The 72089-nt window shown below is 41.4% G+C and overlaps 1 protein-coding gene across 1 annotated transcript; it reads right to left on the reverse strand.

Annotated features, from left to right (window-relative positions):
- Nucleotides 1-1207: 1207 nt before the first annotated feature.
- Nucleotides 1208-41102, reverse strand: pals1a (protein associated with LIN7 1, MAGUK p55 family member a). Its single transcript, XM_075447539.1, has 17 exons — nucleotides 40916-41102; nucleotides 22873-23168; nucleotides 21091-21268; nucleotides 19349-19449; nucleotides 18190-18297; nucleotides 16667-16744; nucleotides 15065-15205; nucleotides 11837-11998; nucleotides 11647-11724; nucleotides 11386-11569; nucleotides 9494-9565; nucleotides 9254-9325; nucleotides 7634-7801; nucleotides 7475-7564; nucleotides 5422-5534; nucleotides 5166-5276; nucleotides 1208-5083 (listed from the first exon to the last, which is right to left on the reverse strand). Exons 2-17 carry the CDS (start codon nucleotides 23038-23040, stop codon nucleotides 4907-4909), a joined length of 2001 nt encoding a protein of 666 aa, XP_075303654.1. The 5' UTR covers nucleotides 23041-23168; nucleotides 40916-41102; the 3' UTR covers nucleotides 1208-4906.
- Between the last annotated feature and the right edge of the window lie 30987 nt (nucleotides 41103-72089).

Here is a 72089-nt window from a genome sequence, read left to right on the forward strand (position 1 = left end):
GTTCGTCTGATCCGGAGCACACGGCGTCCATTTCTTCCAACAAAGATCTGGAACACTGACGGCTCTGACCACAGCGCCCGTTTCCACCGTGTGACGCTCCATCCCAGACGCCTCCGAGCCCAGAGAAGTGGACGCCTCGCCAAATGACCACAACTGACTAGACGAGCCCGGGAGCAAATTCCATTTTTGGTCCCTAGGGGGCGTCTAGATTTCTAGGCTAGCTGGACAAAGGTTTCCCACAGTAATCCCTCGTCCGTGTGCTTCTATCAGCTGCTGATGAATGAGGGTTCCTGATGCAGCGCCGTCTGAGGGGTCAGAGGTCACGGGGGTCCAGCTCAGGCTCGCTCCCTGAAACTCCTCCAGATTCCCTGAAAGCTTTCATGATATTCTGCTCTGCAGAGAGAGAAATATGCAGATCCCTTCCAGTCTTTCTCTGAGGAATGTTGTTTTAAACACATTTATGGACAAACTGGAGCTCCTCTGAGCATCCCTGCCTGTCATGGAGGCTGCTGAAATAGTAATGCAGATTTTTTTATATATATATATATATATATATATAAAAATTAATTTCTCGTCCAAATTTAAACGAGAAACCATTAATTTCTCGTCTAAATCACGTTTTTGTCCCTGGAATCTGTTCATAGACTTCCTGAACCTCTTGGTTTCAGCTTATTTATGATCGCTGTTTGTGGTGTAAAAACAAGAACTAAAGCTTCATTTTTAGCAAATACTTTTTAAGGAGTGCTCGTTTCTGCTTTAAGGTAAAAACAGGTGTTTGAAACTAATGAACCTGAGACTAAACATCAATCATCTTTGGTTCATACAGTCTGAAGTTAAATAAGAGTCAGAGAAAATGTAAGAATCGCTCATCTTTTCTTCTTTTTCTGGTTTAAGGTTGTAAATCTCTGCAGAAAACCCCCCAAAATGTGGCAGAAAATTCAGGAACGTTTCATTTTTATGTAAATTAGACTGAAACATGTCCTGAAAGGCGTCCGAAGTAAAGTGTTCTAACAGCTTTTCAACAGTTTGATGTTTATGGATCAAAGTTCAGAGCATTTTTGTCCACAATTTAAGGAAATGCAAAGTTAAAAACACACTTTTCCAGGAATTTATCTAAGGACACGGCCTGAATAATCCTTTAGTTTTATTTCTGGGCTTTTTAGAGGAGCGAGGTCATGTGACCCAACAAAAAACAAGCAGGCGGTCGTTTTCTATCAATCATCTATTTATTTATTCATCGTGAATATCAAAACAAAAAGCATTTTGTCTCAGGAAGAAGTGGCGTCTGAAGCGATATCGATTAGCTTTACATTCAATACAGTTAATCCCACTTAGCCCCGCCTCCCCCGTCCTCCTGGACCAATAGCGGGGAGGCTGGGAGGCGGGAGCAGTGAAACCTGCAATCCTATTGGTGCTTTAAGAACTTCTATGTTCAATATTACAAATATAATAAGGCTCTACACAGTAGTGACAGTGATGGTGTCGGGTCTACTTCAGGTCAGAGTAATACTTCACCGTCTTTTCAAAGACAGGCGCGCACACGCACACACACACACACACACACACACACACACACACACACACACACACACACACTAAATAATCAATGAGTGCTGATCAGAAACACGACAACGACAAAACTCAAACTTTTCTCAGCCTGCGAGTGTGATCAGACTCAGAAAGGAGGACGTCGAGTGCTGCGTCCTTAGTTTTAGTGTTCTGGTTCTGTGCCGGGCCGGGCCGGGCCGAGCCGGGCCGGGTCCAGCAGCTAAAGCACTGTGGTGGCGCGGGTCTGTTCCAATTAAAAAAAAAACCACGAATGTTTACACGAATTCTTTGTGTCATGATTAAAAATAAAATCAAAATGTTCGATTTGATCGCAGAATAAAACCAAAAGTAAAAAAAAAGTAGAAACATGTCTGTAAATCCAGGTCCACGTTTCAGCGCCGTTACTCTTTTTTAGAGGCGGGTTCCAGTTCTGGTTCGACAGTTAAAAACTGGTTCCCGCTCTCTTGCCGGTCCAGATTTCAGCAGAGCGACCAATCGGATCAAATCAACGCGCCGGCGTTTACAACCAGTCGTCGGGACAGAAAAAAACGGGCCAGTTTCCATCAAAAGAGCCTAAAAGCAACACGGTCTGAAAACTTAGAGGAACAAGACACGAAGAAACCCGGAGAAAAAAAAGAACGTCTTCGGGACTTCTTTTCTGAGGTTATGAGGTAAAACTCTTCTTCTGTGAAGGCGAAGAAGGCGAAAAATAGCTCAAAACTCTTCTTCTGTGAAGGCGAAGGCGAAAAATAGCTCAAAAACTCTTCTTCTGTGAAGGCGAAAAACAGCTCAAACTAGTGTAAAAAAAAAAAAAAAAAAAAGGTCGAAAAGTTGAGGAGGTTTCCTCAGATTTAGCAGTTTTCTATGCGACGGTGAAGAAGACGAACGTTGGAGTATCTGTTTCTATGTGCGAGAAACTGAGCTTTAACGTGAAGTTTGTCTCATTTTCCTCGAAATTGTAAGGTTTTAATATCACTCGTTAGTGTTTACGAACCGTTCGCTAGCTGCGTTCGCTAGCTACGTTCGCTAGCTGCGTTCGCTAGCTGCGTTCGCTAGCTGCGTTCGCTAGCTGCGTTCGTTAGCTGCGTTCGTTAGCTGCGTTCGTTAGCTGCGTTCGTCAGCTTTAAGCCACGTTTATAAATCCTGCTCATTTTCTGATTTATAAACACCGACAGCTGTTTGAAAGTGTTTTCACACTCAGAAGGCACGAAGAAATTCGAAGAAAAAAAATCTTCAGGACTTCTTTTCTGAGGTTATGAGGTAAAACTTCTTCTGTGAAGGCGAAAAACGGCTCAAACGAGAGTAAAAAAAGGTCGCAGAGTTGAGGAAGTTTCCTCAGATTTAGCAGTTTTCTATAAATCGGTGACGAAGACGAACGTTGAAGCATCTGTTTCTATGTGAGAGAAACTGAGCTTTAACGTGAAGTTTGTCTCATTTTCCTCGAAATTTTATGGTTTCAATATCACTCGTTAGTGTTTAGGAACCGTTCGCTAGCTGCGTTCGCTAGCTGCGTTCGCTAGCTGCGTTCGTTAGCTGCGTTCGTTAGCTGCGTTCGTTAGCTGCGTTCGTTAGCTGCGTTCGTCAGGTTTAAGCCACATTTATAAATCCTGCCCATTTTCTGATTTATAAACACCGACAGCCGTTTGAAAGTGTTTTCAGACTCAGAAGGCACGAAGAAATTCGAAGGAAAAAAAACGTCTTCAGGACTTCTTTTCTGAGGTTATGAGGTAAAACTTCTTCTGTGAAGGCGAAAAAAGGCTCAAATGAGAGTAAAAAAAGGTCGCGGAGTTGAGGAAGTTTCCTCATTTTAAGCAGTTTTCTATAAATCGTTACAAAGACGAACGTTGGAGCATCTTTTTCCATCGTGAGAGAACATTTATAAACACCGACGGTTGTTTGAAAGCGTTCAAACTCGGACTAAAGCTGCTGGAAATGAGACAAACTTCGTAACGGACCGACGATAATCGCGACAGGAGTGAAACATGGACGTCGTGTCGATGATACAAACGTGATAATATCTGATCTGATCTCAGCTGATCAAGTGAAAACATAAACAAATGCAAATAGTGTTGTTTTGAAAAAAAAAAAACTTTTTAAAGTGAAATTAAACCCCCCAAAACAAACAAACAAAAACCTAAGAAGCAAAATATTTTATCGTTATCAGGAAAAATCGTGCGGTGAGAAACAGAGATATTAATTACAGTGAAGAGGTGAGAACAAACCGGTTCTGACGTGGAACCAGAACCGGTTAAAGTCGGTTGCAAAGAGGTCAGAGACGATGGCGGCTGAGCTTTTCCCTGTCGGAGGAATCAACCGGAACGCCCCCTGAAGTTGATTCTAACGTCATATCGTTTAAATTCGGAATACATCGTTATTCATCAATAAAGGAGCAGGGAGCCAATCCTGATTGGTTTCCACCGTCCAACGCTCATCCGGGAGGTCGTTCCCAGCTCAGCGTTCGGACTTCTGTGGAAACGAGACGGTAAAAACATTCGTTTATTGTGTCCACAGTTCAACTGACATCAGGGCTGACGTTACCAAACGTCCGAGATTCTGAGGAAACAGAGTCTAACATCATCGGGACAGTTTGTAGGTGGAAAAGTTAATTTAGTGACGAAATGTGACGCGTTTTAAAGATAAAAGCTCAGGTCGGCCCAAAGATGAGCCGTAAAAAGCCTGAAATAACACACCCGAGGACAGTTTTACAGGTAAAATGAGAAGATTTTTTATGATTTCATCCGTCGAAATTACAAATTTAGTCTCTTTTTTTTGCCTAATAGATGTAATTTCAGGTCGGCCCAAAGATGAGCTGTTCTGAGCCTGAAATAAAGTGGAAACAGTAAAGTTTCAGGAAATATTCCCACAGAAGAAGATCAGATGCACTTTTATTTCCTTCTGGAAATGATGCTTGTAACTTCAGAGCTTCTCCACACACCTGAGGACAGTTTTACAGGTAAAATGGGAAGATTTAAAGCTTTTTGGAAATATTATGGATGCAAAAAAAAGTCAATTTCTTATGATTTTAGCTGTCGAAATTACAAATTTAATCTTTTTTTTTTGGCCTAATGGATGTAATTTCCTAAAAGAAAAAGGTTTATGTTGTGATATTTTAATTGTTCTGTAAGATTTAAGCTTTTATCTCATCATATTTGAGTTGTGCTTTAACAAAACAAAAACATTTTACGTCATGTGACATTTTAACGTAAAGTTACACGTTTACTGTTTGCCTAAAACTCTCCGATGATGTGAGGACTCCTCAGAAAACTTCCCAACATCAGCCCTGATGTGTCGTGACGCCGCTCGCCGTGTAAAAGCGCGTGTTGGCGGTCCAGTTTGCCAGACGTGCAGCGGCGTGTGCTCAGCGCAGCCAGGAGGAGGGCACCCACTGCGGTTCAGTGTCCAGTTTGTTGATGAGTCGTAGCAGCTCGCCGTACGCTTTGTCCTGATCCGTGTTGATGACCACGGCGTCGAACAGGTGGCCGCAGCTCTGCTCCATCTCCCGGGCTTTCTCGATGATGTCCCGCAACTCCTCCGGCTGCAACACAAACACGAACACGTCAGAGGTGTGAACCAGCTGGAGTCCAGCTGTGAGAGTGCGAACGAGGCCCGGCGGGAACCTTGGGGTTCTTGTTGTCTTTAGCCAGCAAAGCTCGAAGTCTTTCCTGCGATGGCGGCGCGATGAAGATGATGTAGGGCTTCAGGTCGGAGCTCCTCAGCACCTTCAGCGCCTGAACGCACAAACAAACACACGAAAGGTTCGTGAAGCCGTCCTGCCGTTCGGGGTCGGCGTCGGCTTTACGGGCGCCGGCTTTACGGGCGCCGGCTTTTACGGGCGCCGGCTTTACGGGCGCCGGCTTTACGGGCGCCACCCACCTGCGTGTGCAGACAGAGCACGCAGATTTTTCCAGTGTTGATGACCTGCCTCACGGAGTCGGTGCTGGTCCCGTAGAGGTTCTTCTCAAACTCACCGGACTCGATCAGCTTCCCTGAGACGGACAAAGCAGAAGACAAGGCAGAGCCTTCAGTTATCAGGCCCCTCTCTGTGGAACCAGCTGCCAGTTTGGGAGGCAGAGCCTTCAGTTATCAGGCCCCTCTCTGTGGGACCAGCTGCCAGTTTGGCTTCAGTTATCAGGGCCCTCTCTTTGGAACCCGCTGCCAGTTTGGGAGGCAGAGCCTTCAGTTATCAGGCCCCTCTCTGTGGAACCAGCTGCCAGTTTGGCTTCAGTTATCAGGGCCCTCTCTTTGGAACCCGCTGCCAGTTTGGGAGGCAGAGCCTTCAGTTATCAGGCCCCTCTCTGTGGAACCAGCTGCCAGTTTGGGAGGCAGAGCCTTCAGTTATCAGGCCCCTCTCTGTGGAACCAGCTGCCAGTTTGGGAGGCAGAGCCTTCAGTTATCAGGCCCCTCTCTGTGGAACCAGCTGCCAGTTTGGGAGGCAGAGCCTTCAGTTATCAGGGCCCTCTCTTTGGAACCAGCTGTCAGTTTGGGAGGCAGAGCCTTCAGTTATCAGGCCCCTCTCTGTGGAACCATCTGCCAGTTTGGGAGGCAGAGCCTTCAGTTATCAGGCCCCTCTCTGTGGAACCAGCTGCCAGTTTGGGTGGCAGAGCCTTCAGTTATCAGGCCCCTCTCTGTGGAACCAGCTGCCAGTTTGGGAGGCAGAGCCTTCAGTTATCAGGCCCCTCTCTGTGGAACCAGCTGCCAGTTTGGGAGGCAGAGCCTTCAGTTATCAGGCCCCTCTCTGTGGAACCAGCTGCCAGTTTAGGAGGCAGAGCCTTCAGTTATCGGGCCCCTCTTTATCTTTAAGATCAGGCTTAAAACTTTCCTTTCTGATAAAGCTTATAGTTAGGGATGGCTCAGGTGACCCTGAAACATCCCACAGTTAAGCTGCTATAGACCCAGACTGCTGGGGGAGCTCCCATGATGCATCCCTGGCCTGGTGTTACGGTGTTTGTTGTCCCCTCTTTGGGGATTGGATCAGAGAGAAGTTTGGATCCAATCTGTTGGTTTCATTAGCTTTGCTACTTTTTTTTTTTTTAAATTGATCTGTATGAATTGGACTAATTTGTAATCTAATTAACTTTATTTGATTGGATTCTGATTTTATTACAAAGAACTGGATCATATCTTTGAAATAAAGATGTGACAGTGAGGTAATAACCATGTAATTACCAAAGTAATAATTAGGTAATAACCTGGTAAAAACAACAGTGGCATTAAGCTCATAATAATGAGGTGATAGGATGATGTTTCCATAGTATTATCGTTTAAAGAGGTAAAAACTGGACTTTAATTTGTTTTAAGGTGACGCTAAAGAAACTAAACGTTTATTAACTTGTAAAACTCTGAGTACGGCACCTTAAAGTGGATTAAATTCACATTCCTGCCATCAGTCTACAATCTGTTTTGGGGAATTTAGTTGATAAATTGAAACTTGACTTAAGTTTTTTAAAGGTTTTAAAGGCTGAGGCACAACAGGGCTTTAATTATTTAATTATTTAATTATTTAGATGAGCAAACGTCTGAGTTTACTCAACAAACAAAAAGATTGTCGGATGTTTTTGCTCCCACAGCAGATCAGGATAAATATAGTCGAGCCTCCATCAAACTGTTTGTGGAGCTCAGTGGAAACATTAAAGAGATATAAAACTATTTGTAAAGGCTTTAGTGTTCCCAGCAAACAGCGAAACAACACAGGAGGCTTCAGGCGTCTCAGGCCCAGACTGAAACTCCTCTGACATCTGAGAGGAGACGAGACGAAGCTTGGCTTCCGGACAGGAAGGCGGGGATCAGGTGTCCGAACCCGGGCTGAATACCTCTGGAAATGAGAGCTTTCAGACGCTCCGTCAGCATGTTTGAGCTCTCCTCTTCTTCAGATTTACCTCTTTGGGTCGCGACCCGAGGAGGACGCCGACGTTTTAAAGAGTCTTACCAGCTGCCAGCTCCGCCTCGAAGGTCTGACGGGAAACGAAGTGGTAGTCCCGCCCACTCAGCTCGCCTTCTCGCCGACTCCGGGTCGTGTCTACGGATCAAAAGAAAATCAGAAACCGAAGTCGATCTGTCAAACGCGCGAGATCAGGCGCATCCTTACGAGGAACGGCGCCGGCGAAGCGCTCCGGTTGGCTGTTGAGGAGTCGCTGTCGCAGCTCCGCCTGCCCGCAGCCGGTTGGACCAATCAGTGCGATCGGCCGCTTCCTATTGGCCGGTTGGTGATACAGAGCCATCTCCTCATAGGTGAGAATTTCATCGTTGTCGAGATCTGGAGCGACGGAGAGGAGACAAAACGCGTTAAAGCTCGCTGAAACAATAATAATGATCATAAAGAATTCATTCAAAGTTTAAAAATAAAGTTTGATTTTATTGATTTTAAACGGTTAATATTATTTATTTTAAACAGTTAGATATTATTTATTTTAAACAGTTAATATTATTCATTTTAAACAGTTAATATTATTTATTTTAAACAGTTAATATTATTCATTTTAAACAGTTAATATTATTCATTTTAAACAGTTAGATATTATTCATTTTAAACAGTTAATATTATTCATTTTAAACAGATAATATTATTTATTTTAAACAGTTAATATTATTCATTTTAAACAGTTAGATATTATTCATTTTAAACAGTTAATATTATTCATTTTAAACAGTTAATATTATTCATTTTAAACAGTTAGATATTATTCATTTTAAACAGTTAATATTATTCATTTTAAACAGTTAGATATTATTAATTTTAAACAGTTAATATTATTCATTTTAAACAGTTAGATATTATTCATTTTAAACAGTTAGATATTATTGATTTTAAAGTTCGATTTTAAACAGTTAGATATTATTGATGAATATATTAAATAAAGTTCCCAAAAGATCTTGAATCAGAACATTTTTTAACCTTTATTTATACAACATAACATTGTCATAAACATAAAGAAACAAAGTTATCAACCCTGTTAAAGTGTAGATGAAGTGAATAAAAGGTGTTGGTTTGATTTTAACACACACACGCAGCTCTGGGGAGGAAGAATTAAAACTCAGCCGACTCCAAAGGTCAAAGATCTTTGTCGGGTAAATTATTACAAGCTGCTTACCGGCTAAACTTTGGCTTTTTACTGTGTTTGCCTTCAAAAAGCCGGAGCTGGGGGGGGGGGGGGGGGGGGTGTAGGGTTAGCATGCTAACTTTAACCCTTCAACACAAACAGAACGATGGCGTTCAGTGAAAGGTCAAAGAAACGAGTTTAAAGACCAAAAATAACATTTATTAAATCAGGACTTTCTTCTGTTCTCTGGAGCATTTTTTAGTTCCCCTTTGTTTGAAAGTTCCTCATCTAACGAGCCGTTCTGATTTTCATTCCTAAAGTACGTCACTCCTTAAGTTGACCCCGCCTCCTCTGCTAAGCCCCGCCCATTCACATCCCAGTGGATAAACTCTATCTGAGGCTAACGTTGCAGCAGAGTTAGCTAACGACTGTCACTGAGCTATATCAGCAGAAAGGAACATTTATGTGAACTAAAACAGAAGCGGATTCAATTATAAACTGAATTCTTCAGCTTCTTCCTGCAGTCGGTCTGTTTGTTCATGTAAATGTTCCTATTCTCATTAGTTTAGGACTATATTTGATTGTATTCTTTTCTTTTCCACCTCCAATAACAAAGTTTCTAGAAAGTGAAACCTTGGAAACCTGTGATGGAAACCCAACAGTCATACCATCATTCTTGTGGGCGTTGTACAGGAGCTTCTTTCTCTTCCTCTTGTTCTTCTTTGCACACCACAGCTTCCCTGTAAAACAAACACAACTTATCACCTACATTTCCTTCTCTGAATCAGCAGAAATGTAAAGTTACAGGTGACACCGGGTTACTATGAACCCCTTTACTGTACAGACATGAACAGAACTAACACCATAACAGGGTTATTTAACAGCTGTAAAGTCTGTTTGTGACTGACCCGACTTCTCAGGCTCCTTGTCTTCTTCTATGGTTTGTTTCATGGCTTCTCTCTGCTGCTGGAAACTCTTCCCTGTGGAGTAGAAACAAACGAGAATATGGCTGTGTTCGAAACCGCATACTTCCATACTGCATACTGCATACTCATCGATCAGACAGTATGCAGAGCGTTTACCCACAATGCATTTCGTTCCTGCCCGAGCCGAAATCAGCCGGCCTGAAGCTGATTTCTCTTAAGCTCTAAACTCTGTAAACTTTAGCAACATTTGAAACATTTTCAGGTGAGAAAGTAGTCGTTTAGATCCCCAACGTGTTGAAAACCTGACAAAATACCGGCTGTTTACAATTTTGTTCCCACGAATTCGGCGCTACTAAAGCTAGCCGCAGTGAGCAACGCACTTCCGGTTATTTTCACAAAATAAAATACCCGTTGCCTTTTATCATAGGGAAAGCCATTACCATACAATTGGTGCTTTTGTTTTGAAAACAGGAAGTGAACCTACCCTCGTTGTAGCTAGCTTGAAACTGCCGTTTTGACAGGAAATGACGATCGGCGACGTCACGTTACGTTGCATCTTGGGTAGTTTGAGTATGAGTAGTAACCTCATGATGCATACCCAACATTTAGGAGAATCTAGTATGCATCCGGGAACTTCTTGCTTACTCAAACTCGCATACTAACTCAAAAAGTTAGTAGGAGTAGTAGGAGAAGTATGCGGTTTCGAACACAGTCTATGTGGTCAGAGCTGCCTCTTGGACTTCGCCTGACACGCCCTCACATTGAAACAAAATCTCTCTGAGTTTAAGTCACAGAGTAAAGGACCGCAGCTTGATTTTTCTCAGATTATTTCCCATCATGCACCTGGTGGCTATTCTTAACAACGATGAAGTCGACCGATAAGCAGCTTTTAGCCACAGCTGCGTTTTTAAGTGCAGGTGAAACATAGCAGAAAAGTTCATGCTGTTTCCATATTATAGTTAGTTTCTCGATCCAACTGAACCGTATGTTGTAATTTAGCCAATAATCCGATCCTTTCAGTGCCATGTGACCCCACTGAGTGTTGCTTCACTCTGAACTGCAGAGCTCAACACATGATTTAACAGTGGAAGAAGTTAACATTAAAAACGGTACCTGGTATAGTTATCCAGTTCAAAGTTGTACATCGCCAGCCACCCTCTCACACATGTTTTGGTCTTGTTCGAAATTAGACAACTTCTGGCAGTCGGTATTTAAAACGTTTTCAGATGTTTTGCGAATACCTGTAGAGCCTTCTGCCATTACAGCCATATTTGGAACAACTCCTTATGACGCTCAACTAAATCACAAGACGAAGAGCACGATAGCCTTTGCAACTCTCATAGCCAGGCGACTGATGCTGTTTAAGTGGAAGGAGACACTTCCCCCAACCTTTAAAATGTGGATCAACGACCTTCTGCACCATTTGGTATTAGAGAAGATTCGTTATTCCACAAAAGGGTGTATTCAAAAATTTTATTCTATATGTGAACCATTTTTGAGTCGTATAAAAAAATTAGATGTCTGATTTTGGTGGTGTTGTATGTGATGGATCCTGAACTGGAATGATCTGGAATTTATAAGGATTATTTTTTGTTTAATTATTTATTTATTTATTTTTCTTTAATTATTATTTAATTAATTTATATACTTTTTTTTTTTTTTTTTTTTTTTATTTAATTACAATATGGTTTTCTGTTTTTTTGTAAATGGACGATGGTACGGGGCTATTGTTGCAGGGATGGGGCTCTGTTGGAGCGAGGGGGGGTGATGTTTATATCTGTAATGTTTGTAACCATCTGGATTTACGTACTCTGTACAATATCAATGCATAAACATCAATAAAAAGACTTGGAGCAACAAAAAAAAAACGGTACCTGGGACGAGTCCAGCCAGCGGCTGGTTATCCTCGTCTCCGTCCCTGTACGCCTGCCACCAGTTGGGGTCTGCCTGGCTGATAATGTGGAGAATATCTCCTTTCTGGAAAGATAAGCCCAGCTCCCTGCACGGCACGTACGGGTCATCAGAAGGGTCGTAGTCAAAGTGTGCCTTCACGTGGACCTGGAGACGACAAACAGAAGGCAGAATCAGGCCCGGATGTTTCCCTGACGTGCTCAGGCGGCGGCGGCGGCACTTACCACGGACTCTTTGACGGGAGGAGGTTTGCTCTGAGCGCTGGGTATTAGCATGAAGGTCAGGAGGCCGTGCATGTCCGCCTGTCACAAACAAACACCCACAGAATGTAGCAGCACAGTTTCACTGTGACTTTATTCTCCACATCCGAACGCTGCTCCTCAGAGAACTGTGCGAAACGCTGAATAAACTCACTAAGATGTCAAAGACTTGGTTGACGTCCTTCCCTCTGATCTCGATGCCGTTGATCTCCAATATTTCGTCTCCTTCTGAGAGAAGCCCGCTGCGTTCGGCCGCCCCGCCGCGAACGATGCGACTGATCACCACGCTTTCCATTTCGTTGCGAACCGTCGCTCCCTGCAGATCAGAGAGATATACAGCGACATGATGGAGTTTAGTTCATTCATCATCCTCAGGGTGGAGGACCGAGCAGTCAGAGGACAAAGCTGCAACAAGTGTCATTCTGAGCGGTTTTCTCCAAGAAAAGACCAAAAAGAAGGAAAGAAATAAGAAGACAAAGGAAATAACCAACATGTGACTCGTGTTCTGGTGCCATAAAAGACAAATATTAACCCTTTAGATGCCAATTTGAACATTTTAGCCCAAATTTTAAGCCTTTAGGTGCCAGTATTTTCAAAATATGGAATGCAAAGTGGAATTATTGAGTAGGGATAATTATGGTCTTGGATATGTCAATGATCAGCAACAACATTGATCCCGAAAATATACTATTTTAAAAAAAATTAAGCCTTTAAATACTAGTGTATATGAGGTAAACACCAATTTCTGTTAAAAAACACACAATAACTGCTGTATTTTCAATGTATGCAATGCAAAGTGAAATATTCTATGGGGGATTATTAGGTCTGGGATATGTCATTGATGAGCTACAACATCAGTTTTTACAGCTTTTTAGTTTTTCTGCAATGGCAGATTACAGAGACGGCTCCCATAGACATCCATTATATCCTTGACCCACCAGTGGGACGTCCAGGTTAAACTAAATGTGGTGTAATGTGAGTCTGACCCACCAGTGGGACGTCCAGGTTAAACTAAATGTGGTGTAATGTGAGTCTGACCCACCAGTGGGACGTCCAGGTTAAACTAAATGTGGTGTAATGTGTGTCTGACCCACCAGTGGGACGTCCAGGTTACACTAAATGTGGTGTAATGTGAGTCTGACCCACCAGTGGGACGTCCAGGTTAGACTAAATGTGGTGTAATGTGAGTCTGACCCACCAGTGGGACGTCCAGGTTAGACTAAATGTGGTGTAATGTGAGTCTGACCCACCAGTGGGACGTCCAGGTTAGACTAAATGTGGTGTAATGTGTGTCTGACCCACCAGTGGGACGTCCAGGTTAGACTAAATGTGGTGTAATGTGTGTTTGACCCACCAGTGGGACGTCCAGGTTAGACTAAATGTGGTGTAATGTGAGTCTGACCCACCAGTGGGACGTCCAGGTTAGACTAAATGTGGTGTAATGTGTGTTTGACCCACCAGTGGGACGTCCAGGTTAAACTAAATGTGGTGTAATGTGTGTCTGACCCACCAGTGGGACGTCCAGGTTAGACTAAATGTGGTGTAATGTGAGTCTGACCCACCAGTGGGACGTCCAGGTTAGACTAAATGTGGTGTAATGTGTGTTTGACCCACCAGTGGGACGTCCAGGTTAGACTAAATGTGGTGTAATGTGAGTCTGACCCACCAGTGGGACATCCAGGTTAGACTAAATGTGGTGTAATGTGAGTCTGACCCACCAGTGGGACGTCCAGGTTAGACTAAATGTGGTGTAATGTGAGTCTGACCCACCAGTGGGACGTCCAGGTTAGACTAAATGTGGTGTAATGTGAGTCTGACCCACCAGTGGGACGTCCAGGTTAGACTAAATGTGGTGTAATGTGTGTTTGACCCACCAGTGGGACGTCCAGGTTAAACTAAATGTGGTGTAATGTGTGTCTGACCCACCAGTGGGACGTCCAGGTTAGACTAAATGTGGTGTAATGTGAGTCTGACCCACCAGTGGGACGTCCAGGTTAGACTAAATGTGGTGTAATGTGTGTTTGACCCACCAGTGGGACGTCCAGGTTAGACTAAATGTGGTGTAATGTGAGTCTGACCCACCAGTGGGACATCCAGGTTAGACTAAATGTGGTGTAATGTGAGTCTGACCCACCAGTGGGACATCCAGGTTAGACTAAATGTGGTGTAATGTGAGTCTGACCCACCAGTGGGACGTCCAGGTTAGACTAAATGTGGTGTAATGTGAGTCTGACCCACCAGTGGGACGTCCAGGTTAGACTAAATGTGGTGTAATGTGTGTCTGACCCACCAGTGGGACGTCCAGGTTAGACTAAATGTGGTGTAATGTGTGTCTGACCCACCAGTGGGACGTCCAGGTTAGAGTAAATGTGGTGTAATGTGTGTCTGACCCACCAGTGGGACGTCCAGGTTAAACTAAATGTGGTGTAATGTGAGTCTGACCCACCAGTGGGACGTCCAGGTTAGACTAAATGTGGTGTAATGTGTGTCTGACCCACCAGTGGGACGTCCAGGTTAGACTAAATGTGGTGTAATGTGTGTCTGACCCACCAGTGGGACGTCCAGGTTAGAGTAAATGTGGTGTAATGTGTGTCTGACCCACCAGTGGGACGTCCAGGTTAAACTAAATGTGGTGTAATGTGTGTTTGACCCACCAGTGGGACGTCCAGGTTAGACTAAATGTGGTGTAATGTGTGTCTGACCCACCAGTGGGACGTCCAGGTTAGACTAAATGTGGTGTAATGTGTGTCTGACCCACCAGTGGGACGTCCAGGTTAGACTAAATGTGGTGTAATGTGTGTTTGACCCACCAGTGGGACGTCCAGGTTAGACTAAATGTGGTGTAATGTGAGTCTGACCCACCAGTGGGACATCCAGGTTAGACTAAATGTGGTGTAATGTGTGTCTGACCCACCAGTGGGACGTCCAGGTTAGACTAAATGTGGTGTAATGTGTGTTTGACCCACCAGTGGGACGTCCAGGTTAGACTAAATGTGGTGTAATGTGTGTCTGACCCACCAGTGGGACGTCCAGGTTAGACTAAATGTGGTGTAATGTGTGTCTGACCCACCAGTGGGACGTCCAGGTTAGACTAAATGTGGTGTAATGTGTGTTTGACCCACCAGTGGGACGTCCAGGTTAGACTAAATGTGGTGTAATGTGTGTCTGACCCACCAGTGGGACGTCCAGGTTAGACTAAATGTGGTGTAATGTGAGTCTGACCCACCAGTGGGACGTCCAGGTTAGACTAAATGTGGTGTAATGTGTGTCTGACCCACCAGTGGGACGTCCAGGTTAAACTAAATGTGGTGTAATGTGTGTCTGACCCACCAGTGGGACGTCCAGGTTAGACTAAATGTGGTGTAATGTGTGTCTGACCCACCAGTGGGACGTCCCGAGCCTTCTCGATACGAACTATCTTGACGGTCTCTCCTCCCCACTGGGTCAGAGTCTCTCCTTCGGCGGGCAGCGTCTCCGGCTGCATCTCTCGCTCTGCGATGGCGTCGTGGGCCAGAAGCAGCGACTGCAAAACAACTCGGACTCAAGATTCAAGACTCAGGACTCAAGACTCAGACTGAGGCTCAGACTCAACTTAATGCTGACAGTTATGGTACGATGTGGGTTTTCTATCCGAGACGTTTAGAGCCTCTTTGTCTGCTGTTTTAATGTGTCACACACCTGAATGTGTGTGTGTGTGTGTGTGTGTGTATATACCTGAATGTGTGTGTGTGTGTGTGTGTGTATACCTGAATGTGTGTATGTGTGTGTGTGTATACCTGAATGTGTGTGTGTGTGTGTGTGTGTGTGTGTGTATACCTGAATGTGTGTGTGTGTGTGTGTGTGTGTGTGTGTGTGTGTGTATACCTGAATGTGTGTATGTGTGTGTGTGTGTGTGTATACCTGAATGTGTGTGTGTGTGTGTGTGTGTATACTTTAATGTGTGTGTGTGTTTATACCTGAATGTGTGTGTATACCTGAATGTGTGTGTATGTGTGTTTATACCTGAATGTGTGCGTATACCTGAATGTGTGTGTATACCTGAATGTGTGTGTATACCTGAATGTGTGTGTATGTGTGTTTATACCTGAATGTGTGTGTATACCTGAATGTGTGTGTATACCTGAATGTGTGTGTATACCTGAATGTGTGTGTATGTGTGTTTATACCTGAATGTGTGCGTATACCTGAATGTGTGTGTATACCTGAATGTGTGTGTATACCTGAATGTGTGTGTATGTGTGTGTATACCTGAATGTGTGTGTATACCTGAATGTGTGTGTATACCTGAATGTGTGTGTGTACACCTGAATGTGTGTGTGTACACCTGAATGTGTGTGTGTATACCTGAATGTGTGTGTATGTGTGTTTATACCTGAATGTGTGTGTATACCTGAATGTGGGTGTATACCTGAATGTGTGTGTATACCTGAATGTGTGTGTGTGTTTATACCTGAATGTGTGTGTATACCTGAATGTGTGTGTATGTGTGTTTATACCTGAATGTGTGTGTATACCTGAATGTGTGTGTATACCTGAATGTGTGTGTATACCTGAATGTGTGTGTGTGTTTATACCTGAATGTGTGTGTATACCTGAATGTGTGTGTGTGTTTATACCTGAATGTGTGTGTATACCTGAATGTGTGTGTGTATACCTGAATGTGTGTGTATACCTGAATGTGGGTGTATACCTGAATGTGTGTGTGTGTTTATACCTGAATGTGTGTGTATACCTGAATGTGTGTGTGTGTTTATACCTGAATGTGTGTGTATACCTGAATGTGTGTGTATGTGTGTTTATACCTGAATGTGTGTGTATACCTGAATGTGTGTGTATACCTGAATGTGTGTGTATATACCTGAATGTGTGTGTGTGTTTATACCTGAATGTGTGTGTATGTGTGTTTATACCTGTATGTGTGTGTATACCTGAATGTGTGTGTGTGTGTGTGTGTGTGTGTGTGTGTGTGTGTGTGTGTTTATACCTGAATGTTTGTGTCAGACAGCAGGGTTTGGAGTTCGAGTTCGTCTTTACTCTGACTCGACTGTGTGAGAGTCCTGACCTGAAACCACGGGAGAAACAGATGTTAGTTTATAACACCAGCACCAGCACATCTTTTAGGGCGACTTTTCTGGTTTAACTTCTCACTCTAAATAAATCCTTCAAAGTGAGCGATAAAATCTTCAAAGTGAGCAAGAAAATCTTAAATAAAGAGCCTGGATGAGCTTTTCCAGCTCCTTTATAAGATCTTCCTTTAGGGAAATAACTTTAAATTATTATTAAAATGATAAACTTTAAATTATTATCATTCATTTAAAGTTGGTTTTCATATCTAATTGTTATTTTGTTTGGAATATATTGAATTACTTCTGTATAATTTCTCTTACGTCGTATTGATCGATTTATATCCTCAAAGTTATTAATTTCTTTATCTTAAACCGTGCATTTTTAATCCAATTTTTGTATTTTTTTAAAAAATGTTTATTTATAGATGGAAATAAATGGGTTTGAGGGAATAAACAAGAGTAGAAAACACAAAGGGAAAATAATAAAGAAGTAAATCGATCTATAAATGAAAAAGAAATACAAAAATTTAAGTAAAAATATCAAAATAAAATGAAGAAATGAACTATTTGGATTTTTAAATAGATGAGTATGACGTAAAGGAAAGTAATATAGAAATAAATACAGAAGTAACGAATAAAAAAAGAAAGAAATGAAAAATATTCAAAATAAAAGAAGAAATAAAACTGAAAACTGAGTGAATAAATAAGTAAATAATTACAACCAACTTAAATGGATGGAGTTTAAAATTAAAGGGAAAAAAATGTTTTTATACGATAAGCTTGACATGAACTACTTTTAATATTTAGTTTTAGGAGCATTTATCATCATAAAATCTGTTGTTAAAGGTGGATTTTTATTGAAAAAGAGTCTTTTAAATTCAAAGAGGATAACGTGTTTAAAGGTGTCACCATCAGCACCTGGATGAGTGTCAGATGGAGAGAAGATGTTAAAAATAATCCTGTTTTTATCTCCCGCTTCTGTTCCAGTCCATTAACAACGACAAAGGGAAGCGTTTCTCTGAGAGCAGCGTGAACGGGAGCTCGTCTTCGGAAGCCGAGCGCAGGGCAGGGGGCGTCGAAAGGCAACACGGAGCAGAAATAATGTGTTGCTCTTAATGAGATTCCACTGAAATGAGCCATGAAAGGTCCCGACAGCTCTGGGGCGGAAAAGTAAATCATAAGAGCATCACGGGCGTTGGATTCTCTTTAAAACTGCTCATAAAACCGAGCTCAAATCCAACTCCACGGAGGCTTTCCGCTGTTTTTGGTGTATTTCTGTGAGTGGTTGTGTGTTTGGGGTTCAGCTCTAATTGACGCCGAACAGAGCCGCTCTGTCTCAGCTCGTTATTTAACTCTCGCTGACCTCAGCTGTCACTGCCGGTTTGTGGACGCCAGCGAGGGAAGTGAACATGCCGGATGAAAGAGATGTGGATGCGTTTACCTCCATGGCCAGCAGGAGCGCCTGTTGCGTGTGTGGGTACGGAGGAGAGGGGCGGTGCATGTTGGATGCCACCGCATTGTGGACCTTCAGCGCCGACTGGAAGTCAGACTAACAGAGGGAGGAAAGAGAATCAAACCCAAAAAAAACGTAACTTCCACCATGAAAACAGACCCAGAAGCACCGTGAAAACACATTTCAAACACAGGCACTTCCTCCACACCTTCCAGATGTGGTCAGTCTGCCTGAACATCTGGATTCATGAGTTAAAAACAGAGAAAGAGAAGCTTTAAACCCACTCAGCTGGACTCAACTCAAGGTCCAGACATTAGATTTTGTGTGTTTTAATATCTCATTAAAGGGATAGTTCGCCTCTTTTGACATGAAGCTGTGTAACATCCCATATCAGCAGCATCATTTCTGAACATCTTCTTACCCCCTGCTGCGTCCTGTGAGCAGAGTTCCAGCCTCGTTTTGGTGTTGATGAAGGTAGTCCGGCTAGTTGGCTGGGGTTTAAAAAATAAAGCGTTTTGCTTCTCAAAACAATATGCGTTCAACAGAGTAATACATTTGCATCACAAAATCGTTCTCCAGGAAAAAGTCAGACCTCACAATCTCTTGGTCCTATTTTCTCTCCCTTCATTACTCTGTTGAACGCATATTGTTTTGAGAAGCAAACAGGACCATCTAACGCCACCGGTTCTGACCAATGGGGAGAAGTCTGAGGGTCCGAGTAGAAAATATCAGACCAGAGACCAGAGAATGGATCCCGTTGGAGAGGCTGACCACTTCTAAAGGTTCGGTCAATATTTGGAGGGGAGTTTAATCACTGCTTTGTTGGTTTGAAACGAGGTGATTCACCACCGACCTGAGGGGAACCGAATGGACAGAGAGTGACAACAGTTGCTCGTTTGGGGAAGTTAAACAGAAATCCAGCAATGGAGCAGCAGGTTTATGGTTCTACTTTACTGAACAGGTGTGGCTTGTGTGGAAGGGCTGCAGGAGAAAGCCTCTTCTCTCTAAAAAGAACATGGCAGCACAGCTTAGGTTTGCAAAGCTGCATCTGAACAAACCACAAGACTTCTGGAACAATGTGCTTTGGACAGACCAGACCAAAGCGGAGATGTTTGCTCAGAATGCACCCGAGGATGTTTCCCGTTACCTTGTTCAGCAGAGCGAGGACCAGCTCCACGTCATTCTGACTCTGCTGGTCGGACAGGCAGCCCCGAACCTGCTTCAGCGACAGCAGCAACTCCTCCAACTCTGCGGAAACAAGCACCAAGGGACAACTTTACACCAAAGGCAAGAGAACGCGTTCAAACTAGGGCTGGGCGCGTTAACTCGTTATTTATTTAACGCAGATTCATATTTTATCGCGCATTAATGCAAGTTTTATTCTTATTTAATTAAAAAAAATAATTAATAATAAGTCCCGTGGTGTTCATGGTGTCTCCTGATTGGTGGCGTTTCAGACTCTTGAGGTCATGTGACAACCTTGTGTTATTAATCATGTGACTCCTTAAGGTAAATTTATTTAGGGGCTTAATAGGAGGGGAATACATATTTATGAGTCATTTTAATCTTTTCTTCTTTTTAAAACAACTTTTTTGTTGACTTTTTACATAAAATTCCTCAAAATTACATTTTAATGACATGTTTTAACAAAAATAAAAATAAAAACGAAAAGGGGGGGTGAATAAATTTGCCAGCCACTGTACCGTATCCCACATTGCATCATGAAAAGTTGTGTAAAGATTAGGGCTGAGCGAGTTAACTCGTTAATTATTTAAGGCCGATAAATATTTTATCGCGCATTAATGCAGGTTTTAGTTTGTTTGTTTTTTAAAAAATTTTGGGCTTTTGTCCCTTTAATGGATGGGAAAGTTCAGAGACAGGAAGCAGGAGGCAGAGAGAGGGGGAACGACACGCAGCACAGGGCCGTCCGATACGGGACTCGAACCGGGGCCAGCTGCACCCACTACGCCACGTACCACCCCCGTTTTATTATATTTTTTTATTAAAGTCTGTTGCTCACAGGCTTTTATTCTGTAAAAGGCTGTTGCTCACAGGCTTTTATTTTGTAAAAGTCTGTTGCTCACAGGCTTTTATTTTGTAAAAGTCTGTTGCTCACAGGCTTTTATTCTGTAAAAGTCTGCTGCTGTCTGCTGTGGAACAGGAAAAGAAAGTAATCGGCGGATCCACCAAACATGGAGAAGGGTACGGAACTTTTACTCGGCCATTTTCATTTTAAAGTTCTTCCAGACGGCGGAGTCGACAGAACCAAAGTCATCTGTAAACACTGCCAAGTTGAATATCTTCTCAGCGTAGTAGTTCCAGTCTAAAATATCACTTAAAGGCAAAACACACAACTGATAGCAGCAAGTCATTCAAGGAAACAGACAGTGGAGCGAGGCTTCTACATAAAAACTACAGAAAGATGCTGATGTTAAAAGTGTGTTTGCACAACAAATGTTATGGCACTTTCATTCATATGGCAGCACATTTAAAATAAAGCTAAATGCTAAAAGCTATACACTACTTTTGGATTCTGCGTACAAATGCGATTAATCGTGATTAATCAGGGAAATCATGCGATTAATTAGATTAAACATTTTAATCGTTGCCCAGCCCTAGCTCAAACCTTAAAAGTCTGACTTGTTTCAGACTTGGTTCATCAGGATTCAGCTCCAGGAGGAGCGTGCTTCTGACAAACAAACTTTTAATTAAGTCGTCCTCTCCAGCCTCTCTTTGCTGCCCTCCCTCCCTGAGGAATTCCCTCCCTAGCAGCAGACATTCCTCTTCTCCTCCTTTAGCTGTTTACTGTTTTCACACCTTTCCCGCCTCCTTCCTCTTGCAGATTATCACAGAAACAACCTGCTGTTGCACAAACTGTGATTTTTTTACCCAGAGAAACGTGCGTCTGCTGGCTGCCGAGCGCCGCCTGCTGCGGTGTGAGTGCGTCCTGAAGGAATGTGGGGTTGTCGATCCCGATGTGGGGATTCTGGGAGAGCTTCCTGAGTCGGAGCGAGGCGTTCAGATCCAGCTGCCGACCCTCTTCCTCCCTGCGACGCCGAAGGTCCTCCTAACACACGCAGGAGGAAGGAAAAACATTTCAGTTACAGTTTTTATGCTTTAAGGCGAGACACGGCAGGCAAAAACAGTGATTTTTTTTTTCCATGCAGTGGTCAATTTTAAGATTTTGGGCCAGTCTGCTCCGTCAACATGTGTTCTTTCAACCTGCTATAAAGAAAACGTTGAAAACATGAATTAAAATGTTTATTTTATTACATTTTGTTTACTCGCGGCAGTACGTTTCGCCCGAATTTACCAAAAAGTTAGCATTCCAACGCGCCATGCCGAGCTTCGTCTACTTACTGAAGTGTGTCATGACCGGTATCGTTGGAAAGCTCTGAGTCTCCTACACAATGATATGTAACCCAAATAATGGCGCTTCCTTTCTATCAGTAACCAATCGGGAATGTCTAAAGGCGGATTTATAGCTAATGACGAAATCTCATTGGCTGCTGCTCGTTTCTGCTAACGTGATTCGCTCAGACGCATCACGTGGTGGACTCTGACGCTCCGAAAATGCCCCATAACACGGCAACTTTCAAAGAAAAGAAAGCAACAAGTGCGCTTTGGAAGATGCAATAAAATAAAATCTATTAGATCAGCTGATGAAGCATCAGGAAGCAGCACACCTGACCGTAAACTGTCGTTAGGAAACCGAGGGGAGTTAATGTATTGTATTGAGCTTGTATTCTTTATTAATAAGATTATTTTATCCAATATTAGTATTAATAAGGGCCTGAGCAGTTATTCTGTTTTTGAGCAGTTGTTTCCAATACAAATGTATTAAATTCCCCTATTTAAATCTTTAAATGCCGTTTTCTCAAAATCATTTTTTTAGTGTTTTTCCAGTATCAATATCTCAGCCTATGGAGCACCTACTAACACCAAACTTTCCAGTTATACACTTAGCAGTATTCTGAAGATATTCACAAAAGGATTTGTTGATAAATCATTCCTGGCCTGATTTATGTGACATAATAATAAAAAGAAATGGCGAAAATCAATGTTTTTTAGGCTATGGACAGTATATTTTAATTTCCAAGGAAATGAAAGCAGATATCCTGAAATCCCTCTGCAATTTTCTTTTCATTTTGTGTGTAAACAAAATGAAAAAAGAATTTTGCACCTGGCTTTATCATATGTTCAGATCTAGCTTCCGGAAATATATGCAAATGTGCGCATATTTAATGAGATAATGCCTCATTTGCATAATTAAACATACACATGTCTAAAACTTGTAATACATTTTTTTTTCATACTTGTATAAGTAATCAGCTGAGGAAGTTTCATGGTGATATCTATTATTTTGAAATATTACTTTATTCACCTGTAGTAAATAAATAAAAATTAATAAAATTAAATTAAAATAAATTAAAATAAATGAAATTAAATTAAATGAAATTAAATAAAAAAAAATAAAATAATAATTATCATTAATTAATTTAAAAGTGAAGAGTGCAGATAAATACTTTCAGGTGTCATATGCACAGCTAAACAGAACTGTTTTCAGCCTGGATTTAAACATGGTCAGAGCTGAGGCCCGTCTCACATCTTCTGGAAGGCTGTTCCAGATGTTAGGAGCATAAAAACTGAAAGTGGAAGTGTGCGTCCTACCTGATGCTGTCGTATCCTCTCCAGCTGTGCCGATCGTCGGACGGGCAGCGTTCGACTGCCGAGTTCTCCCGGACAGTCGACGGCCATTTCCCGGTGCTGCTGTCCTCCCCTCAGCTCTTCGTCTCCTCCCTCCCCGACAACGTGTCCATTCAGATGGGAGGTCGTCATCCCTCGCACACGTGGGGCGCCGCGGGCGTGTCCGAGTGTCTCCGTGGGTGTGTTGATTATATTTTGTCAAGATAAATGAGAAGTCTAGGAGGGGAACTCGGTGAAACGGGCAGCCATCACACCATCAGCTGTGGAGAAAGCAGGAAAACGTGTTATTGGTCTGATTTTAAATGTGATAATTCAGGTTTAGCCTTTTGCTCTCCAAACAAAGTGACGGAGGAAGGTGGAAATGTTCTGCTGTCTGCAGCAGCCTCAGAGGATATCAGAGCCCAGTGGATAAACTCTATCTGAGGCTAATGTTCCAGCAGAGTTAGCTAAAGACTGGATGTGTTCGAAACCGCATACTTCTCCTACTTCTCCTACTACTCATACTAACTTTTTTCCCGGATGCATACTAGATTCGCCGGCTTGGTCCATCACTGTTGATGAGAAAGCTGTTTGCTAGCATCTGCTGCTAGCTTCCAGCTAACCTGCTAAACTGTTTCCCTCTGGGATCAACAGAGTAACTATCTGTATCTGTATGTAGAGCTGGAGTGACTGTATTCACCCTGAAAACAGACTGTTAACAGACTGTGTTATCTTAATAGCACATATGTAACAGTAAAACATTTGGATACGAGTTGGATGACGTCTGAAAAGTCAAAACAGTTAAACTTCCTGCTGTGTTCAGAGCATTAAAACACAAAGAGTCTTTACATTCCTCACAATCCAGACAAATAATCGCATTACACGAGCAGGTTTCCTTTTCCAGCTTGACATTTAAATCTGCTAAAGATGCAGTTCTAATCACTTGGAAAGAAGTCAGTTCTGTATTTATTAGGGATAAATGGTACGAGCCAAAAGTCATATCTATGGAATTTGTTGGCCGATTGGTGTTCGACAATATTTATGTCAGTGTTCTGTGTGGAGAGGAAGAAATGTTAAGGTTTAAGCTGAATGTGAGGCCCTTTTATCTGCAGACTGTGATGAAAATTAATAAAAAACCAAAGTTTACTCTCCTGTTACAAAGGTTTAGGTTAGAAAAGCATGTTAAATTAAACTAGAAGAAGAAGTTCACGTCACTGCGGTCTGTCAGAGAAACAGAGCCCAGCAGCAGAGGTTAAAACCGTCTTTAGAAATTAAACATCTGGAAACACGAAAGATCTGCGGCTCAGAGTCAAAGTGAAGTTGCTTAAAGATCAGCCTCCACAGTGCCGAGCTGACGGAGGACTGAGCTCCTAAAAGATCTCATGGAGGAAACTTGTTTCGCAGTCAGAGGGAAACGGGCTTAATTCTAAGTAAAGGTAAATTAAAAACAAGTTCTTTTTCTGTTGTTTCTTAGCCAAACATGGAGCTGAGCTGCTTGTGTCTGTGTAAAGAACGCTGACATGAGAAAGGAAACGCAGGCAGAAGTCAGCGGAACAGCGGAAATGTGAGTTTAAAGGGACAGTTCGCCTCTTTTGACATGAAGCTGTGTGACATCCCATATCAGCAACATCATTTCTGAACATCTTCTTACCCCCTGCTGCGTCCTGTGAGCAGAGTTCCAGCCTCGTTTTGGTGTTGATGAAGGTAGTCCGGCTAGTTGGCTGGGGTTTAAACAATAAAGCGTTTTGCTTCTCAAAACAATATGCGTTCAACAGAGTAATACATCTGCATCACAAAATGGTTCTCCAGGAAAAAGTCAGACCTCACAATCTCTTGGCCCTATTTTCTCTCCCTTCGTATCACTGCCTGCTGCCGCCTGCCGACAGCCGCGCCTGTTACAGTGTTTACTGCTCCTGTTACGCTGTTTGCTGCTCCTGTTACGCTGTTTGCTGCTCCTGTTACGCTGTTTGCTGCTCCTGTTACGCTGTTTGCTGCTCCTGTTACGCTGTTTGCTGCTCCTGTTACGCTGTTTGCTGCTCCTGTTACGCTGTTTGCTGCTCCTGTTACGCTGTTTGCTGCTCCTGTTACGCTGTTTGCCGCTCCTGTTACGCTGTTTGCTGCTCCTGTTACGCTGTTTGCCGCTCCTGTTACGCTGTTTGCCGCTCCTGTTACGCTGTTTGCCGCTCCTGTTACGCTGTTTGCCGCTCCTGTTACGCTGTTTGCCGCTCCTGTTACGGTGTTTGCCGCTCCTGTTACGCTGTTTGCCGCTCCTGTTACGCTGTTTGCCGCTCCTGTTACGCTGTTTGCCGCTCCTGTTACGCTGTTTGCTGCGCCTGTTACGCTGTTTGCTGCTCCTGTTACGCTGTTTGCTGCTCCTGTTACGGTGTTTGCCGCTCCTGTTACGCTGTTTGCTGCGCCTGTTACGCTGTTTGCTGCTCCTGTTACGCTGTTTGCTGCTCCTGTTACGCTGTTTGCCGCTCCTGTTACGCTGTTTGCTGCTCCTGTTACGGTGTTTGCTGCTCCTGTTACGCTGTTTGCTGCTCCTGTTACGGTGTTTGCCGCTCCTGTTACGCTGTTTGCCGCTCCTGTTACGGTGTTTGCCGCTCCTGTTACGCTGTTTGCCGCTCCTGTTACGCTGTTTGCCGCTCCTGTTACGCTGTTTGCCGCTCCTGTTACGCTGTTTGCCGCTCCTGTTACGCTGTTTGCCGCTCCTGTTACGCTGTTTGCTGCTCCTGTTACGCCGTTTGCTGCTCCTGTTACGCTGTTTGCTGCTCCTGTTACGCCGTTTGCTGCTCCTGTTACGCTGTTTGCCGCTCCTGTTACGCCGTTTGCTGCTCCTGTTACGCCGTTTGCTGCTCCTGTTACGCTGTTTGCTGCTCCTGTTACGCCGTTTGCTGCTCCTGTTACGCCGTTTGCTGCTCCTGTTACGCTGTTTGCCGCTCCTGTTACGCTGTTTGCTGCTCCTGTTACGGTGTTTGCTGCTCCTGTTACGCTGTTTGCCGCTCCTGTTACGCTGTTTGCTGCTCCTGTTACGCCGTTTGCTGCTCCTGTTACGCCGTTTGCTGCTCCTGTTAGCCCAATTCTTTCATTGGAAGCCCAAGAACAAGCTGGAGAAGTCTTAAGTTAAACAAAGTATTTATTGGTGGTCACATGTGAAGTATAGCAGCGCAGGGCCTCCGTCAGACCAGCCCCGATATCCGGAAACATTTCATATTTATGTCCACCTTTATCTCACAGAGGTTGGACTTACACTCGACAAAGTATAATTGGACATTTGCTAGTGACGTGAGCAGGCCATCCACCATCTTCCTGATGTTCTTTGGATGTGACAAACAACGTGTGAGTGTGAGTGTTGTTTCAGGCGTGCATCTACTGTACCAGACCTATCTGTCCTAATGGGGACGCTTTATCTGACGCAGTTATTTTATCCCGCTACGTCATCTTAAAGTCTTGGACATACATTGCGTTTGTATGAGCAGCCAATTTATAACACTCGGAAGCAGGGGACTGCTCGGTCTGCACAGTCTGCACAGCAGGCAGTGATACGAAGGGAGAGAAAATAGGGCCAAGTTATTGTGAGGTCTGACTTTTTCCTGGAGAACCATTTTGTGATGCAAATGTATTACTCTGTTGAACGCATATTGTTTTGAGAAGCAAGACGCTTTATTTTTTAAACCCCAGCCAACTAGCTGGACTACCTTCATCAACACCAAAACGAGGCTGGAACTCTGCTCACAGGACGCAGCAGGGGGTAAGAAGATGTTCAGAAATGATGTTGCTGATATGGGATGTCACACAGCTTCATGTCAAAAGAGGCGAACTATCCCTTTAAGCCACTCTTCTGCGTTCAGATGTTTGTCACGGTTCAGAACTCCAGATTCCTGCTGGAAATATTCAGCTTTCTGATGTTCACTGACGGTGTGAGAGGTTGAGTGGTAGTTAAGGGTCATTAGTTAGGGTCACTAACTAGCAGCACAGCACTGGTTTAACCACGCAGGAGCAGCCGTGATGTCATCAGGTGGTTTGAGCAGGACAGAGGGCACAGATGGATGCTGAGGTGGATGCTTTATCTCTCAGCGTGGTGCAACAGGTCTGATTATCTCTGAGCAACAGGGCTGCTGTAAACGCTCACACAGAGAAACACAGCGCAGGTCCCATGATGCAGCAGCGAGGAATGTCAGTCAGTCCTGGGAACGAAATTCCACGGATGGGGGAAGGGAGCGTGTCCGAGTGGACAATCCAAACATTTTCAGGTCAAAAAACGCATCTCCTCCTTCTGCTTCTTCCTCAGCAGTTTAAAACACAAAAGCTTCAGCTTCACTCAGTTTAAACTCAAATCCAAACCTTTTAAACCCCTCAAAGAAACGCCGGGTTGTTCCACATTTAAAAATGAGACGAACGGATGCATTTGCTGCTTTTTTTTTTAACCTCGTGAACAGTTTGATGGGTGAGAGTCGACGTTTAATAATGGGAGAAGAGCTCTAATTTCTTCATATATTCATATCGGCACCAAAAAAAAGCAAAAGTGAGAGAAAACTTTTTATGGTTTTAAATTCAAAGAAATAACAGATAAATTAACTAAACTATCAACATAAAGCAGTAAAAATGTGAGAAATGAACTAAATTATCAACATGAAACAGTAAAAATGTGAGAAATGAACTAAATTATCAACGTAAAGCAGTAAAAATGTGAGAAATAAACTAAATTATCAACATAAAGCAGTAAAAATGTGATAAATGAACTAAATTATCAACACAAAGCAATAAAAATGTGATAAATTAACTAAATTATCAACATAAAGCAGTAAAAATGTGAGAAATGAACTAAATTATCAACGTAAAGCAGTAAAAATGTGAGAAATTAACTAAATTATCAACGTAAAGCAGTAAAAATGTGAGAAATGAACTAAATTATCAACGTAAAGCAGTAAAAATGTGAGAAATGAACTAAATGATCAACATAAAGCAGTAAAAATGTGATCAATTAACTAAATTATCAACATAAAGCAGTAAAAATGTGAGAAATGAACTAAATTATCAACATAAAGCAGTAAAACTGTGATCAATTAACTAAATGATCAACATAAAGCAGTAAAAATGTGAGAAATGAACTAAATGATCAACATAAAGCAGTAAAAATGTGATAAATGAACTAAATGATCAACATAAAGCAGTAAAAATGTGATAAATGAACTAAATGATCAACACAAAGCAGTAAAAATGTGAGAAATGAACTAAATTATCAACATAAAGCAGTAAAACTGTGATCAATTAACTAAATGATCAACATAAAGCAGTAAAAATGTGATAAATTAACTAAATGATCAACATAAAGCAGTAAAAATGTGATAAATTAACTAAATGATCAACATAAAGCAGTAAAAATGTGATAAATGAACTAAATGATCAACATAAAGCAGTAAAAATGTGAGAAATGAACTAAATTATCAACATAAAGCAGTAAAAATGTGATAAATGAACTAAATGATCAACATAAAGCAGTAAAAATGTAAGAAATTAACTAAATGATCAACATAAAGCAGTAAAAATGTGATAAATGAACTAAATGATCAACATAAAGCAGTAAAAATGTGATAAATGAACTAAATTATCAACATAAAACAGTAAAAATGTGAGAAATGAACTAAATGATCAACACAAAGCAGTAAAAATGTGATAAATGAACTAAAGGATTGAATGTTTGTTTAAAAACCTGCTTTCACACTCATATTTCTATGGAAAAGGGTTAAAGTTTCCTCCTTTATGATAAATGTGTCCACACTTAAATCTTTCAAAGTGGACCAGAGGAGCAGCTCATTCGGCCTCAGCAGTGAATTAAAAAGACAAAATATTTCAAATTTAAATTATTTAACAACTTTCACACTGAGGTTTCCACAGATAACTGAGGTTAAACCTTAAAAATAAAAGCTTTTAAACCCTGAACGCATGAATTTGGCTGCGTTTTCACCCATTTTCAGTCCAGGAATGTGTTTTTTTTCTCTGTTCAGCCACTTAACTCAGGGCACCAGTAACCTTGGATAGATGTCCAGCTTTTCTTCTTCTGCCTTTGTATTCTCGCACAGGTGAAGTTTAGCTTTAAACCGTCCTAATAAAGTGAAGACCTGTTTTATAACTGCACAGGTTTGAGTCTACACAGCTGAAAAATGCCTGAACTTTGCAGGATTAAAAGTGCAAACAGCTGACTTCACTGAACACAATACTGGTTAAATACTGGTTAAAAAGCCGTCTTCCTTCACATTTTGTCCTCTTTCAGGCGTAGTGTTTCAGCTGATCGCAGACACCTTTCCTCCGACTGAAAAAGACTAAAAGAAGCCTAAAAACACGCCTCAAACGATCTGTTTTCACTCAGGTGGACTGCACAGGCTGCTGGTTTGTATTCTGACCAGCAGGAAAAACACGTTAAAGCCTGAATGATCCAAGAAAGACTCCCAATGCAGACGTGAGGCAGCAGTGATCTGACGAGGCCTCCGTCTGAGATCCCCCAGAGCCATAAAACAGAGATAAGGACAGTCTGAGTGGAGCTAAGTGCAGGAGGATGCCCGCCGCCCCTTCAGGGCTCGACGCTTCCTCCCACACCAGCCAACGCCGAGCTGCCAACGTTAGCATGAGCGCTACAAAACAACACTTTGAGTTTCAGCCGAGAGTCAAAAGTTCAGCCTCACGTCATTCCTAACAAATGTGAGAGCTGCAGAAGAAGAAGAAGAAGAAGAAGAAGAAGAAGAAGAAGAAGAAGAAGAAGAAGAAGAAGGTGTTTCAGATACTGTACAGAGAGGCTGAAAATGATTTGAGCTAAATCTACTCTCACGTTGCTTCTTTGTGCCAAAACTGCTACAGAAAAAACATGAAAGTGACATATTATATTGGCTGTGTTCGAAACCGCCTACTACATACTCCTCGATCAGACAGTATGCAGAGCGTTTACCCACAATGCATTTCGCTCCTGCCCGAGCCGAAATCAGCCGGCCTGAAGCTGATTTCTCTTCATTAGGACATTATTGTCATTTCTATTGTTCTTCTAAGAGAGAATCTGAATTTATCCGAATGAGGATGATGAGATTTGTACATCAGAAGGAGTTCTGTTTGCATAAAAGTGGAATAAAACCTTCGTTTTTCCACTAAAATCAGTGAATAATCATCATAAATAATGGTAATTATTACTTTGGGTTTAATTCTGCTGCCCGACTCGGGTTTGAAAGTAGCATCCAAAGATGGCCGAGTCACGGTTGGGCTGAACGTCTGGAGAATCTGTTTCTGAGCAGCTTTTAAAGATGGCAGACCAGAGGACTTTGTACTGAATCAGCCTGAGGTCAGAGCTCATGGAAAACCCTCCCCGGTGAATTTACAGGAAACGGTTAACACGTTTAGACACTTTGGCTGTGTTCGAAACCGCATACTACATACTCATTGATCAGACAGTATGCAGAGCGTTTACCCACAATGCATTTCGCTCCTGCCCGAGCCGAAATCAGCCGGCCTGAAGCTGATTTCCCTTAAGCTCTAAACTCTGTAAACTTTAGCAACATTTGAAACATTTTCAGGCGAGAAAGTAGTCGTTTAGATCCCCAACGTGTTGAAAACCTGACAAAATACCGGCTGTTTACAATTTTGTTCCCACGAATTCGGCGCTACTAAAGCTAGCCGCAGTGAGCTAACGCACTTCCGGTTATTTTCACAAAATAAAATACCTGTTGCCTTTTATCATAGGGAAAGCCATTACCATACAATTGGTGCTTTTGTTTTGAAAACAGGAAGTGAACCTACCCTCGTTGTAGCTAGCTTGAAACTGCCGTTTTGAAAGAAAATGACGATCGGCGACGTCACGTTACGTTGCATCTTGGGTAGTTTGAGTATGAGTAGTAACCTCATGATGCATACCAAACATTTAGGAGAATCTAGTATGCATCCGGGAACTTCTCGCTTACTCAAACTCGCATACTAACTCAAAAAGTTAGCATGAGTAGTAGGAGAAGTATGCGGTTTGGAACACAGCCTAGCTGTCTGAAATCCGGGGGGCAGCTAAATGGAGGTGGGGTCAGGATGTGGGCACCACCCTGAACACGATGTCTGACCTGAAGATGGTGGAAGAAATGGGAATTTGAGCGGTTGCAGCTGGTGCTGAACTGAGTAAACTGGCCGGGTATGGATCCGTCCCACAGACACTTTCTGAGTTATAATAAGAACTATTTCCTCTAACTTTTAGCACACTGTTTCTTTCTCGTAAATGTTCTGCTCAGATCTATCAGCTCCAGAGTGGAAACGCTGCTTCCTTTTCTGCAGACACAGAATGAGTCTGAAACAGGATTCAGCAGAAATCAGGAGGGAACATTCCAGGTTGGAGCTCAGGTGAGTTTTTTTTTTTTTTTTTAAACAGTTTGTTGTTGTTTACTCTCAGGTGAAGTCGCTCCATCTTTACCTTAAAAATAGCTGATGAGACAATCTGTTTACGACCGGTCTGTGGTCTGACTTTGGTGTTAAAGGTGACATAATCTGCCCTTTTTAACAATATGACACATTTTTCTGAGGTGTTATCTTAAAACAACCTGTTGGTTTAAGCCCAGCAGCTCTCTGTTTAAACACCTGACTGTTAACAGTCTGTTTTAAGGGTGAATACAGTCACTCCAGCTCTACATACAGATACAGATAGTTACTCTGTTGATCCCAGAGGGAAACAGTTTGGCAGGTTAGCTGTAAGCTAGCAGCAGATGCTAGCAAACAATGCTTTCTCATCAACAGTGATGGACCAAGCCGGAGATGTACACAGCGTAACTCGTAGTAATGCATGTGTACCGTTAATTACTGCGTTTAAACACTTTGGATATATTAACCTCATTAAACAGTTTTACTGGGAGACCTACATCTTTATCAGAAACATGCCGATAATGTAGCGTTAGCACACCGAGAGTGAGGAGAGGACCGGTGTTGTGTTGGAAACACACCTTATCCACACAGCTGCAGGCTGATGAGTTACAGAACGGAACCGTTCAGCTAGAAAGCTTCAGCTAACAAAGTAATGTGGGAACAATGATGTTCATCTTTCAGAGAGGAGCAGCAATAACTCCTTAGAGGCTGGTGTACGTCACCTTCATTAGCTAAGCTGTTAGCGTTAGCTGCTGCTAAAGGAGAAAATAACAGCAATAACTCCTTAGAAGCTGGTGTACGTCACCTTCATTAGCTAAGCTGTTAGCGTTAGCTGCTGCTAAAGGAGAAAATAACAGCAATAACTCCTTAGAAGCTGGTGTACGTCACCTTCATTAGCTTAGCTGTTAGCGTTAGCTGCTGCTAAAGGAGAAAATAACAGCAATAACTCCTTAGAAGCTGGTGTACGGCACCTTCATTAGCTAAGCTGTTAGCGTTAGCTGCTGCTAAAGGAGAAAATAACAGCAATAACTCCTTAGAAGCTGGTGTACGTCACCTTCATTAGCTAAGCTGTTAGCGTTAGCTGCTGCTAAAGGAGAAAATAACAGCAATAACTCCTTAGAAGCTGGTGTACGGCACCTTCATTAGCTAAGCTGTTAGCGTTAGCTGCTGCTAAAGGAGAAAATAACAGCAATAACTCCTTAGAAGCTGGTGTACGTCACCTTCATTAGCTTAGCTGTTAGCGTTAGCTGCTGCTAAAGGAGAAAATAACAGCAATAACTCATTAGAAGCTGGTGTACGGCACCTTCATTAGCTAAGCTGTTAGCGTTAGCTGCTGCTAAAGGAGAAAATAACTCAATAACTCCTTAGAAGCTGGTGTACGTCACCTTCATTAGCTTAGCTGTTAGCGTTAGCTGCTGCTAAAGGAGGAAATAACAGCAATAACTCCTTAGAAGCTGGTGTACGTCACCTTCATTAGCTTAGCTGTTAGCGTTAGCTGCTGCTAAAGGAGGAAATAACAGCAATAACTCCTTAGAAGCTGGTGTACGTCACCTTCATTAGCTAAGCTGTTAGCATTAGCTGCTGCTAAAGGAGAAAATAACAGCAATAACTCCTTAGAAGCTGGTGTACGTCACCTTCATTAGCTTAGCTGTTAGCGTTAGCTGCTGCTAAAGGAGAAAATAACAGCAATAACTCCTTAGAAGCTGGTGTACGTCACCTTCATTAGCTTAGCTGTTAGCGTTAGCTGCTGCTAAAGGAGAAAATAACAGCAATAACTCATTAGAAGCTGGTGTACGGCACCTTCATTAGCTAAGCTGTTAGCGTTAGCTGCTGCTAAAGGAGAAAATAACTCAATAACTCCTTAGAAGCTGGTGTACGTCACCTTCATTAGCTTAGCTGTTAGCGTTAGCTGCTGCTAAAGGAGGAAATAACAGCAATAACTCCTTAGAAGCTGGTGTACGTCACCTTCATTAGCTTAGCTGTTAGCGTTAGCTGCTGCTAAAGGAGGAAATAACAGCAATAACTCCTTAGAAGCTGGTGTACGTCACCTTCATTAGCTAAGCTGTTAGCATTAGCTGCTGCTAAAGGAGAAAATAACAGCAATAACTCCTTAGAAGCTGGTGTACGTCACCTTCATTAGCTTAGCTGTTAGCGTTAGCTGCTGCTAAAGGAGAAAATAACAGCAATAACTCCTTAGAAGCTGGTGTACGTCACCTTCATTAGCTAAGCTGTTAGCGTTAGCTGTTAGCGTTAGCTGTTGCTGCTCCTCAGTGCAGCTGACAGCAGAACATTTCCACCAGAAGCTGGCTTCTGGCTGTGAGTGGGCGGGGCTTAGCAGAGGAGGCGGAGCCAACATTAGAAATTAAAATCAGAACGGCTCGTTAAATGAGGAACTTTCAAAGAAAGGGGAACTAAATAAATACACTTTTACACTTGATGGCGACTTCCTGGAACAGGAAGTTTTTTTTTTTTACAGAATACGTCACCTTTAAGATTATTTTCTGTTCTTTCTGTCCGTTTAATTCGAATCAATTTTGAAAAAACTCCCGACTGCTGAAGTGTGCTTTCTGTGTTGTGAAATATTCACAAACGGTTCCTGAGTTCACACAGATGTTAACGCATTAAACTGGGAGTTATCTTTTAGATTAATTAGAATAAAAACAGCCTTCTCCGTACACGTAAACAAACCTTGTCGTGCCAATTAAAACACTAATGATCTTATGAAGTGGACGGCCAGCAGAGACGAATCCGTGACCCACTTTTATCCCAACATTCCTCTGAAACCTGACAGTTTGGGGGTGGGGGGGGGGGCTGCCAGTTTGCTTTGTGTTGTGACTCACGACGACCTGCAGTCCAGTTTCCAGTTAAATCCCGGCTCTCAAAGCAGCGCCTGGGCTAAATAAGCTCTTATCTTCTGACCCGCCGGACAGCAAACTGCTCCAGAAAGACGACCCTGCCCCCCACCACACAACCATCTGCCGTCCCAGCTGACCCCCCAGCGCGTAAACATGAATGTGAGCACGCATGTGTGTCTCAGTGAGCACAAAGAAGTGCTGGAAGCAGTTTTTATTCCCTCCTGAGCCGGCGCAGTGTTTGCTCGCTGCAGAAAGCGGAGCTGCTCACTCGATCCTGACGTTTTAGAAATAGAAAAATACTTTATTCAAATTCAAATGAGTCAAGTAGCTCAAAAAAATGATCAATATTCACAATGATTGTGTATTAACAACAACAATGATAATACCAATTCTAATAAAAATACCACTACTAACTAATAATAATGATAAATTACTAAATAAATCAAACTAATAAAAAATAAATAAATAAACAATTTACAGCCGGAATAAGAAAATAATTTGTACTTTTTCTGGTTTCTTTCGTCATCAAACTGCATCTTGTTCCTGTCAAATACTTTTTTTTACATATTCTAAGTTAGTTTTATTACTATTTTTACTATAAATTCCTTTAATCTGTGTAAAAATCTCCACATTTAGCTTTTATTTCCTGCTTGTGCTCTTCTTTTTGCACTGAAAGTTGCATTTAGCTTGAAACTACGATCCAAGTAAAGGTCGACCGATGGAAGAATTTACAGTAAAATGATGATAAAATGGCAACATCCTCCTGATTCTCCACATTAAATGATTTAGTGCTGCAGGGGTTTAGTCAGGTGGCAGAAATGAATAGAAGAGATGTGGATGTTAATCAGCTGTAACTGAGTTTATAGTGACTCATGAACGAGTTATTTTCTGTAGAAGGGAGGAGGCTGGTCTCTGGATGTAAAGAGCTCCAGTTTATCGCCCAAATGTTTGCAGTTTCAGCAGGTTGTTTGGAGCATGAAGGCAGATTAAACAGAATCAGTAACTCAGTGTCAGGGAAGTCTCCTGTTTGGTTTGGGCTCAGGTGAAACTTCTGTCCTCTACAGAAACTGGCCGTCTGATCCCAGTTATTTCAAATTGATTGGAAGCTGCTTTAAGAGTCAGATCCACGAACTCGCTGAAAACTTCTACACCGAATATAAGAAGAGCTGCACAGCTGATCAATTTTAACCTCGATTTTGACTTCCTGCGATTGAACGGACACAATCGAAGCATTTACGAGAACAGAAACCAAACGCTGGCGCAGCGGAGGGCAAGGATTATGTTTCAAAGCCAACATTTTGGTGTTTAACTAAAGGAAAATGCACCAAATGGCCTTAAAAAGGACTTCAAACACACCGATGTCCAAAAATTTAGGGCTGAGCAACGATTAAAATGTTTAATGTAATTAATCACATGATTTCCCTGATTAATCACGATTAATCGCATTTGTACGCAAAATCCAAAAATGAATCCAAAAGTAGTGTATAGCTTTTAGCATTTAGCTTTATTTTAAATGTGCTGCCATATGAATGAAAGTGCCATAACATTTGTTGTGCAAACACACTTTTAACATCAGCATCTTTCTGTAGTTTTTATGTAGAAGCCTCGCTCCACTGTCTGTTTCCTTGAATGACTTGCTGCTATCAGTTGTGTGTTTTGCCTTTAAGTGATATTTTAGACTGGAACTACTACGCTGAGAAGACAATTCAACTTGGCAGTGTTTACAGATGACTTTGGTTCTGTCGACTCCGCCGTCTGGAAGAACTTTAAAATGAAAATGGCCGAGTAAAAGTTCCGTACCCTTCTCCAGGTTTGGTGGATCCGCCGATTACTTTCTTTTCCTGTTCCACAGCAGACAGCAGCAGACTTTTACAGAATAAAAGCCTGTGAGCAACAGACTTTTACAAAATAAAAGCCTGTGAGCAGCAGACTTGTACAATAATAAAATAAATCTAAAAAAAAATAATAATAATAAAATAAAAAACTGCGTTAATGCGCAATTAAATATTTATCGGCGTTAAATAATTAACGAGTTAACTCGCCCAGTCCTACCAATAATAATAATAATAATAATAATAATAATAATAATAATAATAATAATAATAATAATAATAATAATAATAATAATAATCAGAAAAACCTTCAGATCCTTTACATGGCTGCATTGTTCAAGTTAAAATAGTCTCATCCTGTAAAACAACCCGAGGCCCAACTCACTCAGTATTTATACGATGTAAAAATATACAAAATAATCAATCAATCAATCAATAAAACTGTTTCATCAAACAGCTGAACATCCAGGCTTTGTAAAACTTGCAAATTCTTTCAAAATTGTTGTGATTTTTGCTGTTTTATGGTGAAGAAAATGAAAGAATCAGCTTTTAATTTTAGTTTCTAAATCAAATATCTGCAGGAGTCTCAAAGAGAGCTTTTTTTTCAGAGCTTATTGAGCTGCTGGTTGACAGGAAACATGGACCCAACAACAGAGGAAACAGTGGAAGGGATTATAAAAGTCCTTAAAGACGGGACCTCAGCTCAGACTGTGGCTAAAGATGAGAGAAAATCCTGTCCTGGGACCTGGTGCATGTTTATATTCTGAAGGAAGGAAGCCCGATCGGACCGAACGTGGGCGGCTGTCAGAGCACAGGACTCAGTGGAAGTTTAACCGCTTTCTGCGAGCACCAATCGGGTCAGAGAAAGGATGCGAGCAGCAGTAAAAAAAAAAAATTCTGATGACAATAAGATGTGGGGCCAGCAGGAGATCTTGGTTAGAAAAGACATCACAGTTAAAGAAATGTCTTTTATTTCGTGTCCCGTTCTCTCTGGAGTCACGTTGAAAGCTGGTTTTCCAACTCCACATGTACACTTTACTTTATTCAGGGGTCAGGTTTAGCATCTCTGGGTTTATATTCCATCTTAAGATCATTTATGTAAAATAATAAGAAAAATACTGTTTAACTTATCTAATAATAAAGTACTGCTTCACTCTGAGTCTGTTTTCTACTTAGAAATGTCTGAAAATCATCTTTTTATGGCAAAATAAATCATTAAAGAGTAATGTAGTCCAGATGAAAACATATAAACCTGCTGAGGTAAAGTCACATTAACCTGAGTAGTTCCAGAGCTACTGGTCAAAAACCCCAGAAAGCCATGAAAGTTTCAGGAAATAGATGTTTTCTATCTGATTTCTGCTGAAAAGTTGTGTAAAAGAATGCTTGTTTTGTGTTTTATTGCATGCTGGCAACCTGAAAATGTTGTGTTTTTGGTTTTAATGGTTGTGTTTCGCACCTCAGGGTCACCACAGTCCATTATAAATGTTAAAAACACAAGTTCCCACCTCTAACCAACCAGTTATTAACTCATAATAAGAACGTGGGCGGCTGTCAGAGCACAGGACTCGGTGGAAGTTTAACCGCTTTTTGATTGGCCGGCTGCCCGGCTGCGAGCACCAATCGGGTCGTAGAAAGGATGCGAGCAGCAGAGCATTCCAGAGAACAGAGGACTCCTGTATTTCCCTGTTTCCCCATCAGCCCGTCCGCACCAACGCACTCAAACTTTGAGCCGTCTGAAGGTCGGTCGGTTCGACCTGAGCATCACTGATCGGCTGCTGCTTCACATCAGAAGCTAAAGGAAACTCCACAGCTGGCCATCCTCTGCACGGATTCAGAAGCAGGAGCCAAAAACACACTGCGACACACGAACAAACTTCCAGCTGAAACTATCCGACTCCTCAGGTGTGAGCTGAACGGGTCCGACATGTGGACAGGTGGATTCCTACCATGCCGAACCAAACCGAAGACGGAAGAACACGAAAAGGTTCATCAAATCAATCCATATTCAGAGCACTTTGCAATGAAAACAGAAAATATAATCAGACTGGAAGCATGTTGAACAGTAAGAACAGATCAGAGGATGGAATAAAACAACAAAGAGGAAGAACGAAGGTGGGATGAGATGCTGACTCTATTTAGCATAAAATCATTCAGAAAAAACTGAAATATTGTGAAGTATATAAATGAATAAGATTCAATTAAAGGCTTCGATAAAAGGACGAGTCTTGAGTTTGCTTTTATAAATGTGAACACTAGTCTCACACTAGTTTTAGTCCCAACGAAAAAGCTCCAGGAGGTTCGCAAACCGAAAGAAAAGCACATGTATATCATTATTAACCTTTATTTAAGCGGGAAATAAAACTGTGCAGAATAAACACAAGAATGCACTAAAACTCAATAAAATAACCCGTGTAGACATAAAAAGGGAACTGTATAAAACACCATCAGATAAAATAACACAAGTTTAACCAGAACCTCTTAGAGTTAAGATACAAATCTGGAAACACACATGAATATTTATGTTTAACAGATATATTTAACAAACGATTAATCGGATAAGAGATACTTTTCAATTACAATTTATAAGCTTTTAGTCACAGTTAAGGCTGGATGATATAACCAAAAAACGTATTTATCTGGTCAAACTAAAGAGGCCGGATGAACGTTTTAAACCCAAACCCGACCGGCTCCTCCTCCTTCAGGCTCTGATTGGTCCACGGGTCGTCAACACGTCTGCGATTGGCTGTCAGACTTAAATCAAACCATCGTGGATGGACAGCAGATGGTAAAACGCAGCAAAAACTAAAGCTCATTTATAATAACTAAATTAATCTGAAATGACTAAACGAATATAAATGATTTTATTTGTCCTGGTAAAATCTTTCATTTGGATGAGCTGGTTTTATTCTCTTCAAACCTTTCGGCCTGTTCCTCCACTTCAGCCTTTCTCCTCCTCCTCCCCTCTGAGTCTGAATCCTTCCAGCTCCTCTAAAATGTTTGCGTTTCAGAAACCAAGCGCCGGGTTTTAACCTTCAAACCTGTCATACGCAGACTTATCTGGGCATTTGGAGTCGGATTCAAACCCAGGGTAAACACCAGGAGAGGAAGCTGTGATAAGTCACACATCAGCCCCGCCACAAACACTGACCTCAACAGTTTTGGTGTAATCTCATGCAGGCTCGGCCGGCCCACATACCACTCGCCTCAGAGATAAGATGCAAGGCTCTCACATATCTGTTCTCCTGCAGCGACGCCGTTAACCTTCGATTCCAACGAGCAACGCCGTCATTTACGGTTAATTCTGCATCGTGAGCGCGTCGGTTCAGATAAGCACGGCGATAAAACACGTCAGGAGACGCAGCCGGGCCTTAAATCTGCCACCGCTCGGTCACAGTTACAGGAAAGTGGGAATTAAATGTAGAAAATGTGTCATTTTCTGTCTAATGAAACACCCGGAACATGTGACGTCCGGTCAAAGCTGCAGAGGTCGTCATCCACCTGCGTCAGGCCAAAAGTCAGCTGATTCACTCGAGCTGCCGGTTAATTTTCTACAAAAAACTGCTAATTTCAACCGTTGTGTCACACTGGAGTAAAAAAAAAAAACTCTGATGACAATAAGATGTGGGGCCAGCAGGAGATCTTGGTTAGAAAAGACATCACAGTTAAAGAAATGTCTTATATTTCGTGTCCCGTTCTCTCTGGAGTCACGTTGAAAGCTGGTTTTCCAACTCCACATGTACACTTTACTTTATTCAGGGGTCAGGTTTAGTATCTATGGGTTTCCATTCCATCTCAAGATCATTTATGTAAAATAATAAGAAAAATACTGTTTAACTTATCTAATAATAAAGTACTGCTTCACTCTGACTCTGTTTTCTACTTAGAAATGTCTGAAAATCATCTTTTTAAGGCAAAATAAATCTAAATGTATTTTATTCATACAGCCCTTTACAAACAATCCTTACGATGTACCAAAGTGCTTTACAACAGGAAATAAATGAACAGAAGAATAAGTAAAAACAAATAAAACAATAAAAGAACAGTGAAAGCAATAAAATACAACAAAATCGAATAAGATAAAATAAGATAAAAGTGTCATCATACTACTGGGTATTAAAAGCCATCCTAAATAAGTAGGTTTTTAGCCTAGATTTGAAGAGGCCATAAATAAATAAATAAATAAATAAATAAATCATTAGAGAGTAATGTAGTCCAGATGAAAACATATAAACGTGCTGAGGTAAAGTCACATTAAGCTGAGTTGTTCCAGAGCTACTGGTCAAAAACCCCAGAAAGCCATGAAAGTTTCAGAAAATAGATGTTTTCTATCTGATTTCTGCTGAAAAGTTGTGTAAAAGAATGCTTGTTTTGTGTTTCATTGCATGCTGTGTCCTGAAAAATGTTGTGTTTTTGGTTGTAATGGTTGTGTTTAGCACCTCAGGGTCACCACAGTCCATTATAAATGTTAAAAATACAAGTTCCCATCTCTAACCAACCTCTTATTAACTCATCTTGTGTGATATTAAGAGTTTTTATAGTGAGTACACAACACAGTACTTGATTAAGTAATAAAAGCTGAACTGTAACACAATAAAAAAGCTGTTTCAGACTGTATTCTGTAAATAATTACACATCGACAGCGTGTATCAGAGGAAGTTTCTGTATTTCACAGGCAGGGTGGACTGACAGCTAGCTTACTGAAAGCTAGCTCAGAGAAAGTCCTGTTTTGTTCATTTAGCTCTTCTGTCAAAGCCATTAAACTCAGATAATCGCCACCTTTTCATTTGTCACTTTGTTTGGGTTTTGTGTGTCTGGTTAGTGAGCAGCCACCAACTTTACTGAGCTAACAAGGGTTAATTTTACCCACTAATGTCAGGCTAATGTTAGCAGCTAATGTTAGCAGCTAACTGCTAGCCGTGCCCTCCAGCGGCACCTGTTGATAACAAAGCCGGGAGCACTCACCTCCGTGTCTGCGCCGTCCACGTACTCCTTTAAACTGCCTACATCCAACTGGAAACTCCCAAATAAGTGTCAGTTTTAATCCACACAGATGTAGTTGAGGCTGTATTTTCTTTAAAACTCACAGTTTCACTCTAACACTTGTTGCTCCGACTCCCTCCTCCTCCGACTCCTCTTCCTCCTTCTTCTGTCTGTCACTTACACACTCAGACAGGGGGCGGAGCCAACATGCCACTGACGTCATAAAACAAAGACGCCGATTGGATGCAGTTATGAAAGGAATTCTCTCCTAACCAATCAGATTACGTTGCTACGCCTGCATGAGAGAAGCACAGTGGAATGATGGTGCATCATATTAATTAATTTGCCACATTGATTTGTCTTGTTTATTTAAAGCACTGCACTTTTATTTGACTTATTTGACTCACTTATGCTGCAAAATGTACAATACAGTCATACAATAAGCAGATTGCACTGTAACTTTTTACTTTTTACTTTTACTTTTACTATTTTTATTCTCTTGTATATTATTTAGAAATCTTTTTATATTGTTTGTGTATCCAAAGCCAAGAGCTCCTGAAGTAAATAATGTTTGTAAATTTAAAAAATCAAATAATGTAATGTAAATAAAAATATAATGTGAATAAATAATGTAAATAATTAAAAAGCTTGTTGCATATCTGCAACTGTGAGTGCTACAAGGTTAAAGATAAAAATAAATCACATTAATTCATTTTCCAAATTGATTTGTCTTATTTTTTTTAATTAGCAAATAAATACAGAAACTTAATAATTGGTTGCAAATGTATTTTTGCTGTATATTCACATTTAATTTAATTTCATATTACTAAATTAAATCATTTCATCTATCATTCATATTCTTTTCCATCTTTTTTTTTTGTTGTTGTTGTCAAATTGTATTAAGATCTTAATATTGCCTGTTTATATTTGAAAAATTGTGAAATACAGACACCATCAGTTAATAATTTAAGTCTGGGAACCGAGAATGAGGGACTGGATAAAAAGATAAATGGATAAATAGATAAGGTAGTATTATTACATTACTAAAATGTAGATCTATTGGATAAAGTGAACAATTTGCATGTGAATCGGCCGGCCTCCCCCAGCTTTTCCCTGCAGATTCCCAGCATCACAAACTAACTGCCGGTATATCACTATAAAATATAACTTTTTAATGATTCCAAAATTATTAAAGTGCAACTTGCTACTTAATAACTTCAGTGACTGAGATATTCTATAATCAGTTTTGTATATTTTATGGCTGGGCAAACTATTAAAATGTTTAATCTAATTAAACACATGATTTCCCTGATTAATCACGATTAATCGCATTTGTACGCAGAATCCAAAAATGAATCCAAAAGTAGTGTATAGCTTTTAGCATTTAGCTTTATTTTAAATGTGCTGCCATATGAATGAAAGTGCCATAACATTTGTTGTGCAAACACACTTTTAACATCAGCATCTTTCTGTAGTTTTTATGTAGAAGCCTCGCTCCACTGTCTGTTTCCTTGAATGACTTGCTGCTATCAGTTGTGTGTTTTGCCTTTAAGTGATATTTTAGACTGGAACTACTACGCTGAGAAGACAATTCAACTTGGCAGTGTAGTTTTTCTCTGGACCCCTGCCAAATCTGACCAGTGATGACATGTTTAGCCGCATGTCCTCCTTCGATCGCTGGTTGTCCAGGTGGTGTCCAGCAAACAACGTGGGCTACATAGATAATTGCTCTCATTTCTAGAAATATGGATAAATTTATTTGCCACCCTAAAACATGACAACCCAGGGCTCAGAGCAGGATGCAGAGTTGTAGTCTTACACACTTCTCTGCAGCTTCCCACCTGCTGCTACCCTCAATCAATTAACACAAAAGGAGCAAATCCTCTTGTGCAAAAAGAAATTATTAAAACAAAAACTTTAACTGAACAAAAACATCAAACTATTAAATGTGGTTTGCTGAATATCAGATCTCTCCTTTCGAAGTCTCTGTTAGTGAATGAGTTGATTTGTGATCATCATATTGATATATTTTGTCTTACAGAAACCTGGCTGCAGCAGGAGGATCACGTTAGCATCATGTTAGCATCATGTTAGCATTAATGAAGCAACTCCCTCTGACTGTTTAAATGTTCACGTTCCTGGAACCACAGGCAGAGGAGGAGGAGTGGCAGCTATCTTCAGATCAGGGTTACTAATCAGTCCCAGACCAAAGATTAGTTTGAGCTCTTTTGAATCTGTGATTCTCAGTTTTTCCCACGCAAAGTGGAAATCACAGAAACCTCTTGTGTTTGTTGTTGTGTATCGTCCGCCTGGCCCTTATTCTGAGTTCCTGTCTGAGTTCTCAGAGTTTTTATCCCAGTTGGTGCTGAGTACAGATAAAGTCATTGTAGTGGGTGACTTTAATATTCATGTAGATGTTGGAAATGACAGCCTGAATATGAACTTTAATTCTATATGAGACTCTGTTGGATTTCCTCAGAGCCCATGATCCTCTGTGCAGGAACACGGCCCAGTTCTCTGGACACCAGCTCGTCTCAGATGGACAGAAACACAGTGGAAACGTGTTCTGCGGGCAGATGAGTCCACATTTCAGCTGCTTCTGGGAAAACTGCTGAGAAAGAGCATCCAGGCTCTCACGTTCCCGTTTATAGGCTCTGCTAACGTCTGACGCATTTGCGTGATGATGTCACATGCACGTTTCATATTTTGGCTCAGAATGTTTCCAACATGGCGTCGAGGCAGAAGAGCTCCAAGGTTTGGTTATATTTCACCAAAAAGTACAAAACTAGAGCCAGTTGCAACGCGTGCAGAGCTTTGATCACATCAAGGGGGGAAATACCTCCAACATGCTGAAACATTTGACCACACAGCATGCAGTTACTTTGCACCAATGTAAAGTCTTTGACACGCTGCTAAGCGATGGCGCGAACTCTCGCGGGAGAGCTTGTGGCACAGCGTCTTCCATCTCAAAAGTCTCAGGTAACGCAGGGCTCTCAAATCTCACGCATTGAGCGTGAGAGTCACACTTTTGGATCTTTTGTCACGCACTCCTGCCACATATTGTATTTCTCACGCTGAAAAAAAAAGTATAATTATTGTTATGAATATAAATATTGTTATTAATAGCAACAACACTAATAATAATATTATTAAAGAAAGACCCCCATTCCTGAGAACCGTCCAACCGGAGAGCCCTGTAACGTAAAACTTCCAGGTCCTGTTGATTGTAATAATGTTAGTGACATAATGTATGAATAATTTCCATCTGATATTCACATTTAGTTGACGAGGACTGCAAGACTGAAGCAGGCTCAGAGGCAGGGATTGTAGGGATTGTAGCTACCCCTTTTATCGAGGCAGGGAAAAGTCAAATGTGAAGTAAAATGGAGTAAAATTGGTGCATACTTGAAATTAAAGTGTTACTGCAACCAAAACCATTTGTACGATATATAACTGGATGAGAATCGCTAAAAGAATCGATAGAAGAACCAAATCGATAAGCAATATCGATAACGGAACCGGAATCACTAAATTCTTAACAATTCCCATCCTTTGAGAGTTAGCTAAAGACTACTTAAGTTGACTCCGCCTCCTCTGCTAAGCCCTGCCCACTCACATCCTGGATGCTGGACGGATGAAGCCTAGCCTAGAAATCTAGACGCCCCCTAGTTGAATTTGCTCCCGGGTGAGTCTAGTCACTTGTGGTCGTTTTGCGAGGCTGAAAATCGAAACTTAATCAGGCCAATCAAATCGTGGGGAGCGGGGTCGGAGGCCGGGCTACCTGGTGACGACAGAGGTGCGACGTTTCAGTGTGTAGTTCCAGAGAGAGGTAAACAATGGCTGCGCCCGGCAACTGTCGTTTAGTTCCATTCTTCCACATTATTCGCGTACACTTTCTACATTAACAGATTGGAGTGCCGGTATTGAAAACACAGGCAAAGTCGAAAAGAAAAATAATATTCTTTCCTCTCTGACATTAGACTACACTCCACCATGTACTTTCCGTCGCGCTGACTACGTAATCCTTCTTCTGATTGGTTGTTGCGCCATCCTATTGCGTGGCGTTGAGTGCAGAGGCAACTTAACAGACAACCGTTTATCCCGCCCACACTGCTATCAAGCGTCACTAGACCCCTGTACAGCTTTTTGCTGTACGGGTCTGGCTTGCTAGGCTAGATGAAGTCAGCTTCTGGTGGAAATGTTCTGCTGTCAGCTGCACTGAGGAGCATGCATCTTCCATCCAGCAGCAGCCTCAGAGGATATCAGAGCCCAGTGGATAAACTCTATCTGAGGCTAATGTTCCAGCAGAGTTAGCTAAAGACTGTGGATAAACTCTATCTGAGGCTAATGTTCCAGCAGAGTTAGCTAAAGACTGTGGATGTGCAGCAGCCACTTTTCATCCCACTGTTTTAACAACTTGGTCCAGTTCTGTGTTACTGCATTAAATTACACAGCAGATGTCCAGCTGTTGATGACGGCTAACGTACGTAAACACACCGTAACTCTCCACAGCAGCATGCAGTGTGTCCTCAGCCAACGTACGAACATACAGAAACTAACCCTTCACCAACGTCCTGTCGCAGCCTTGTTGGTTGAACCTCTCTGGGAGCTCCTCAACTCTCCCACAAGATTCAACATTGAGAAGCTTTTAATTTTTGTCTTACATTAAACATCCTGTTTTTGTTTTATTCATTTTTATGCTGATGATGTTGTCATTGATACCTTCAATTTGTATGTTTGTGTGTTTGGTGTAAGTTGCTTTTCACATACTTCTTCTCGGTTTATCTTAGTTTTGGTTAAATAATCACACAGTGGAATAAGTCAGGGGTCATTTTAAGAGCTGGCAAGTACCAGATGTTTTAGTTATTTATTTAAAATCCTAGAATTGAAATGAAAAACATGTTTGTGTGGTTGTTTTAGTGAACTTTAAGTCATTTAAATGGACAGGCAAGGCAGCAAGTAGGTCTTAAAAGCAGTTTCACCAAATGCATTTTTTTTCAGATATGTTTCTTTTAATGAACCTTTCTGTTTGAAACCCTGTTTGTTCCATATAGATCTTCACGCCCCTTTTTATTAGGTCATTCGTATCATACACTTAAAGGGATAATCCGGAGTAAAATGCACTTTAGATCAATTTACGGGATGTTGGGAGTACATACGTTGAGTTGACATTAAATCATGTCATTCGGCTGTGTTTTGAGAATTTCGATTTGACCGTTTTTAGCCAAAAGTCGTTAGCCTGGAAGTGATGAGGGCATCGAGTATCACCGCTACAAAACGCTACTTTTATTCCTCTTCTACAGCTCCAAACAACATAACACTTACGTGGTAGTGAGTAGAGGGTCTCTAAAGCCAAACCGAAGTGTCCAGAGGTCTTCATGTGGTCGGATAGAGTCCAGAATGAATTTAATCAAGCCAGTACCTTTCCGAAAATGTGTCTGCTGCAGCTGCCGCTACAGACCGTGGTGAAGTTGGTTTGATATTGGATATTCTACAGATATTGAGAATATGGAAATAAGGTGTCTTTTTTTTCAAACCAACATCAAACTAACTTCACCAGGGTCTTCAGCGGCAGCTGCAGCAGACACATTTTCGGAAAGGTACTGGCTTGATTAAATTAATTCTGGACTCGCTATACGACCACAAGAAGACCTCGGGACACTTCGGTTTGGCTTTAGGGACCCTCTACTCACTACCACGTAAGTGTTATGTTGTTTGGAGCTGTAGAAGAGGTATAAAAATAGCGTTTTGTAACGGTGACATGATTTGCCCCATTCACTTCCAGGCTAACGACTTTTGGCCAAAAACGGTCAAATCGAAATTCTCAAAACACATCCGAATGATATGATTTAATGTCAACTCAACGTATGTACTCACAACATCCTGTAAATTGATCTAAAGTGCATTTTACTTCGGACTATCCCTTTAATATCAGCAACATACAACCACAACCATCGCTGTTCAGGTCATAATTTCTAATAGACATGACACAAAACATGAAAAACTTATTTTTAAAGATTTTATTTTATATTATTGCATGTATTATTATGTAATATTGATGTATTATTATTATTATTACATTGTATGGTCTTCATTTCTTTGCAAGCTGCCTCTTTCCCACTCTCCTTAGGGGAGGTTGGAGAAGAGGTGACTTGTTTCAGCGATACAGTCGATGGTCAAACCTGTCGCAGTGCTGAACTCCTCACGGATAATCTCCACCAACTCCACATCCATCTCTATCCCGGACACACTATGAATTGTTCTTTTCTTCCTAAAAAATTGAATCAAACACAAAACAGAGTTAGAAACATTGGTATTAAAAACAGGAATAACTACAACATATATATTTTGCAAATGTGCACAAATTTAGTTGAGAAAATTAAAATACTTACTCCTCAGTTAAAATTTCAAAGAACTCCTCGATGATGTCTTGGAGACATTTCTTCAATCCGATAAGACCGGCTGCTGGTACTGATGCTGGATCTGTTTGGTTCAACTCTAAAGCAGCGGGGTCAGAGTCCTGAGTTTGACCCAAGTCTGCAGAACATACAGGGACTGAGTCAGGAGAAGGACATGCAGCGGTCAAATCGACTTCCTCTGACTCAACTTCCATCTGTAGTTCTGTCTCGTTTTTCTTCCCATCTTCCTCAATGTCACCAAGCCCATCCTCATGGCGTTTATCTGATTGGGATGAATCCATTGGGGTTAAATCAGAGGGCATTTCCTCATTCTCTGGTACCGTGTCATTACCATCCTCTCCTGTTTTTGATTCTAAATCTGTGATGAAGTCTCCTTCTTTGAAAGGACATCTACCTTGGTCATGTTCTTCCAGTTGGGATGACTTGTTGAGGGCCATAGCTGAGTCACAGTCCTGAGTTTGACCCAAGTCTGCAGAACATACAGGGACTGAGTCAGGAGAAGGACATGCAGCGGTCAAATCAACTTCCTCTGACTCAACTTCCATCTGTTGTTCTGTCTCGTCCTCCTTTTTTGTCAATTTAAAAATATTTTTGAATCCTTTCTTGATCTTTGTATATATTGTTGTGACAGCAGGCTTTTCACTTGAAGAAGTATCTTCAGTAAATTCTGCTTCTTCTGGTGTTGAGACATCGTCAGCAGTCTCATTGATTTCTTCTGCAGGTTCTTCAGGTTCCAGATGGGTCTCTGCAGGTCTGTCTCGTCCTGAACTTGATGCTGACTCTTTGTTTTTCTTCCCATCTTCCTCAATGTCACCAAGCCCATCCTCGTGGCGTTTCTCTGGTTGGGATGAATCCATTAGGGTTAAATCAGAGGGCATTTCCTCATTCTCTGGTACCGTGTCATTACCATCCTCTCCTGTTTTTGATTCTAAATCTGTGATGAAGTCTTCTTCTTTGAAAGGACATCTACCTTGTTCATGTTCTTCCAGTTGGGATGACTTGTTGAGGGCCATAGCTGAGTCACAGTCCTGGGTTTGACCCAAGTCTGCAGAACATACAGGGACTGAGTCAGGAGAAGGACATGCAGCAGTCAAATCGACTTCCTCTGACTCAACTTCCATCTGTTGTTCTGTCTCGTCCTCCTTTTTTGTCGATTTAAAAATGTTTTTTAATCCTTTCTTGATCTTTTTGTACAACGTTGTAACAGCAGGCTTTTCACTTGAAGAAGTATCTTCAGTAAATTCTGCTTCTTCTGGTGTTGAGACATCGTCAGCAGTCTCATTGATTTCTTCTGCAGGTTCTTCAGGTTCCAGATGGGTCTCTGCAGGTCCGTCTTGTCTTGAACTTGATGCTGACTCTGTGTTTTTCTTCCCATCTTCCTCAATGTCACCAAGCCCATCCTCGTGGCGTTTCTCTGGTTGGGATGAATCCATTAGGGTTAAATCAGAGGGCATTTCCTCATTCTCTGGTACCGTGTCATTACCATCCTCTCCTGTTTTTGATCCTAAATCTGTGATGAAGTCTTCTTCTTGGAAAGGACATCTACCTTGGTCATGTTCTTCCAGTTGGGATGACTTGTTGAGGGCCATAGCTGAATCACAGTCCTGGGTTTGACCCAAGTCTGCAGAACATACAGGGACTGAGTCAGGAGAAGGACATGAGGCGGTCAAGTCGACTTCCTCTGACTCAACTTCCATCTGTTGTTCTGTCTCGTCCTCCTTTTTTGTCAATTTAAAATTATTTCTGAATCCTTTCTTGATCTTTTTGTACAACGTTGTGACAGCAGGCTTTTCACTGGAAGAAGTATCTTCAGTAAATTCTGCTTCTTCTGGTGTTGAGACATCGTCAGCAGTCTCATTGATTTCTTCTGCAGGTTCTTCAGGTTCCAGATGGGTCTCTGCAGGTCCGTCTTGTCCTGAAATTGATGCTGACTCTTTGTTTTTCTTCCCATCTTCCTCAATGTCACCAAGCCCATCCTTGTGGCGTTTCTCTAAATGGGATGAATCCATTGGGGTTAAATCAGAGGGCATTTCCTCATTCTCTGGTACCATGTCATTACCATCCTCTCCTGTTTTTGATTCTAAATCTGCAATGAAGGCTTCTTCTTGGAAATGACATCTACCTTGGTCATGTTCTTCCAGTTGGGATGACTTGTTGAGGGCCATAGCTGAGTCACAGTCCTGAGTTTGACCCAAGTCAGCAGAACATACAGGGACTGAGTCAGGAGAAGGACATGCAGCAGTCAAATCGACTTCTTCTGACTCAACTTCCATCTGTTGTTCTGTCTCGTCCTCCTTTTTTGTCAATTTAAAAATGTTTTTGAATCCTTTCTTGATCTTTGTATATATTGTTGTGACAGCAGGCTTTTCACTTGAAGAAGTATGTTCAGTAAATTCTGCTTCTTCTGGTGTTGAGACATCGTCAGCAGTCTCATTGATTTCTTCTGCAGGTTCTTCAGGTTCCAGATGGGTCTCTGCAGGTCCGTCTTGTTCTGAACTTGATGCTGACTCTTTGTTTTTCTTCCCATCTTCCTCAATGTCACCAAGCCCATCCTCGTGGTGTTTCTCTGGTTGGGATGAACTCATTGGGGTTAAATCAGAGGACATTTCCTCATTCTCTGGTACCGTGTCATTACCATCCTCTCCTGTTTTTGATTCTAAATCTGTGATGAAGTCTTCTTCTTTGAAAGGACATCTACCTTGGTCATGTTCTTCCAGTTGGGATGACTTGTTGAGGGCCATAGCTGAGTCAGAGTCCTGAGTTTGACCCAAGTCTGCAGAACATACAGGGACTGAGTCAGGAGAAGGACATGAGGCGGTCAAATCGACTTCCTCTGACTCAACTTCCATCTGTTGTTCTGTCTGATCCTCCTTTTTTGTCGATTTAAAAATATTTTTGAATCCTTTCTTGATCTTTGTATATATTGTTGTGACAGCAGGCTTTTCACTGATATCTTTGGATGATGTTGGGACATCGTCAGCAGTCTCGTTGATTCCTTCTGAAGGTTCTTCAGGTTCAACATGAGCCATAACTGAGTCAGGAGAAGGACATGAGAAGGTCAAATCGACTTCCTCTGACTCAACTTCCATCTGTTGTTCTGTCTGATCGTTCTTTTTTGCGACTTTAAATATTTTCTTTAATCCTGACGTAAATCTTTTATATGACTTTCCTTTATGTTCCTTTTTTATGTCGTTTTCTTCTTGCATTTCGTCGACTGTGACCTCCTCTTTCACCTCAGCAAAAGCCCTGCGGAGTTTAAAAAATCTTTCCAAATGCCTTTCCACTTTTTGGCTGGCGCAGGACTCCTTTGAGGATCCACTTTCACCGATCGAATTGAGCCGTTCCTCTTTGTAACACCTGTTCACAAACTGCAGGAGCTCATCGATATCTTCAGCAGATCGATGAAGAATACCGGAGACGAGCATCTCTGCAGAGTCAAAGTCCTCTGAAGACACAGGGGGGACGGATGTTTCCTTTTCCTCCTCCAGGGATACTCTTGAATTCTGTTGAAAGCAAAGAAAACACATACAGTTGTTAGCAAAAACATGTCAATAACAATAATATTCACAATATTCTTAGTTATTATATCTATACATTTTACATTTTTTTACCAAATAAATCTATCTATAAACACAATAACACTTGGAGATGTTTTACTATCAGAACACAGCTTCACAGTATGTAACATGAGGGAGATCTAAATGACTGTAAAAGTCCTGATCAGGGTCTCATTTCTTTATATTTAGCTTCTCAGGAGTCCGGCTCTCTTGTGACCGGTTAAAGTTGTCTGTAGCTGTACTCCAGGCTTTCAAAAGATGTTTCAAAATGTACAGACATTGGCTGTTTCAGTCCAGTCCTCGTACCTGAGGAATGTATTTATTCATTTCTAAAGCCACTTAACTCTGACCTGTGAACCATTCAGGCAGGAAAAAGGCTCCTAACTCAAGGGATGAACCTGGGTTGTGTCCACACAGAACAGACAACTGAGCAAAGAAAAAAAAGATCCAGTTTAAAATGGCTTCTTTGCTCAGTTGTCTGTTCTGTGTGGACACAACACTGGCTCATGCCTTGAGTTAGGAGCCTTTTTCCTGCTTCCATGATGCACAGGTCAGAGTTAAGTGGCTTCACAAACAGATAAATACATTCCTCTGAAAATTGAAAGACCTTCGGAAAGCCTGGAGAACTATTGCTCAGGACCACTTTAAAAGATTAGAAGAAAGTGAGGCTGCTTGGAAGCAAAATGTAAAGAAATGAGGGCTGTTTAAACACTTCTGCACAGTTCTGTGGATTTCTCTCACGCTACATAACTACGGAGCTGTGTTCTGACCCAAAAACATCTTTAAGTCTTATTGTTAAACGCATAACATTTGCACAATCAGTTTTGATTTTAGGACGTGTGTTTTGTTTACATTTACCTTTTTGAATAGAGGCATCTTGAAATTATCTTCTTTTCCTTCTTTTGCTTGATTTGATCCGACTTTATCCTCTTCCAGCTCAAAGATCTGCAGGGTCTGCGTTCAGAACCTGGTAACATTCCAAGTAGTAGAGAAGCAGTGATGACATCATTGCTCTGATGTCTATGACAGTGTCAATGACATCACAGTCTATGACATCACAGTGCGGTGATGTCATCACTTCATGTGGGTGTGACATATATTTTTTATTTATTTATTTATTTATTTTATGCGTGTGTTTACATGTGTCTGTTTGTGTGTATGTGATGGGGTGGGGCGCGATGGGGGCTGCTTTTAAACAGGTATAGCACTTTGTGCTACATTTTACTGTATGAAAAGTGCTTTATAAATAAAGTTTGATTTGATTTTTACATTACAGTCATTTAAAAATCAAATCAATCAAACTGTTATTTTATCACAGTGCATCAATACACTGATGTCACACACACACACCCCTCAGGAACTTGTGCAGCTACCTTCCCCCTTCAGACCTTCCATTTAGGGTTGCCAACCGTCCCTTGAACAACGGAATTATCCCGTATTTAGAAACAACAGCACCCCTCCCGTATTGAGCTGAAAAGGGACGCACTTTGTCCCGTATTATCGTGAGAATAAAAAAAAGTCCATAAAATGTCAGTGGAATAAATGAATAACACGGGGCTTTGTATGAAAATGTAAGGTAAACTTGCTCCCTGGCCCTCTCCTGCTGTGTGACCAATGAGCTGACAGCACATTCATAAAGGAGTACGACAATACAGAATCCCGCTCATCAAGTAGCGTTGAGTTAAGCATGCAACATTGCATTGAGTTGAGTTGTGCATTAAGTTCATGAGTTCTATTTTTAAATATGTTTACAAGTCTGTTTGCACTTTTGTTATTGTCTATCTATTGTTTTATATCTATTTATACAGTTTTAAGTTTAAGACAGATTTCTGTTTAAGAAAGATATTGGGCCTCATGCAAGAACATTTTCGTATTTTTATTCTAAATTTCTCTCACTTTTTTCGTAAGAAGGTCTGGTACGAACACGCCACGTCAGATTCAACAAACGCTCTTAACTTCGGGAAAAGTGTGTAAACGACCTGCGTAAATGATGAATCACACTCGTGCGTATCTTAAGTGCACGTGCACGAGGATAGTAGATTTGCATACTCCACGCCCTAAATGATACCATATAAGGCTGTGCTTCCTCTCTCCTGTGCCAGGAAGTGTTGAGTCATGAGAATGACATCAAGGCGCAAAAAGAACAACTTTAGGGGCTCTGAGACTGAAGTTCTGCTTTCAGAGATCCAAAAAGGAAAATCTGTCATTTTTAGCAGTGTCAGCAGTGGAATTACGGGACCTGCTAAGGCGAATAAATGGGAAGCAATTACGAGTGCTGTTAATACCATGTCAGCGAAATAAAAAAATAAATGGTTTCATATGAAAATAGCTTAAAAAAGAAAACGTCTCGCCATGGGCAGGCGCTCGATGACTGCAACTAAAGCCGTGCAATCAGTTGTTGCCTCATCATGATGGCACTTTGATAGGGCGGTCCATGAGGGGGGTCTCCTGGCACCTTCTGGTCTGCCTGGTTCAGGTAGTAGGAGACCCTCGTTCATGGCAATATTGCGCCATGAACGAGGTATGGAGACACACCCACCTGGCCTTCAGCTCAGTGCGCTCCACGACAGCAGAGGGGCTTTGATGCGTATATGTGTCTCGTGCTCCAATTATGATTGGCAGTCCAGCCACGGGATGAAAGTCCCTCTTAATTTGTACTTGTTGGACAGCGGTGTATGGGAATCTGATGTACCACGGGTGATAAACTGATGAGAGCTTTGATGACCAAGGGGAGCGCACGACTCAAAGAGGACTGGGACACTCCCGCAGTCTTCCTCTGAAAGGTTCCAGTGGCCAACAATCCAAAGATGGTAAGGACCTGGGCGTGTGGTGGAACTGGGTTTGATCGGCGTGTTTCTCTCTGGAGTTGTGGCTCTAGCAAGCTGCACATTTGTAGCAGCACAGTCCTTGGCAATCTCAGCCAAAAATCGCGATCTCAGCCATTCGTCTGTCTCCACACAGTCCAAGAGCCTGACGCGCTCCAAAAGTAGCAAGTCAGCCGCTGGTTACGCTTCCCGTTATATACAGATTCAAATTAACCTTCGATTAGTGCATATTTTAAGTCAAACAGAATAATGTCAGCATCATTGTTGGGTATAATGTATATATTTATTTATGTTTTCTTCAAAGTAATTAAATATACAATCCAATAGTCAAGCAAACGTGATTTGAAGCACAGCGGACTATTTTACGAAACTCCTACGACAGGTCTGCAACACTCGTAAATTCTGTTCGTATCTGAAAGAAAACGTAAAATACGAAAAGATTGGTGAATGTGCAAATTCTCTTAAATCACTCGTACGGGCGATTTAAGAACAAATCTGTGCGTACGAACGCTTCTTGCATGAGGCCCATTCATTTTATTCGGTTTATTTTGTTATTTTGTACTAAAGTACATTTCTGGTTAAACATTTGTTTTCCATATGTTTATATCACAAAAAAATATGCATTTAATTCAATTCAGGTTTGAGTCAAATAGTTAAAAAATCATTTCACCCTTATTTTTTTTTCAAGGAGCTGGCAACCCTACTTCCATTCATCCTGGACAGCCTGAATCAAAGCTTTAAAGCTAGTGGAGCTAGCTCTTCTGAGCACTAGGCCACGAACTCGGGCAAAGGATAGGGATTTCTGGAGCGACGAGCTCGTCAAGCTGGCTGAGCTAGCTCTTGGTTGAACAAAAGGCTCCCAGCCCAAGGGATCCCCACCGCTCCAGAGATTTAAACTAACATGAGAGTTAGCTGATGTGAGCTCCAGAGTTCCTTGCCTAGCAACCTAGCCACCCCTCGGCTAGCTCTTGGACCAGCAAGTTGTGATTTCCGGAGCAGCCAAACCGAAGCTATCTAAGCAAGACCTCCTGAGCGTGAGGCCGGGAGTTCCTAAGCTAGCTGAACAAGTGACCAAACAGATCTTTAAGGTCAGTGCTTGGAGGGAAACTTGAGCTAGCTGAGCTAACGGCCAACCGGCTGGGAACTCCGAGCTAAGGCTACATTTACACATAGCCGGGTATTTATAGAAACGAATATTTCCCCCCCTCCGTTTTCAATAATAACATCGTGCACACAACATCGTTTTCAAAAAACTTGTCATATACATCAAGCCGCATAAATACGCCGTCAAGCGCCATAATAACTATGCCAAACCTATTGGCGGCGGTGTAGGGAAAGGAATAAAGCCATGCAAGCCAATCAAAATCCTCAGAATCGACACCAACAAATAACACGAGCGACTTCCTGTACCTTTCAAAACAGCAATGGCGCGAGGTTCGTTTGTGTGGACCGACCGAGGTGGAGTTACTCCTTAAAGTAGCGTTAGACAGTTGCAGTTGTTGCAAATGCAATAAGGCCAGAATCGTTTGCACAAACATAAAAATTAGTAGAACTTTAACATCATCCATGATAATCCTGATTAGCAGCCAAACAAACTGTAAACATAAGGCGCTCGCATGACGTTAAGCATTTTCTGGCGCATAATGTGACGTTTAAGAACCTAAAACGCTGTTTCTTCCAGTTGACACGGCAACACATAACCGGCGTTATCAGAAATCTCCACTTTGCCCGGAGGATTTAGAAATAATCGTTTTCTGTGATAAAAACGGGGTTTTTGGTGTAAATGAGAGGCCAAACTGCAGGAAAATATCTGCGTCTTCCTATCGTGTAAACGGGGCCTAAGTTTATAGTCAATAACTCACAAACTAGTGTTCTGTTTTTTTTTTTTTTTTAATTCTCTTTTTATTCAGAAAGGCACATCTCCATCACATACATCACAACACATGTACGATAACTTAACAAAGTTTGCCAAGGATTCAGTGATGTAGTCCATGTTGCCCTTCTGGATCTTTCTCCCACGGACCCAAACCATTTCAGGTAGAAGTAATAACAAAAACAACAGAATTGGGGAGCGCACCCCTATATGCAATCAATATATCGCACACACAAAAAATATATATATATATTTACACATATATACATATATGTACATATACAAAAAAAAAAAAAATAGAAGAGGGTAGGTTGAAACAAAGCACGAGTACAGTCAGATAAAATCAGATCTGACTGGTTTTACATACTCCGTCCACTTTGACCAGATCTTATAAAAAAATTTTATCTCAACTTTGAGGGAAAAAGAAATCTTCTCCATAAGATATATCTCGTAAACAATTTCAATCCATTCGTCGATGGTGGGAAGTTCCACTTTTAACCATTTCCTAGTGACACATTTCTTACTAGCTGCCAATAACATAGTCAACAAAGCAGCGCATCACAAAGTAAACCAGAAAATCATGTTCTCCTGCCATTTTCTGAAGTTTTTTATGAATTAAATGTGACAATCTTTGATCCCCTCAGAGTGTCTTTTGTTTTCATTGCCTTACCAGTATTAACGGTTATTTTGTGTTTCTTTTTCATTTGCAGATTTGAATGTTAGTTGACTATCCCGGGTTTTTGTTGTTGTAAATAGAAACATTTTGATATCTGGAAAGAAAAACTAGCTTTTTGAATAAAACATTTCCATGTGTGCTTTACAGGAACATTTAGGTACGCTTTAATATCAGAGTTTTGAACACTTAAACAAATGTCGCTCAGCAGTGAGTTCTGGAACAAATTAAAAGAAGATATATCTCATTGTTGAACTTGTTCTGGAACTTCCTTTTTCTGTGTCACTGCTGAACTTCACTTTTTAAAAATATACAAAACTGATTCTAGAATATCTCAGTCACTGAAGTTATTAATTTTCGAATCATTAAAAAGTTATAATTTATAGTGATATGCTAGCAGTCACCAGGAATCTGCAGGCAAAAGCTGGGGTAGGCCGGCCGATTCACATTGAAATTGTTTACTTTATCAAAGAGATCTGCATTTTAGTAATGTAATAATAATATCTATTTATTTTTGGAGCTGGATGAAGGCACAAAACTACAGAAAAGAGAAGAAAAAATGCAAAAAGCATTGGCAGTTGGAAGGTACTTCAGAGGCTTCTAATTCAAAAAGTAAAGTTCTGAAGGCTATGAAAGTCACATTGGCTGAAAGAGGACCAATTTACCTACGTTTTAATGGTAAATTTATTTCTGTGGCTTAAAGATTTTGGAAACAGTTACAGCTTAAAAACCTTTTCTGAAGAATCTTTCTGTATTCTTCCACTCTTGTCAGTTGGAGCCTCCACTCTACACACGAATATTCCGTGTCATTGGAATGCATTGTAAACTCAGAAATAATCACGGATTTTACTACATTTTTAAACTGTGATAGTTCAAAATTGGCAGAATATTTTAAAAAAGCTGCTTCATTCAGTAATAGCTGAATGTCTTGTGAACATTTTAAAGATTGAATGGTGTCTCTAGCTGAAAGTATGCTGAAGTAGTTAAGTTTGAAAGAGGAGGAAGCTTTTTTAATGATTTGAAAGGATTTACCATTACTTTTAAAGGGAGGAAAAGTTGCAAAAATACCTTAATATTTTAAAAACTATAAAAGTTAGAAACACCAAAGTGATAGCCCCCATCTCCAGAAAGAGCTGAACGTTTTTTGCAAAAATGGTTTAATTTGCTTAAAGTATGCAGAGGTTGTTAAACGTCAAAAAACGTACGGCAAATACTCGAAAGAGCTGTTCCTGCGAAACAGCAGTAAGAATGCTCATGAGCTGAATGTGGATAGCTGACCATGCTAAAAAAGCTGAAAATAGTTAAAGCTACTTAAAGACATGGTAGGTAATCCTGTTCAGAAACACATTTTGTAATACTGGGTGAAATGGTCCGTCTATCCTGAGAGAAATCTATACAAGATGTATTTAGAAAAAGGGACGAAAATAATCAGACCTCTGTGGCAGCTGCAGGACTGAGAAAAAGCTGACCCTGATCTCGGATTGGTCGCCTACAAAAAACCAATCAGATGCCTCTGCTTTCTGCCTACGCCCCCCTCTGCCGGCTCCCTGCTCCATGTGCGCATGCGGTTCTACCGGCTTTGGATGAAGCACTGACGGAATGGGGAGGGGGGGGTGGAGCTTAGAGGAGTGGACACTTTCGAATCTTGCTAGCTCTCTTGCTAGCTCTCTAGGATTACCTACCATAGCTTTAAAGGCAACTTTTTTTAGTCATATTAGCTTGAACTGTCATGGGATTCCGGAAGTAGAATATTAAATAGGCTGTTTAGGAAAAATAACGAAATCTGTGGCCTTGTCCACACGTAGCCGGGTATTTTTAGAACCGAATATTTCCACCCCTCCGTTTATAAAAAAATTTGTATCCACATTACCTCGTTTTCGAAAAAAACTCCTTCCACACATAACCGAACATCTGCGTTTTCACCTGTCTTGACAACCCAAATGCATTTGCTGTTATGCGCAATCTGCCCTCGTCAGCTAAATAATAAAGTGTGCACGCAACTTTTTTGAGCACACTGACAGGTGATCGCATGACAGTGGACTGCCCCTCGATATGAGGACGTAATAATTCCGACAGCGACAGGAGTGAGGACCGGGACATGCGAAATTGTCACGCCATTCCTCTGGGAGTACGACTTGGGCGTGTAAAATCAAGGTAGTAAACAGCGCCTGCACAATAATAACCACCACAGTTCTCAAGGCATCCATGCTTCTTCAGAAAACAAAGGTCGCACTTTAGACTTCAAAGCAGATTTGTTGTTGTTTTGGCGCATATTGTGACGTTCGAAAACGCAAAACTCCGGTTATCTCTGTCTACACGCAGCTGCATAAATGGAGTTTTCAAAAATCTTCACTTTGCCCGGAGTTTTTAAAAAGTGACCTAAAGTAAATACCAACACTGTACACCTTCTCAAAACACGATACCCACACACAAGCACGATCACCAGATCAAGGCCCAGAGGAAAAGGCAAGGGCGGCTTGGCACATCTGAGTGAAGTTCTTAAAGGAGCAGCTGACGAGCTGTAATACCAATCACCTGTGGCAGCAAGGTAGGCCTGAAACACAGGAAGAGGTAAGAAGGGCGTCTCATGAAGAGAGCTTCCCCCCTGGAGGTCAGGGACCGTAACATAAGCTAATAGGTCGACTGTGCAATAGTTTTCTCATTTGCTTGGAACATTCTCCTCATGGACATTCCATACAGGGACGCCTATTATATGGAAATGCTTGGAAAAAAAACAAATGCAAATAGGGCTTTCTAATGATTTTTTTCAGAGTGAGAAATACTAAGTGTGGATTGAGAGAGTGAGAAAGGGTCGAAATTAGTGAGTCTCACTCCAAAAAGTGAGACTTGAGAACACTGTAACATACAGCCGTCGACTTAAAACTGAATGGCAATGATGGACTTGTTTGTCCATTGTCACGCCCATGGACTCATTTTCAGTTTTTCATGTTTCAGGTTATGCTTTTGTTCAGTCCATGTTTAGTTTTTGCCTTAGTTTCCAGTCACTCTGTTCATTTAGTTCGCTCACGTCACCTGTGTTTTTTCCTCAGCTGCACTCACTCCCCAATCACTCCCTGCCCTCTATTTAGTTTCCTGCATCCCCTGTCAGTTTGTCAGATCCTTGCCCCTGTCAGTGCCTTTGTTAATGTTCATGACCTGTCTGTCCCAACCTGCCCGGCTAAAGTTAAGTATTTATTCCATGCCATGTCATGTGATTTTGTTTTGGTTTTGTCACAGTTTAGCTTTTGAATCCGGCTTTGCCGCGCCTTTATTTTGAACTTTGTTTGTTTTGTGTTAATAAATCCACCCTTTTTTGAAAGTCCGCATCCGTGTCCACCCTTCCCTCCCTCCTGACCAAACCTGACATCCATACTCTGTAGCCTACGTACTAGCTGTGTCACACCCACCCTCATCAATGGCAGAGAAAACGAGCTGTAGCATTAAACAGATGGCAAACACAATAAATGATACTCGCATGTTAAAATGTGTTGTCATTATGAAACATTATGAAGTCTTACCTGAAAGTTGTTCCACGGAGATTTCAAGCTAACACCAGCACCAGAGTGTTTACTTCCTTGAGTGACGTAGATTCGCCGATTCGCCGAAGAACAGAATAGTAACCATTTCCCTTCTCTCGGTTAGACCGATTGCAACATCCAAAAACGGCACAAAACTGAGGTATTTTGGGCTAAAAGTGGCAGACAAAACACAGTGTTTTCAATGGGCTCCAGCTCAGGTTACCCACCACCTGGATTCGCGGTCTTAGAAAAATACGGAAGTGACGTCAAGTGAAACCCTCCTATTGGTGAATCCAGCTCAACTAGCGTTTTGATTGGACCACACCCCGGAATACGTTGGTATTAATTTTCGCCAATTTAATCTCAAAATACTCCTAAACATGCGAGCTTTCGCCTAGGAAACTTGGTTATCTAAACGTTTTATACAATTCCTGTTAAAAACTGGGCTTCTCACGTGCAGGGTAATTATCAACTCGAGAACTAAGCAAGATAGACGGTCTCATCCCACTGCCTAATACAACCAGAACCATCGCTGTTCAGGTCATAATTTGTAATAGACATGACACAAAACATGAAAAACTTATTTTTAAAGATTTAATTTTTTATTATTGCATGTATTATTATGTATTATTGATGTATTATTATTATATTGTATGGTCTTAATTTCCTTGCAAGCTGCCTCTTTCCCACTCTCCTTTGGGGAGGTTGGAGAAGAGGTGACTTGTTTCAGCGATACAGTCGATGGTCAAACCTGTCGCAGTGCTGAACTCCTCACGGATAATCTCCACCAAATCCACATCCATGTCTATCCCAGACACACTTTGAATTGTACTTTTCTTCCTAAAAAAATTGAATCAAACACGAAACACAGTTAGAAACATTGGTATTGAAAACAGGAATAACTACAACATATTTATTTTGCAAATGTGCACAAATTTTGTTGAGAAAATTAAAATACTTACTCTTCAGTTAAAATTTCAAAGAACTCCTCGATGATGTCTTGGAGACATTTCTTCAATCCGGTAAGACCGGCTGCTGGTACTGATGCTGGATCTGTTTGGTTCAACTCTAAAGCGGCGGGGTCAGAGTCCTGAGTTTGACCCAAGTGAAGGTTGGAGAAGAGGTGACTTGTTTCAGAGATACAGTCGATGGTCAAACCTGTCGCAGTGCTGAACTCCTCACGGATAATCTCCACCAACTCCACATCCATGTCTATCCCGGACACACTATGAATTGTACTTTTCTTCCTAAAAAATTTAATCAAACACAAAACAGAGTTAGAAACATTGGTATTGAAAACAGGAATAACTAACACATATTTATTTTGCAAATGTGCACAAATTTAGTTGAAAAAATTAAAATACTTACTCTTCAGTTGTCTCCTCGATGATGTCTTGGAGACATTTCTTCAATCCGGTGAGACCGGCTGCTGGTACTGATGCTGGATCTGTTTGGTTAAACTCTAAAGCGGCGGGGTCAGAGTCCTGAGTTTGACCCAAGTCTGCAGAACATACAGGGACTGAGTCAGGAGAAGGACATGAGGCGGTCAAATCGACTTCCTCTGACTCAACTTCCATCTGTTGTTCTGTCTCGTCCTCCTTTTTTGTCAATTTAAAATTATTTCTGAATCCTTTCTTGATCTTTGTGTATATTGTTGTAACAGCAGGCTTTTCACTTGAAGAAGTATCTTCAGTAAATTCTGCTTCTTCTGGTGTTGAGACATCATCAGCAGTCTCATTGATTTCTTCTGCAGGTTCTTCAGGTTCCAGATGGGTCTCTGCAGGTCCGTCTCGTCCTGAAATTGATGCTGACTCTTTGTTTTTCTTCCCATCTTCCTCAATGTCACCAAGCCCATCCTCGTGGCGTTTCTCTGATTGGGATGAATCCATTGGGGTTAAATCAGAGGGCATTTCCTCGTTCTCTGGTACCGTGTCATTACCATCCTCTCCTGTTTTTGATCCTAAATCTGTGATGAAGTCTTCTTCTTTGAAATGACATCTACCTTGGTCATGTTCTTCCAGTTGGGATGACTTGTTGAGGGCCATAGCTGAGTCACAGTCCTGAGTTTGACCCAAGTCTGCAGAACATACAGGGACTGAGTCAGGAGAAGGACATGAGGCGGTCAAGTCGACTTCCTCTGACTCAACTTCCATCTGTTGTTCTGTCTCGTCCTCCTTTTTTGTCGATTTAAAATTATTTCTGAATCCTTTCTTGATCTTTGTATATATTGTTGTGACAGCAGGCTTTTCACTGGAAGAAATATCTTCAGTAAATTCTGCTTCTTCTGGTGTTGAGACATCGTCAGCAGTCTCATTGATTTCTTCTGCAGGTTCTTCAGGTTCCAGATGGGTCTCTGCAGGTCCGTCTTGTCCTGAAATTGATGCTGACTCTGTGTTTTTCTTCCCATCTTCCTCAATGTCACCAAGCCCATCCTCGTGGCGTTTCTCTAAATGGGATGAACTCATTGGGGTTAAATCAGAGGGCATTTCCTCATTCTCTGGTACCATGTCATTACCATCCTCTCCTGTTTTTGATTCTAAATCTGCAATGAAGGCTTCTTCTTGGAAATGACATCTACCTTGGTCATGTTCTTCTAGTTGGGATGACTTGTTGAGGGCCATAGCTGAGTCACAGTCCTGAGTTTGACCCAAGTCTGCAGAACATACAGGGACTGAGTCAGGAGAAGGACATGAGGCGGTCAAATCGACTTCTTCTGACTCAACTTCCATCTGTTGTTCTGTCTCGTCCTCCTTTTTTGTCAATTTAAAAATGTTTTTGAATCCTCTCTTGATCTTTGTATATATTGTTGTGACAGCAGGCTTTTCACTGGAAGAAGTATCTTCAGTAAATTCTGCTTCTTCTGGTGTTGAGACATCGTCAGCAGTCTCATTGATTTCTTCTGCAGGTTCTTCAGGTTCCAGATGGGTCTCTGCAGGTCCGTCTTGTCCTGAAATTGATGCTGACTCTGTGTTTTTCTTCCCATCTTCCTCAATGTCACCAAGCCCATCCTCGTGGCGTTTCTCTGATTGGGATGAATCCATTGGGGTTAAATCAGAGGGCATTTCCTCATTCTCTGGTACCATGTCATTACCATCCTCTCCTGTTTTTGATTCTAAATCTGTGATGAAGTCTTCTTCTTTGAAAGGACATCTACCTTGGTCATGTTCTTCCAGTTGGGATGACTTGTTGAGGGCCATAGCTGAGTCAGAGTCCTGGGTTTGACCCAAGTCTGCAGAACATACAGGGACTGAGTCAGGAGAAGGACATGAGGCGGTCAAATCGACTTCCTCTGACTCAACTTCCATCTGTTGTTCTGTCTGATCCTCGTTTTTTGTCAATTTAAAAATATTTTTTAATCCTTTCTTGATCTTTTTGTACAACGTTGTGACAGCAGGCTTTTCACTGGAAGAAGTATCTTCAGTAAATTCTGCTTCTTCTGGTGTTGAGACATCGTCAGCAGTCTCATTGATTTCTTCTGCAGGTTCTTCAGGTTCCAGATGGGTCTCTGCAGGTCTGTCTTGTCCTGAACTTGATGCTGACTCTTTGTTTTTCTTCCCATCTTCCTCAATGTCACCAAGCCCATCCTCGTGGCGTTTCTCTGGTTGGGATGAATCCATTGGGGTTAAATCAGAGGACATTTCCTCATTCTCTGGTACCATGTCATTACCATCCTCTCCTGTTTTTGATCCTAAATCTGTGATGAAGTCTTCTTCTTGGAAAGAACATCTACCTTGGTCATGTTCTTCCAGTTGGGATGACTTGTTGAGGGCCATAGCTGAGTCACAGTCCTGAGTTTGACCCAAGTCTGCAGAACATACAGGGACTGAGTCAGGAGAAGGACATGAGGCGGTCAAATCGACTTCTTCTGACTCAACTTCCATCTGTTGTTCTGTCTCGTCCACCTTTTTTGTCGATTTAAAAATATTTCTGAATCCTTTCTTGATCTTTGTATATATTGTTGTGACAGCAGGCTTTTCACTGATATCTTTGGATGATGTTGGGACATCGTCAGCAGTCTCGTTGATTCCTTCTGAAGGTTCTTCAGGTTCAACATGAGCCATAACTGAGTCAGGAGAAGGACATGAGAAGGTCAAATCGACTTCCTCTGACTCAACTTCCATCTGTTGTTCTGTCTGATCGTCTTTTTTTGCGACTTTAAATACTTTCTTTAATCCTGACGTAAATCTTTTATATGACTTTCCTTTATGTTCCTTTTTTATGTCGTTTTCTTCTGGCATTTCGTCGACTGTGACCTCCTCTTTCACCTCAGCAAAAGCCCTGCGGAGTTTAAAAAATCTTTCCAAATGCCTTTCTACTTTTTGGCTGGCGCAGGACTCCTTTGAGGATCCACTTTCACCGATCGAATTGAGGCGTTCCTCTTTGTAACACCTGTTCACAAACTGCAGGAGCTCATCGATATCTTCAGCAGACCGATGAAGAATACCGGAGACGAGCATCTCTGCAGAGTCAAAGTCCTCTGAAGACACAGAGGGGACGGATGTCTCCTTTTCCTCCTCCAGGGGTAGGACTCTTGAATTCTGTTGAAAGCAAAGAAAACACATACAGTTGTTAGCAAAAACATGTCAATAAAAATAATATTCACAATATTCTTAGTTATTATATCTATACATTTTACATTTTTTTACCAAATAAATCTATCTAAAAACACAATAACACTTGGAGATGTTTTACTATCAGAACACAGCTTCACAGTATGTAACATGAGGGAGATCTAAATGACTGTAAAAGTCCTGATCAGGGTCTCATTTCTTTATATTTAGCTTCTCAGGAGTCCGGCTCTCTTGTGACCGGTTAAAGTTGTCTGTAGCTGTACTCCAGGCTTTCAAAAGATGTTTCAAAATGTACAGACATTGGCTGTTTCAGTCCAGTCCTCGTACCTGAGGAATGTATTTATTCATTTCTAAAGCCACTTAACTCTGACCTGTGAACCATTCAGGCAGGAAAAAGGCTCCTAACTCAAGGGATGAACCAGGGTTGTGTCCACACAGAACAGACAACTGAGCAAAGAAGAAAAAGATCCAGTTTAAAATGGCTTCTTTGCTAAGTTGTCTGTTCTGTGTGGACACAACACTGGTTCATGCCTTGAGTTAGGAGCCTTTTTCCTGCTTCCATGATGCACAGGTCAGAGTTAAGTGGCTTCACAAACAGATAAATACATTCCTCTGAAAATTGAAAGACCTTCGGAAAGCCTGGAGAACTATTGCTTAGGACCACTTTAAAAGATTAGAAGAAAGTGTGGCTGCTTGGAAGCAAAATGTAAAGAAATGAGGGCTGTTTAAACACTTCTGCACAGTTCTGTGGATTTCTCTCACGCTACATAACTACGGAGCTGTGTTCTGACCCAAAAACATCTTTAAGTCTTATTGTTAAACGCATAACATTTGCACAATCAGTTTTGATTTTAGGACGTGTGTTTTGTTTACATTTACCTTTTTGAATAGAGGCATCTTGAAATGATCTTCTTTTCCTTCTTTTGCTTGATTTGATCCGACTTTATCCTCTTCCAGCTCAAAGATCTGCAGGGTCTGCGTTCAGAACCTGGTAACATTCCAAGTAGTAGAGAAGCAGTGATGACATCATTGCTCTGATGTCTATGACAGTGTCAATGACATCACAGTCTATGACATCACAGTGCGGTGATGTCATCACTTCATGTGGGTGTGACATATATTTTTTATTTATTTATTTTATGCGTGTGTTTACATGTGTCTGTTTGTGTGTATGTGATGGAGTGGGGCGCGATGGGGGCTGCTTTTAAACAGGTATAGCACTTTGTGCTACATTTTACTGTATGAAAAGTGCTTTATAAATAAAGTTTGATTTGATTTTTACATTACAGTCATTTAAAAATCAAATCAATCAAACTGTTATTTTATCACAGTGCATCAATACACTGATGTCACACACACACACCCCTCAGGAACTTGTGCAGCTACCTTCCCCCTTCAGACCTTCCATTTAGGGTTGCCAACCGTCCCTTGAAAAACGGAATTATCCCGTATTTAGAAACAACAGCACCCCTCCCGTATTGAGCTGAAAAGGGACGCACTTTGTCCCGTATTATCGTGAGAATAAAAAAAAGTCCATAAAATGTCAGTGAAATAAATGAATAACACGGCGCTTTGTATGAAAATGTAAGGTAAACTTGCTCCCTGGCCCTCTCCTGCTGTGTGACCAATGAGCTGACAGCACATTCATAAAGGAGTACGACAATACAGAATCCCGCTCATCAAGTAGCGTTGAGTTAAGCATGCAACATTGCATTGAGTTGAGTTGTGCATTAAGTTCATGAGTTCTATTTTTAAATATGTTTACAAGTCTGTTTGCACTTTTGTTATTGTCTATCTATTGTTTTATATCTATTTATACAGTTTTAAGTTTAAGACAGATTTCTGTTTAAGAAAGATATTGGGCCTCATGCAAGAACATTTTCGTATTTTTATTCTAAATTTCTCTTACTTTTTTCGTAAGAAGGTCTGGTACGAACACGCCACGTCAGATTCAACAAACGCTCTTAACTTCGGGAAAAGTGTGTAAACGACCTGCGTAAATGATGAATCACACTCGTGCGTATCTTAAGTTCACGTGCACGAGGATAGTAGATTTGCATACTCCACGCCCTAAATGATACCATATAAGGCTGTGCTTCGTCTCTCCTGTGCCAGGAAGTGTTGAGTCATGAGAATGGCATCAAGGCGCAAAAAGAACAACTTTAGGGGCTCTGAGACTGAAGTTCTGCTTTCAGAGATCCAAAAAGGAAAATCTGTCATTTTAGCAGCGTCAGCAGTGGAATTACGGGACCTGCTAAGGCGAATAAATGGGAAGCAATTACGAGTGCTGTTAATACCATGTCAGCGGAATAAAAAAATAAATGGTTTCATATGAAAATAGCTTAAAAAAGAAAACGTCTCGCCATGGCAAGGCGCTCGATGACTGCAACTAAAGCCGTGCAATCAGTTGTTGCCTCATCATGATGGCACTTTGATAGGGCGGTCTATGACGGGGGTCTCCTGGCACCTTCTGGTCTGCCTGGTTCAGGTAGTAGGAGACCCTCGTTCATGGCAATATTGCGCCATGAACGAGGTATGGAGACACACCCACCTGGCCTTCAGCTCAGTGCGCTCCACGACAGCAGAGGGGCTTTGATGCGTATATGTGTCTCGTGCTCCAATTATGATTGGCAGTCCATCCACGGGATGAAAGTCCCTCTTAATCTGTACTTGTTGGACAGCGGTGTTTGGGAATCTGATGTACCACGGGTGATAAACTGATGAGAGCTTTGATGACCAAGGGGAGCGCACGGCTCACAGAGGACTGGGACACTCCCGCAGTCTCCCTCTGAAAGGTTCCAGTGGCCAACAATCCAAAGATGGTAAGGACCTGGGCGTGTGGTGGAACTGGGTTTGATCGGCGTGTTTCTCTCTGGAGTTGTGGCTCTAGCAAGCTGCATATTTGTAGCAGCACAGTCCTTGGCAATCTCAGCCAAAAATCGCGATCTCAGCCATTCGTCTGTCTCCACACGGTCCAAGAGCCTGACGCGCTCCAAAAGTAGCAAGTCAGCCGCTGGTTACGCTTCCCGTTATATAGGCTACAGATTCAAATTAACCTTCGATTAGTGCATATTTTAAGTCAAACAGAATGATGTCAGCATCATTGTTGGGTATAATGTATATATTTATTTATGTTTTCTTCAAAGTAATTAAATATACAATCCAATAGTCAAGCAAACGTGATTTGAAGCACAGCGGACTATTTTACGAAACTCCTACGACAGGTCTGCAACACTCGTAAATTCTGTTCGTATCTGAAAGAAAACGTAAAATACGAAAAGATTGGTGAATGCGCAAATTCTCTTAAATCACGCGTACGGGCGATTTCAGAACAAATCTGTGCGTACGAACGCTTCTTGCATGAGGCCCATTCATTTTATTCTGTTTATTTTGTTATTTTGTACTAAAGTACATTTCTGGTTAAACATTTGTTTTCCATATGTTTATATCACAAAAAAATATGCATTTAATTCAATTCAGGTTTGAGTCAAAAAGTTAAAAAATCATTTCACCCTTATTTTTTTTTCAAGGAGTTGGCAACCCTACTTCCATTCATCCTGGACAGCCTGAATCAAAGCTTTAAAGCTAGTGGAGCTAGCTCTTCTGAGCACTAGGCCACGAACTCGGGCAAAGGATAGGGATTTCTGGAGCGACGAGCTCGTCAAGCTGGCTGAGCTAGCTCTTGGTTGAACAAAAGGCTCCCAGCCCAAGGGATCCCCACCGCTCCAGAGATTTAAACTAACATGAGAGTTAGCTGATGTGAGCTCCAGAGTTCCTTGCCTAGCAACCTAGCCACCCCTCGGCTAGCTCTTGGACCAGCAAGTTGTGATTTCCGGAGCAGCCAAACCGAAGCTATCTAAGCAAGACCTCCTGAGCGTGAGGCCGGGAGTTCCTAAGCTAGCTGAACAAGTGACCAAACAGATCTTTAAGGTCAGTGCTTGGAGGGAAACTTGAGCTAGCTGAGCTAACGGCCAACCGGCTGGGAACTCCAAGCTAAGGCCACATTTACACATAGCCGGGTATTTATAGAAACGAATATTTCCCCCCCTCCGTTTTCAATAATAACATCGTGCACACAACATCGTTTTCAAAAAACTTGTCATTTACATCAAGCCGCATAAATACGCCGTCAAGCGCCATAATAACTATGCCAAACCTATTGGCGGCAGTGTAGGGAAAGGAATAAAGCCATGCAAGCCAATCAAAATCCTCAGAATCGACACCAACAAATAACACGAGCGACTTCCTGTACCTTTCAAAACAGCAATGGCGCGAGGTTCGTTTGTGTGGACCGACCGAGGTGGAGTTACTCCTTAAAGTAGCGTTAGACAGTTGCAGTTGTTGCAAATGCAATAAGGCCAGAATCGTTTGCACAAACGTAAAAATTAGTAGAACTTTAACATCATCCTTGATAATCCTGATCAGTAGCCAAACAAACTGTAAACACAAGGCGCTCGCATGACGTTAAGCATTTTCTGGTGCATAATGTGACGTTTAAGAACCTAAAACGCCGTTTCTCCCAGTTGACACGGCAACACATAACCGGCGTTATCAGAAATCTCCACTTTGGCCGGAGGTTTTAGAAATAATCGTTTTCTGTGATAAAAACGGGGTTTTTGGTGTAAATGAGAGGCCAAACCGCAGGAAAATATCTGCGTCTTCCTATCGTGTAAACGGGGCCTAAGTTTATAGTCAATAACTCACAAACTAGTGTTCTTTTTTTTTTTTTTTAATTCTCTTTTTATTCAGGCACATCTCCATCACATACATCACAACAAATGGACGATAACTTAACAAAGTTTGCCAAGGATTCAGTGATGTAGTCCATGTTGCCCTTCTGGATCTTTCTCCCACGGACCCAAACCATTTCAGGTAGAAGTAATAACAAAAACAACAGAATTGGGGAGCGCACCCCTATATGCAATCAATATATCGCACACACAAAAATATATATATATATATTTACACATATATACATATATGTACATATACAAAAAAAAAATAAATTAGAAGAGGGTAGGTTGAAACAAAACACGAGTACAGTCAGATAAAATCAGATCTGACTGGTTTTACATACTCCGTCCACTTTGACCAGATCTTATAAAACTTTGAGGGAAAAAGAAATCTTCTCCATAAGATATATCTCGTAAACAATTTCAATCCATTCGTCGATGGTGGGAAGTTCCACTTTTAACCATTTCCTAGTGACACATTTCTTACTAGCTGCCAATAACATAGTCAACAATTTTTTGTCTTTTATGTTCCATGTTTCAAAATGATATATGTCCCAAGAACACAGTTTCACATTTTAATGGAATATTCACATTAAATATATTTTCAATATGTTTGTGGATCTGCCATTTTCTGAAGTTTTTATGAATTAAATGTGACAATCTTTGATCCCCTCAGAGTGTCTTTTGTTTTCATTGCCTTACCAGTATTAACGGTTATTTTGTTTGCCTTTTTCATTTGCAGATTTGAATGTTAGTTGACTATCCCGGGTTTTTGTTGTTGTAAATAGAAACATTTTGATATCTGGAAGGAAAAACCTGCTTTTTGAATAAAACATTTCCATGTATGCTTTACAGGAACATTTAGGTACACTTTAATATCAGAGTTTTGAACACTTAAACAAATGTCGCTCAGCAGTGAGTTCTGGAACAAATTAAAAGAAGATATCTCTCATTGTTGAACTTGTTCTGGAACTTCCTTTTTCTGTGTCACTGCTGAACTCCACTTTTTAAAAATATACAAAACTGATTCTAGAATATCTCAGTCACTGAAGTTATTAATTTTCGAATCATTAAAAAGTTATAATTTATAATGATATGCTAGCAGTCACCAGGAATCTGCAGGCAAAAGCTGGGGTAGGCCGGCCGATTCACATTGAAATTGTTCACTTTATCAAACAGATCTGCATTTTAGTAATGTAATAATAATATCTATTTATTTATGGAGCTGGATGAAGGCACAAAACTACAGAAAAGAGAAGAAGAAATGCAAAAAGCATTGGCAGTTGGAAGGTACTGCCGTGATTCAGAGGCTTCTAATTCAAAAAGTAAAGTTCTGAAGGCTATGAAAGTCACGTTGGCTGAAAGAGGACCAATTTTCCTACGTTTTAATGGTAAAAATATTTCTGTGGCTTAAAGATTTTGGAAACAGTGACAGCTTAAAAACTTTTTCTGAAGAATCTTTCTGTATTCTTCCACTCTGTCAGTTGGAGCCTCCACTCTACACACGAACATTCCGTGTCATTGGAATGCATTGTAAACTCAGAAATAATCACGGATTTTACTAAATGTTTAAACAGTGATAGTTCAAAATTGGCTGAATATTTTAAAAAAGCTGCTTCATTCAGTAATAGCTGAATGTCTTGTGAACATTTTAAAGATTGAATGGTGTCCCTAGCTGAAAGTATGCTGAAGTAGTTAAGTTTGAAAGAGGGGGAAGCTTTTTTAATAATTTGAAAGGATTTACCATTACTTTTAAAGGGAGGAAAAGTTGCAAAAATACCTTAATATTTTAAAAACTATAAAAGTTAGAAACACCAAGTGATAGCCCCCATCTCCAGAAAGAACTGAACGTTTTGTGCAAAAATGGTTTAATTTGCTTAAAGTATGCAGAAGTAGTTTAACTAGTAGTTGCTTAAAGGTGGGGTAGGGGATCTTTTTCTGGAACATTTTTTTTACATATTGCTTGAAATACTCTTCACACCCCCATTGCAACCAATTAATTAAAAGTTTTGACACAAATATGAAAAGTTTTAGTGGCCTCTAGAACGTACAATCTAGGAAAAACAGTATCCAATCATTGTGAACGGTCTATCAAACTGCAACCTGCTCCTCCCTCCCCCTCCTTCCCCCTGTGCACGTACCCTGCTCCGTGAACGAATTACGCGTCCAGAAGCTTGGCAGGAAGCTAAACTAGAGCCAGCTTGGCTAGCACCTAGCATTATTAAACATATAGTTATCATATACTAAATACTAAATACGGCAACGATCGATGCTTGCTGTCAGAACAGCGCTCGTGCACCTTCGTGCTCGTGCGCGTTCATGTACTCTAGAGGCGTGCCTTCGGGGGAAAGTGAAGAAAAGGGTTGGGACTTTTTACCTGTGTATTTTAAAAATGCAGCTTTGCTGGACTCAAAATCCAGGATCTCCTACCCTACCTTTAACAGCATTCTGACAATAAACTATGACAAAAAAAATATTTTCAGTGTCTTCATTGAATAACTTAATTATATTTAGAAAATAATCTAGACTATACTAGATATATACATACTTGAAATTAAAGTGTTACTGCAACCAAAGCCATTTGTACTATATATAACGGGATGAGAATCGCTAAAAGAATCGATAGAAGAACCAAATCGATAAGTGATATCGATAACGGAACCGGAATCACTAAATTCTTAACAATTCCCATCCCTATCCATGAGTGTAATGAAGCCAGCTTCTGGTGGAAATGTTCCAGCAGAGTTAGCTAAAGACTGTGGATGTGCAGCAGCCACTTTTCATCCCACTGTTTTAACAACTTGGTCCAGTTCTGTGTTACTGCATTAAATTACACAGCAGATGTCCAGCTGTTGATGACGGCTAACGTACGTAAACACACCGTAACTCTCCACAGCAGCATGCAGTGTGTCCTCAGCCAACGTACGAACATACAGAAACTAACCCTTCACCAACGTCCTGTCGCAGCCTTGTTGGTTGAACCGCTC

The sequence above is a fragment of the Odontesthes bonariensis genome, chromosome 17 (genome assembly GCF_027942865.1).
Source record: "Odontesthes bonariensis isolate fOdoBon6 chromosome 17, fOdoBon6.hap1, whole genome shotgun sequence".
In the NCBI taxonomy this organism is placed as follows: Eukaryota; Metazoa; Chordata; class Actinopteri; order Atheriniformes; family Atherinopsidae; genus Odontesthes; species Odontesthes bonariensis.

Bases quoted from the DNA above. Each gene is read 5' to 3' on its own strand.
- pals1a (XM_075447539.1), bottom strand. From the start codon at position 23,040: ATGACGACCTCCCATCTGAATGGACACGTTGTCGGGGAGGGAGGAGAC. The intron at 21,269-22,872 runs GTAGGACGCACA...TGCGTGTGTTAG, and splicing joins AGAGGATACGACAGCATCAG to GAGGACCTTCGGCGTCGCAG. The intron at 5,277-5,421 runs GTGGGTGGCGCC...TTGTGCGTTCAG, and splicing joins TGCTCTGTCTGCACACGCAG to GCGCTGAAGGTGCTGAGGAG.